The 68,602-nt window shown below is 37.4% G+C and overlaps 2 protein-coding genes and 1 long non-coding RNA gene across 3 annotated transcripts; 1 reads left to right on the forward strand and 2 right to left on the reverse strand.

The window, feature by feature from the left end:
• The first annotated feature begins 731 nt into the window (after positions 1–731).
• On the forward strand, positions 732–17,619 carry KLRK1 (killer cell lectin like receptor K1). Its single transcript, XM_072653953.1, has 9 exons — positions 732–865; positions 2,035–2,136; positions 5,252–5,359; positions 5,787–5,879; positions 8,469–8,501; positions 8,864–9,015; positions 10,209–10,312; positions 11,801–11,909; positions 17,358–17,619. The coding sequence occupies exons 2-9, from the start codon at positions 2,094–2,096 to the stop codon at positions 17,415–17,417; spliced, it is 702 nt and encodes a 233-aa protein (XP_072510054.1). The 5' UTR covers positions 732–865; positions 2,035–2,093; the 3' UTR covers positions 17,418–17,619.
• On the reverse strand, positions 11,903–28,186 carry LOC140533773 (uncharacterized). Its single transcript, XR_011977050.1, has 3 exons — positions 27,255–28,186; positions 17,014–17,074; positions 11,903–14,133 (listed from the first exon to the last, which is right to left on the reverse strand). It is a non-coding gene; the product is annotated as an uncharacterized lncRNA (long non-coding RNA).
• Positions 28,187–52,212: 24,026 nt separating this feature from the next.
• GABARAPL1 (GABA type A receptor associated protein like 1) lies at positions 52,213–64,684 on the reverse strand. The gene is made up of 5 exons (XM_072653955.1): positions 63,903–64,684; positions 57,531–57,609; positions 56,405–56,523; positions 53,735–53,796; positions 52,213–53,527 (listed from the first exon to the last, which is right to left on the reverse strand). Exons 1-5 carry the CDS (start codon positions 63,990–63,992, stop codon positions 53,467–53,469), a joined length of 411 nt encoding a protein of 136 aa, XP_072510056.1. The 5' UTR covers positions 63,993–64,684; the 3' UTR covers positions 52,213–53,466.
• Positions 64,685–68,602: the final 3,918 nt, after the last annotated feature.

A 68,602-nucleotide genomic window follows, 5' to 3' on the forward strand; every position in this document is an offset into this window, starting at 1 on the left:
AAGGAGAAGGAAAAGAAGGAGGAAAAGGAGAAAGAGGAAAAGGAGAAGGAAGAAAAGGAGAAGGAGAAGGAAGAAAAGAAGGAAAAGGAGGAAAAGGAGAAGAAGAAGGAAAAGGAGAAGGAAGAGAAGAAGGAGGAGTCTCTGAGTTTCAATTTCCTTATCTGTAAAATAAGGGGCTAGAACTACATGACTTCTTGGGTCCCTATGACAGGGCAGGAGCCCATATAAATCAAACAATCAATCAATTGGCATTTACTAAGTACCTGCTATGTGCCAGGCCTGGTGCTAAGCACTAGGGATACATCAAAAGATAAAAGGCAGACCCTACCCTCAACATGCAAATAAATAGATCCTCTTTAAGAACAAAGGACAAACTGTAACACAACACCAATATGTACAAACTATATACAGAATATGTAGGAAATAATTAAGAGAGGAAAGGCACTTGAATTGAGGGGTTGACAAAGGCTTCCTGTGGAAGACTGGATTTTATTTGGGACTTGAAAGAAGCCAGTGAAGGCAGTAGGCAGATGTAAGCAGGTGGAATGTTCCAGGCATGGAGAAGAGTCAGAAAAAATGCCCAGCCGCTATTTCGTCATGTCAAAAATAGTACTAACCCTGCCTTTGAGTTTCCGTAGCACTCATCAGGACTTAGCTTAATTTTCAGAAACTTCCTGTGTGAAACTGGTAAACCTTGAGAAGAGCCAAGGCTCTTCTCACAGCATGTTAATAAAAGGGTTGTAATCTTTTCCGGGTGACTGAAGTCTTCTGGGCACCTCAGCTTTCAGTTACTCACAGCATCTTATCTCCTCCAGCCAGACCAAAGACTTCCCTACAAGTCTCAGGACCTTCCTTCTCAGAGCAGGTATGTATCAAAGATGCTGATTGCTTTCCAGTTTAAATCAAGAAACCAAATGTGATACTTCTAACTAGATAAATTTTATGTAAATGTTACCAGAAATGTCATTTCCCATCTTTCTGAAGTTGCTAAAATAGCTTTATCATTGTTTGATCAGACTTCTAAGGTCAGAGAATTATTCTGCATCTTACTCAGTGTCTTAAAATATGTAGTGAGCATTCAGTAACAATGATATTTATGATAATAAAAAAACTGACTTCTGTGGGGGTCTTCAGGCTTATACTTTGCATGTAAGGCACATGCTGTACATACATGACCTCATCTGGTCCTTCACAAGAGTTCTGTAGGGAAACAGACTTATTTATATGACCTTAAGCAAATCATTCAAACTTCCCTGGGTCTCAGTCTACTAGTAAATTAAGGGAAAGGGATTGGAGTTAGAGTCCTACTCTAAATCTACACTCCTAGAAAAATAATTTAATTCTATATGAACACACACACACACACACACACACCTATTGATAGACACAACACAGACCCTGCTCTCTGTTACAGCCCTGATGAACATTGTGATGGAGGAGTGGGAGTGGGTTCCTTTTTTTCCCTTTCTTGACAGCAATATTGCAATTTTAGAATAAGCTTCCATTTAAGTAACAACCTAGGGGAAAGTAGTATCTGACTCTTATATTTTACTTTCCTTTACCTCAAATTTTGGGCAGGGACACCCAAAAGATAAGATCCTCCCTGTCTTGGATCCCTGAAGCCAGTGACAGAGTAACATATTAGGAAGTCTCTCTCCCCACTGACCTCAGAACTGCTCCCTGGAGTAATGACTGATTATTGTTTTAATCCCAGTTTTGTTTACCAATATTTTCTTTATAAACAATCTCTATTTAATTCAAAAGAATAATTAAATTTGTTTTCAAGATCCTCCGTGAGGTAGGTATAAGAGACATTTTGTGTTGTTGCTAAATCAAACTTGGGAGTTCATTAGATTTTGTGCATTATGACATGAATTTTGCCTCATCTTCTGTGTAGTCTGCTCTTTCCTTCCCTTACGCAGAGTTCTCTTGTGGCAATATCTCAAGTGTCTCATCATTTTGGATTTCTAGCTTTAATGTTACTACTTGAAAGCAATCAGAGAAATGAAGTGTATCTTTATTTGATTTTGTCAGCAGCTCCTTTTGGAATGAGGATGTTTTCTTCTTGAATTTGGGATCTGTGATATAAATGGATGATGGGGCTCGTCCGTGATCGACAGTGTCATTTCAACTTTGGTAAATATTTTAAATGTAAAAGCATGATTCTGGCTTACTAAAATGTGGATGACATGTGGGTGAGTTGAGGGTAGGAAATGACATGGATAGAATTGAATTTAAGGAAGACCCTTTATCAACTGAGTAGAAGGTGGATTGGAGAGGGGACAGACATGAGGCACAGAAGCAAATTAAAAGGCTATTGCATTAATTCAGGTGAGAGATGATAGATATCTGTAGTAGGATGTGACTGTGTAAATGGAAGGAAGGACACAAGAGATACTGTGGAGGTAGAATTGACCAGATTTGACAGTAGATTAGATATGTAGTGTGAGTGATAGTGAGGAGTCAAGTATGGCAGAGTGGCAAACTTGGGTGCCTGGAAAAATGTCCTGGATGGTAATAGGAGGTGGGGGTTGTGGATAATGATAACTGTTTTTGACATGCTGAGTTTGAGGTTGTCTACATCAAATCTGAGATGTCTAATAGGTAGTTAGTGATGTGGGACTAGAGCTCAGGAGAGAGAATAGATTTGTTATAGATCTGAGTATCACCTGCATTGAGATGATATGAGAATAAAGAGTAGTAGCTCCCTAGTAAGCTGATAGGTTTGCCAAATGAGAAAATATAAAGAGAAAAGAGAAGAGGACGAAGGACAGAGCCTATATAAGAATGGTGACTATCTGAGTGGAGAATGTAAGAGGTATTATAAAGGGGGTATATACAGGAGATATTATCAAGGTAAAAGTGACAATATTTGGCATATCTGAATATGTTGGGGGGAGTGTAAGTGAGGAGTACAGGATGACACTTAGGTTGTGAGCCTGGGTGCCTAGAAGAGGGGTGTTGTACTGAATAAGAATGAGAAAATTGGGAAGAAGGCAGGATTTGGGGGAAAATAAAGATCTCTTTGGGGGTACATGTATTAGAGATAGCAGTTTGGAAACTGAGCTCAGAAGAGAGAATAGGGCTGAATATATAGATCTGGGAATCATCTGCATAGATAACTGAATCCATGGGATCTGATGAAATCACTAATGGGAGAAGTATAGATGGGGAAGAGAAAAGGACCCAGGACAGACTTTTAGGTGACACCCACAGATAATAGGTTTGGCATGTTTGAAGATCCAGGAATTTTGGTTTAGGAATGTTCAGACAGGAGAATTAGAAGAGAACAGAGACTTGGAAATGTAGAGAGAAGGGATTATTTAGGAGGAGAGTAATTAAAAGTATCAAATGCTATATAGAGAGGTCAAGAAGTAAGGGGATTGAGAAAAGGCCATGAGATTTGATTTGGTACTTGCTAGTCAAGAGATTGTTGATAACTTTGAAGACAGCTGTTTCAGCTGAATGATGAGATCAGGAGCCATATTTCAGAGGGTTTTGAAGGAAATGAGAGGAGAGGAAGTGGAGGCTTCAAGGGTAAAGGGCATTCTCAAATAGGCTACAAAAAGGCATGCTTACTTATGTATCGTACTGAGCCATTGAATGAAATGGATTTCTTTTCAGGTGTCTGTGGTCTACTTGGAAGAACTAGTTAGTACTTAAATATATGATGTTCTAAGAACATAAGATGTAACAGAATAAAATATTAGGTAGTGGAAGTTAATAGAACAGATTAGCAGGTGTGAGCTATTGTTACTACAACCGCTTCTGTCATTAATAATGGTTTATTTGATGAAAACATCCAGATGTGGATAATGATGTCATTATTACACATAAACACCCAATGAACTGTTTATCAACCACATTATTCTTACTACCTTGTAATTCCTATAAAATAAATGAGATGGTTTACCGCCAATAAAACTTAGTTAAGTTCATCCCAAATAGACATTTCTGTTATTGTTATACTAATCTTTTATTCACAGGTATGGCTCAATTGATGAATAGATAGAGTGTGTGTTCAAAGTTGGTTGGTTGGTTTGATGTTGTGAGAAATGATTCATTTGGACTTCTACTCCATTCCAATCAGTATTAATTGGTTCAGAGTGATTCCATAAGAACTAATGATAACTAGCAATTATTCATCTAGTAATATGCATTTAGCCAGTCATCCAGTACTTTTACAAGAAGAAACATATATCTAATACATATTTTATATAAATCACAAAGGAACAATTAGATAAGATAGTTCTTATATTAGGCCTTTATAATAGCCTCAGACTTTAAATCCACTGATCACCACTTGTTTATCAGTTATGAAACTCACTTGCATATAAGAATACAAATGTATATACAAAGGTATATACATTCCCATTTGTTTAAATACTATGTCCAAGGCCAGCATGGGTGGGAAACTTTGGCATGATAGCGAAGTCCCCAGATTTGTTATTGTATCTCCCTCTGTACTATCTCTTCTTGATCAACATGAGGAGGAACCCATCTATCACTCAGTCAGTAGAGATGGTCTGTGCTTTGCCCCACCCATGACCCCCCTGCTGATGCACCATTTTTGACCCTCAAGAGCAAGGTCTATCAACCAATGAGATTTAGTATTTTATTTTGCCTCTTCTGAGTATCTAGGTAGTAGACTCAATAAGAATAAGACCTTGGGGACTAGGGGGCATATCAGATCATGAGGAAGGTCTGAGGTCTACTTCATTAGAGGGAATCAGGTCCCTTTAATAAAGTGTTATTGGTTCAGAGCTCTGCCTCAGTTTCTCTTATTGTAATTTGGGCATTTTGGGCCCCACACTTGTCCTTCATTCTCAAAGAAGATCAAAAGTATATCACTATGTTGGGATCAAGGTACAGTGTGTCCAATCATGGCTGATCAGACCAGTACAAGCTCAGAAGGCTCTACCACAGGTCAGGCTTAATGAACTACCTTTCCCATTAGCTACATAAGTACTAGCCTTGTCACTTCACCAGGTGAAGATCACATTGAAATAGCCAAAGTTATAAGACTGTATAGTGGGAATTTGCGGTGAACTTTTGATGGTTTTTACGACATGAAATATGAATATTTGTACTTAAAAGACTTCCTGAAAAAGAAATTTTAAGAGGTAAGACATTTTAAGAAGTATGACTAATATCAAAGGAGACCTAAGGATGTTGACAAGTTGAATTAAATAACTAACTTATGTTAGGGCGGAAGAGACTTATGCTTGCAATGTCCTCAAATTATTTCCAGAAATAAATGAGCAAGAGGATTCCAAATCTATAGAAGCCTCCCATTATTCTTTTACAAAAAGACAAAAAGGAAGCTTCACACGAATGAGGAGGAAATACACAGCAAGTGGTAAGTTCTGGACTTTATGTGTTCTCTCAATAGACCTACGTACTGAGATAAATGCTTCTTTCCAACCAACTATATTATTATAACACTAGATTTATAAGTAAGTCTTTATCAATTGCCTCTCTATTGTCCTTAAGCATGAAATAAGTTCTGACAAAATGGTAGGAAACAGAACATTATTAGGACAAACAACTGGGAAAATTAGAGAGCCTTTTTATGTCATTAGAATGAAATGGAATTTTTAATTGAGGCAGGTGGCATAGAAATAGCATCAGAACTAATCAGAACTCATAAAGAAAAAAGTAAGTCAATGGTTTCTCATGTTCAATGGATTCAGATGTATAAGTCCTAGATTAATGCCCCTAATCCCAAGGCTTCTTATTCCCTTTAGCCTTTCTTTTTGCTCAGTGTCTCATTTTTCTTTTCGTAGACTCTTCACTTTTTTACCGTAAGTTCATTCCAGTGGCTATGGGAATAAGGTTCTTCGTGATGCTCGCCATGTTAGTCACCATATTTATTTACTGTAAGTAATGGAAGAGAAAGCTTAGCCATGCTAATGTTATGCACTAGGCATTCATTTCTCTTTATATCATTCAATGACAAATAAGTGAATACGTGATTTTCAAATACATTGCTGAGAATTATAAATTTTTATTATTGGACAACACTTAAAACAAGCTTTTAATACATGTACACTCATAGAGGCAAGTAGAATAGTGACATATTTAGACAGTAGACCCAAAGTTGATTCATTAGATAGGCTTTGTGATTGAGGTGAAAGAAAGAAAATGAAGTAGAGCTAATTTTTTTTAAAATTGTGTCTATCATTTTAATATAGATAGGATGGTTTGTTCATCAGCAGAGATTTTTTATGCTAAAAAAGGCTCTAAGAGTGATTCAAATAATCTTGATTAGAAGTAGGTTGATGCTATAATATTATACTTGCTTAAAGCACTTAGTTAATGTTACTAAATATTCCAAAAACATAAACTAAGAAGATGGGTAGCATAAATATGATTAAAAGTTAAAGCAAGTATAGTTACTAAGATATAGTAAATGATCATTTCAGCCAGTTAAAAAAATGAAAATTCAGTGCGGCACAGTAGAAAAGGCTTTGGATTGAAATTTAAGAAGATCTGTGTTCAAATTCCATCTCTGAGACTTACTAGCTATGTGATAGTAGGCAAGTTATTTAAATTATCACAACCTCAGTATTCTCATCATCTGTAAAACAGGGATAATAATACCTGAAGTGCCATCTGTTGCCAAATTTTATCAATTCTACCTTTGCAACATCTCTTGTATATCCCCCTGCTCTCCTCTGACACTATTACCATTCTGAAACAGGCTCACAATTCATGCCTGGAATAGTGCTAAAGCCTGCTGGTTGGTCTCCCTGTCTTAAGTCACTCTGCATTCCAGTCCATCTTCCACTTGACTAGCAAAGTGATTTCTCTGGTCTGACCAGTTCACTCCCTTATTAAAAAATCAAAAACTTCCAGTGACTCCCTATTACTTCAAGGAGCAAATATAAAATCTTATGCTTGGTTTATAAATCCCTCCATAATCTGCCCTCTCTATATTTCTTGTTTTCTTATGCCTTATTTCCTCTCCCCAATAATCCTTACATACTCAAAGATTTGGTGACAGTGGCCTCTTTGCCGTTGGTCCTCATATAAGACCGTCCATCTCCTCTTTGTGCATATTCACTGAATATCTGTCCCCTATGCCTGGAATCCTTTCCATCCTCATCTCTGCTCAAATGTTTCTTGGCTCAAAGTGAATGAAAATAGCTAATGTTTCTCTTTTGGTCAGCATCCCTGAGGGTCTTCCCCTCCCAGGATGATATATATTTTTTTAAAGGGGTCATCCCTTGACTCACTTTTTAAAGAGGCCTATTCACTGAATGGGTGTTGCCTCACTCAAATGAGCACTTGAAAAGACCTTAGCTTAAAAAGGCCGTATTGTGTCCTGGGCCGTATCCAGTCATGCTGATGAATATCTGGCCACTGGACCTAGATGGCTCTGGAGGAGAAAGTGAGGCTGGTGACTTTGTACAGACCTTCCTCATTCACATCAAAGTCAATTGCAAGTCATGTCACCCTTTTTCTGATATCTTGGTCCTCTTCCAGAATGAAGGACAAGCCACACAGACACAACCTCCTTCAAGTCTCAGCTAAAATCTCACTTTCTGCAAGAAGCCTTTCCTGATGATCACCGTTAATGTTAATGTCTTCTCTTTGAGATCATCTCTAACTTACCCTGTATAATCTTGTTTGTATATAGTTGCTTACATGTTATTTTTCCCATTATAATGTAAGCTAATTGAGGGCAAAGACTATTTCCTTTGACACGTAATAAGTGCTTTGAAAATACTTGTTTGACTTGAGCAGCACCTGCTTCAAAGAGTTTTTGTGAGATTTACAGGTTTACATCTTTTCTTTACATATTTAAGGTTTTCTTATGTCTTTACCGAATCTGATGCCCTTTGAATGACTATACAGAAGTCATATATTATTATTACCCTAAAGAATGCTGACATTTGAAGATATGACATTTAAAAAAACTAACAACTGGCACAAAGCTCCAAGGTTTGCTCTTTTGACTCACTAATGTTGCATGATGGTTGGGGGGCAGAGGGAAAGAGAAGGAAATACCTTTTGCTTCTTCTAACTGTGTAATTAACTTATTTTGATATACTTTTATTTGAGCAGGTCATTGGGATCTTATATTGTAATAACACATATCTTAGAAATAATACAAATAAAGTGAAACACAATCTTAGGCAAAGCAACCTAATAATGTTTTGTGTCCTTCTGGTTTATAAATCATAAGCACAGTCATTAGCACCTGTAGCTCAATTAGTAGTACTTTTGTTTTTGTTATCAAAACATCACATATTATTTATGCTCTGGAATAATTACATGTAATAGATGAACAGTGATCATAAGAAGTACAGCTTAACAGTAACTTGAAATATTCTAAAAACATAAAATAAGAAGATGGGTGGTGTGTTTGGTTTTTCAGATGAGTAAGATAATCTAAAAGATGATTATGGTGATGGTTGATGACATAGTAAGATTCCTAATAGTCATGGTTCTTTCTATAACAGTTTCCAACCCAAAGGCTCCAAGCAACACAAATGGTAAGTGGAAACTATTTGTAGTTTCATGAGTCAATAATTTAGAATAACTGAGAATGTAGACGTGCTATGGGGCTAAGTAGAGAAGCAGAAGGTTTAATTCTGAGTCATATTTTCAGCTTTCTCCTACGTATCAGTTATATTTTTTAACTATTGTTAGATCAAAAAGGGGAAAATATCAGGTCAACCTGGATCATTTCTAGCATGTCTTCTTAAAAGCACTTGGGTAGATGTATGGGGATGCTGGAATAGACATGGTGATTTTTGTGTGGAATTTTAGAATTCTACATAAAGATATTCAATTGAAAATGTCATGTAAAAGCTATGAGATTTTCTAGGATTGATAAAATACACTCTCTTTCTAGGGTTTTACTGTGGTCCTTGTCCTAAGAATTGGGTTTGTTACAAAAATATCTGCTACCACTTTTCTAATGAAAGCAAAAGTTGGAATCAGAGTCGAGCTTCCTGCCTATCTCACAATTCCAGTCTCCTTAAGATATATAGCAAGGAGGATCAGGTTAGATACTTTCTTAAATTTCCCCTCCTGAAAGTATACAAAGTATTCCACACATAGTCACCCAATTCTACAAAGAGGGGCAGGAGAGATATTTTCTCTTCTCTTCTTTGGGTCCAGCTTGCTCATTATAATTATATTTTTATATACTTGTATTTTTAATTCTATGTTATGTTTTAATTATAATATATAATTATATATTGCTCAATATAATTTTATATAAAAGCATTCTTTTTCTTTCCACTTACATTGTTGAGGTTATTGTGCACATTGTTTTCCTCTTTCTACTTATTTTACTTTGTAACACCATAAAAATCTTTCCATTTTTCTCTGAATTCTTCTTATTTATTTCTTATGGCTTAATAATTTTCCATTACCTTCATATGCCACAGTTGGTTTCCCTGCTCTTTGAATGATGGGCATCTACTTCTTTCAAGTTCTTTACTACCAGAAAAAAAGTGCTGCTATAAATATTTTAGTGTATATAGGTCATTTCTTTCTATCTTTGTCCTCCTGGGAGGATATGCCTAGATTTATGATCTTGAAGTGAAAGGGTATAGACATTAAAGTCACTTTACAAGCATGATTCTAAATTGTTTTCCATAATAGTTGGATCAATTTATTACTCCATTATTAGTGTTGATTAGTATGCCTGTCTTTCTATGACTTTTAATATTGACTATATCAATCTTTTGTTACCTTTGCCAATTTTGTAGGCATGAGAAAAAACATTCAGAGTTGTTTTGCTTTGCATTTATCTTAGTAATAACTTGGAGCAATCTTTACCATTAATAATTTGAAAACTGCTCGTATCCTTTGATCACTTTTACATTATCAAGGGTCTCTTGTTCTTACACATTTGTATTATTTCTCTAAATGTTTGTATATCAGACTTTTATAAGAAACATTTGATGCAAGAGTTTCTTTCCCAATTGTCAGCTTTCTTTATCCTAGTTACATTAATTTTGTTTGTACACATGCTTTTCAATTACATGTAATTATTACTGTGTGTAAACACACATACAGAAAGAGAGAGAGAGAGAGAGATTTAATATAATTGACTGGGTAGTGATTTAAACAAAATGGGTATCAGATTACATAACCACTAGTAATGGCAGAAAAGAATTAACTATGGGTTTGTTTGTGATAATCACGTTGTACAAAAAAGCAGAGCTTTTCTGGCTTGTTTTGAACAGGATTTCCTTTCACTGGTAAGAACATACCATTGGATGGGACTAATACAATCTACATCCACTGGGTCCTGGATGTGGGAAGATGGTGCACCTCTCTCTTCTGAAGTGTAAGTCCATAATAATACCGAAACATATGGAAGCATATTAAAGAGACATCTAAGTAGTAGATAAGGCTCTGGACTTGGAGTCAGGAAGTGTGACCTGAGGCAAGTCACTTATCCTCTCTCAGCTTCAGTTTCCTCATCTGTAAAATGGAGATGGTAAATAATAGTACGTATCCCTAGGGTTGCTGTGAGAATCAAATGAGAATATAGCTAAAGCATTTTGCTATCTTTAAAGCTCTACTCAGGAATTCTTAACCTGGGGTTTATGAACTTGTTTTTAAAAATATTTTGGTTGCTGTTTTCAAATATAATTAGCTTCATTTATAGTCCTTTGCAACTTATTTTATACACTTAAAAACATGATTCTGATAAGTCTATCAGGTTGCCAAAGGCATCCATGACACAAAAAAGTCCTAGAAACCATGTTGTCTATAAAGTTAGATATTATTATTGTCTTTTTTCAACCCTATGGGTTTGTGTGTTTTTTGAAGTTAGTACTATCAGCATCCTTGTCATTACTATCTTTTCCTCCTCACACTGGAATGCTGCTGGAACCAGAAAAAAAAAGAGGAGTCTTGAAGCCAAAGAAAAAAGGGGGAAGGGAAAAACTTCAGACCAGTCATCATCATCCTCATTGACAGTATTTACAGAGAACTTTAAGATTTGCAAACTGTACATGTTACCTCATTTAATCCTCAACAGCCTTGTGAGGTATTATTATACCTCATTTCATCATGAGCTTTATTTTAACAGATGAAGAAATTGAGACTGAAGGAAGATAAGTGTCTTGCTCATGGCCAGATAGCTAAGTGGCTATGTTAGTCAGTTACTTAGTTAGTTAGGCTGTTAGACTCAGCTCTACTGTAACCTCAAATATTACTTACCCCCTGTGCCATGTAGCTTCCACCATAACCCCTGGAACTTAAATAATATCCTCATCTTGAAGTTTATGTAAATTGTTTGAGTCTTTTGTATTTCTCTTCACTCAATAGGTCATTCTTAAGATAGCAGGGATCCTTGCCTACAAACTGCTGACAACTAGAGACCATGTACTATTCATGTCAGTATTACGAAGATATGACTGGAGGAACTGACCTAATCAGTTCATTTTTTTTTAAGCTCAAGGAGCAATAACAAATTTACAGTGATTTACAATCTCCATCTATTCTATGCTTCTCTCTTCTAATATAAATAAAATGAACTTTCTCTTCAGCCAGGGAATGCTTTCAAAATTTCCTTTTCTGGTTTATTTAAAGTTGGTTTGCATTTCCCATTTCAACAGTAAAATCATCCTACACTGGTTTTCTGGCCTTTACACTTATTACCATCTCATCCAAATAATGAAATTCCCAAGACCCATGTTTAATTGTCACCACTATTGTTTACCCTCTCCAGCTTAAGTATAATGAATCATCTCTCTCTCTCTCTCTCTCTCTCTCTCTCTCTCTCCCCTCCTCCTTCTCTCTTTATCCCTTCTGTCTTTCCCTCTAGACTTTCCTTGATTCCAGTGCAAAAAGGAAACTGTGCCGTGTATGGCTCCAGCTTCAAAGGCTACACAGAGAAGTGTTCAAGTACAAATGCTTACATATGTATGCAGAAGGTAATTCAGTCTAATTTTTATTACTAGATCACATGGAATTAAGACACTGGAAAGACAACACTACTTGGATATTCTCCATGAAGATTTTTTATTTTAGCAGTGATCGTCATGATCTCCTAACCCTAATTTCAAAACTTCTCAAAGTCCTCTTCTCCATATTCAGGAAAAACTTATTCCTCAATTTGTAATGCAGAATGCCTAGAGGTGATGACTAAAGATATGAGCAGATGCAAATAAAAGCCATGATCAGACCCAAAGAGAAAATTCTGGCTTCTGAGCAATGTGAGATCAATGCTTCTTACCCTAAACCTATCATCTTAGAAAGTAGCCTGTGTCAACTTGAAACAAGGGTTTTTGATCTTGTGTGTATTCTGGACCCTTTTAACAGTCTAGTGAAACATTTGGACTTCTCAAAAGAATGTTTTTAAATGCATGAAATAAAACACAAAAGAATGCAGAGGAAACCAGTTATATTGAAATAGTTACAAAAATATTAAATCCTTACTCATATTTTTTTCTCTGTTCCTTCCAGTACAACATTTCCTTCTCTTTCAACATATAATTCTACTTGGAATACATATAGATATTATCTGTCTGCCTAAAAGAGAGTAATGGGTATACACAGTGAACTAACCAAGAATCTTCAGTGTATACAGAAGGACAATTCATGAAAGATGAATATAAACGCCTGATTAGGTCCTATAAAGTAGAGTCAAGAGCACTAAAGATTAGAATGAACTCAGACTGGTGAGGAGAGTTAACAATAATAAAAAGAGGTCTATTTAGCTACCTTCAGGAGATAAAGAGGATCAGGAAAGATTAGGAGTGCTGCTTAGAATGAATGAGACAATAGTTGAGAACAGAAAGAAGGAAGAACTGATTTACTTCATATTTGGCTTCTGTTTGTTTTGCCAAGTCATTTCCCTGGTCTTACACCGGGGTGAATGTTGCCAGAAATTAGGGGGTTTTCCAGTACCTCCTGCTCCCTGTTTTGTACCCAACCATGAAGTTGTGTGCTTGGTTTATATTTCTCTGATTGGCCTGAGTTCTCAATAAAGGAAGGCAGCTCTCTAATATTTACATTCATCACCCCTAATCCAGCTACTCTGGGGAAAGTTGCTAGTTGGAGTAGCAAATTATAGAAATGATGGTTGGTTTGAAGTCTAGGGTTTTCCTCATCAGGGAAGAAAGTTTATAAAAAAAAAGGTATCCAAAGAGAAACATTAATTAGATGTGGAATAGGGTATTTATTCAAACAGAAAAAAGAGGAGAGAGGAATATGAAAACTATGGGCTAGCAAAATTCTAGAGTGGATCATTAAAGAAATTGTTATTGGAAATCTACAAAGAGTATCTAGTAGATATTACAAGAGCCCAGCATAGTTTAATTAGGAATAGGTGACATCCTAATACATTGTTAGTGGAGTTGTATGGTGGCACAACCATTTGAGAAAGCAATTTAGAATTTTCAAATAAAGTGACTACCATGTCAATACTTTTAAACCAGAGACCCTAGCCATTCATAAGATGATCCTCATATACACATATACACAAAAACTTTTGTAGCAATGCTTTTGTGATGTCAAAGAATTAGAAACAAAGTTCATATTCATTGGGAAATGACTAAACAAATCCTGGCACATGAATATAATGGCATATTACTGTGTTGTAAGAAATGATGGGTATGATGAATACAGAGAAATATGGAAATATCTTCCTAAATTGATGCAGAGTGAAGTAAGCAGAGCCAAGAAAATAGTATATACAGTAACTACAATATAAATGGAAAAATAAACACACGAAATAAAAATAATAAGGTATAAAAGCAAAATTTTAAGGATTAAGCATGGCTTATATGAAGATACATGAGAGGACATCCCTTCAGGGAGTGGGAGGTCCACAGGTATTGTACATTTGCAATACACATACTTTCTGACTTTTTCAATGTATTAATCAGTTATGCTGAATTTTTTTCTTTTTTAAAAATACTATTTGTTATATGGCTCTAGGAGTGACAGGGAGAGGAACAATGGGGAAAATCATGATAATGTGAAAAGTAAATGACATCAGTAAAAACATACTTAAAAAAAAAGAATAGGTGATGACAAATTAGGTTTAAACCAATATCTCATGCTATATACCTCAACATGTTCAAAATGGATATGGTCTGGCAAAAATATTAGCAGTAAACCAGGATCTCTTAACCAGAGAAATGATGAAGGGTCCTGAAAGATAGAAACAGATCCTTTAGATGATATAAAGTGAAACATTTTTATACAAATAAAAGCAATTCAACTAGAGTTAGTAGGAAAACTGTTGACTGGGGAAATATCATTGTATAATATATCTTTGATAAGGGTCAGAAAATGCAATAAGCATTTATTGAATATCTACTGTGTGCTATCAAAGACGTTATAGGGAAGTAGTCACTAGTCACTCTCCAATGGATAAATAATCAAAAGGTATAAAGAAATGGTTTTCAAAAAAAATCAGAAACTATTAAGAATTACATAAAAGATTATTCCAGATGATGAATAATGAGAAAATTCAAATCAAAACTACTCTGGGTTTTTACTTCACACTCAGAAAATTAACAACAATGACAAAACAGAGAAAAAGTCAACATTGAAAGGATCATGGAAAGACAAGCCGCTAGTACACTGTTGGTGGAGCTACTATGGAATGGCTAAACAGGTTGTGGTACAGGAATGAATGAATGAATGAATAAAAGAAAAAAGCATTTATTAAGCATTTACTATGTGCAAAAATGCTAAGGATAGCACTTGTTCTCAAGAAATTTTCATTATGAGAGAGATAACACATAAAAAGAAGCTAGAAAGGTTGTAGGGGAAGTGAGGGGAAACTCATGCCCAGTGACATGGTTTGGGAATGGCTAAAAAGTAACATGAAGGTTTGGTTCAAGGGGAAGGAAACCCGATAAAGTGAAAGCTCACCAGAAGAGCCCAGAGTCCTGGACCCAGAGTTTGGGATCTTTTGAGAGGAGGAAGAAGAGAATAACCTAAATATATGAATGTAATGGAATATTATGGCATTGTAAGAAACCATATGATGAATACAGAGAATTATAGGAATGCATATGACTGGATGCAAAATGAAGTAAATATAAGCAAGAAAACAATAATTATAATGACCTTAAACAGAAATTCAAAATCAGAAACTTAATGGCGTAATTATAATGAATAAAGTTGTCCCTGAAAAAAAAATGGGAAAAAAAGTTACCTGCCTCCTTTTTTTTGCAAAGGGGGATTACAGGTGCAAAGCATTGTTCTGTCAGGCTTCATTTACACACTTAGTTTTGTTGCACTGATTAACCTTAATCCTTTTTTCTTTATATTGTTATTCTTTGTTATAAAGAATGGCTATAGTATTAAGTAAGAAACATAGAGGTTGATATACAGGAACATATTTAAGTACAAAACATACAGAAGTAAAAAAGCACATTAATCTAGTGTGCGATAGGCCCAAAGAGCCTAGCTATTGGGGCAAGAATTCACTGTTTGATAAAAGTTGTTGAGAAAACTAGAAAGTAGTCTGGCAGAAATTAAGCATAGACCAACATCTCACCTCGAATACCATATATCACCTATCAAAATGGGAACATGATTTAGTTGTAATGGGTAATATCATAAGCGAATTAGTGGAGCATGGAAAAATCTGTTGATAGGGAAAGAACTCATGACCAAACAAGAAATAAAGAAGTTCATAGGAAATAAAATAAGTAATTTTGTTTACATAAAATTAAAAAGTTTTTGCACAAACAAAAGCAATGCAACTAAAGGAAAAGTAATCTTTGCAGCATGTTTCTCTGCTAAAGGTCTCACTTCTGAAATATATAGGCACTGAGTCAAATTTATAAAAATAAGACATAATACCCAATTAACAAATGGTCAAGGGACATGGATAAGGAGTTTTCATTATTGTGATGGAATAGTTCTGTACTGTAAGAAATGATGAAAAGCACAGTTTCAGAAAAATCTGGGAAAACTTAAATGAACTGATGCAAAGTGAAGTGAGCAGAATTAGGAAGACAATTTATATAAAGATAAGCAACTGTGAAAGACTTAGTATCTCCGATCAACAGAATGACCTACCAAAGTTCTAAAATTAGAATGAAGAAAAATGCTGTCCACCTCTGAATGGAGAGCTGATACGCTCAGAGAGCAGATTGAAACATATTTTTCTTTCATCTCCATCTGTTTTTTCTAGAACATGTCTAAAACAGAAATTTGTTTGTATGACTGTTGGAGAGAATCTTAACTTAAAAGAAAACTGAAGGAAGAAAAAGAGAAGGACCCTCTGTCAAGGAAATATATTTGGTAATAAAAGCTATGTAAAGACAAGAGATTTATAAATATTAAGGGCAGCCTATCCCAAACTAACCTTATTTATTTTTTGGAAATAGACAAACACACACACACATACACACACACATATACATTGACATGGATACTTGGTTTTTTTTTTTAACATATTGCTAAAATCTATGTAAAACTATATATAATTTTATACATATTCTTGTGAAAAAAGATGGAAAGTTACAAAATAATGATATAGAGTTAAACGGATTCAGAACTGGTTGAACGACTGAACTCAAAGAGGAATTATTTAGGGTTAAGGTTAGAACTGGAGGCACTGTGAATTTGGACAGAGATCTCCAGAGGCATAGTCTAGGGATCTACTGTGTATATGCTAATTAACATTAAAAAAAAAATCAAGGACTTGTCTAAAGGCATGGCTGACATGCTCTTCTAGTTGTGAGAGGACTAAAAAAATGTAAACTAGCAAATTGGAGGACAGTCAGAATCCACAATAATCTTTACTAGCTCTCAGAGCATTGGGCTGAATCTAATAAGGAGAAATAAAATAAAGATAGATGTAAAATCTTACCCTTGATAGAAAAAAATCAATTTCCCAAATACAAAATATGGGAAGCATGTTTAGAAAGCAGCTTCTTTGAAAAGGATTTGGGATTTTAGTGAGTATAAGCTCAGTACGAGTCAGTAGTACAATATAGTACCCCCCCCCCCAAACTGAGAAGTCTGACTTCTGGGAATAAGGAAGTTTTATTGCCTTTGTGCTCTTACCTTTGTCAGACAGCAACTGGAGTACTGGGTTCAATTCTAGGTGCCACAGTTTATTGATAACCTGGAGGAAAAAGCCTAGGATAATGAAAGGTATTCCATGCCATATTAGAATTGGTTGAAGGAGTTGATGGCATTTATATTGGACATAAGACCAGCCATGGAACCTGTTTTCAGATGCACAAATTCAGAGGTATCTTTGATTCCCCATTGTCCTTTGTCTCTCTTGGTGCCAGTAGCTAAACATTCACAAAGTCTTATTGACTCTCCCCAAGATCTGTCATATCTATATCTTATTTACCATTTCTAATGTTATTAATGTTGTTCAGCCCCTTGTTATTTCACAGAGTTACAGAACTGGAAAGTTGGAAGCACCTTCAGTGCCATCTAATACCATCCATCCATGAAGGAAACTCCAGAATGACATGGCCAACAAGTGATTGGCTCCTTCAATCAATCTTCTTGTGACTTGGATTCAAGGACTTTCGCTCTCCTCATTGTCTTCCTCTTGACAACATCTAGATTTTCAATGTCTTTCTTAAACTGTAGTTTCCAGAACTTAACACTGTACTCTAAATTCTGATAAAGAAGAATAATGTGGGACTATTATCTCCCTGTTCCTGAAGATATACCTATTATCTTGACTAGAAGCAGCTAGGTAACATAGTGGATAAAGTACTGTGACCAGAGTCAGAAAAACCTGAGTTCAAATCTGGCTTCAGATACTTACTAGGTACGTGATCCTGGGGAAATCACTTAACCTCTGTCTGCCTAAATTCCTGCATGGAAATAATGTAATAGGACCTGCCTCCCAAGGATATTATGAGGATGAAATAACATATATGTAAAGCACTTAGCACACAGTGCTTGTTTCATAGTAGGTGCTTAAGAAATGTTTATATACTTCCTTTCTATTGTGATAGCCAACAAAACATTTATCCTGCCTTGTCTCTTTCCCTCCCAATTTATCCTATATTCCACAAGAAGATTTGAAAATTAGGCTTTTAATCACATCACTTCATAGGTTATATACCTGATCTATTCCAGGAATGCAGGGTTATTGTGACATAAAGTATAAATATCATAGATAAAATTAACAATAATAATACATAATTATATCAATAGATACTGAAAAGGCTTTTGCCAGAATCAATACCTATTTCTATTTTTAAAAAAATTAGAAAATACAGGAATAAATAGATCTCTCGTTAATACAGTAAATAGTATCTACTTAATACTATGAGCAAACATTATATGAAGAAAGGTCTTTCTAATAAGATCATCAGTGTTACCCATCATTCCACTACTTTTTGACATAGTACTAGAAATACTAGCTATTGCAGTATGTCAACAAAGATAAATGAAGAAAATAAACACATACCTAATTTAAAGAACTTGTTAAAAGCTAAGATTTAAGGATTTGAAGATTATGATCTCAAATGTCTAAAGAACTATACTGCTGTTTTAAATCACTACTCATAATTAAAGAGAACCAGAAGCAGAAAGGCAAGATAGGCCAAATTGCTTTAAACTGTATGATTCCCTTTGGAGATCATTAGAAAGACTTTCAAACATGAACAAAAGCTTTCAAGGGTTAGTCAACTTTCTTGCATTTACACCAATGCTGTCCTTTATAGATTGAAGCAAGCCTTTTTTTCCTGTATACTAAGCTTGAGAGTTTGGGAGCAGCATTATTCCAAGAGAACGATAGTCACCAGAAACTGATTGTAGCAGACTTAGTGATAATGACACTTGCTGACCCAGACACAAATTAGACTTCTTGGCTTTGAAATAGGGTGTTGCTAAAAAGTTTAGAGACTATATGTATGAAGTTAAATTTCGGATGAGACTGATAACAACTTTAATGACATATCTTGACCAGTAACAAGTTATATGCTGTTTGCTAAGATGGATGGTGGCACTAATTACCTGTGAATTCAACATACACTGACATCTAGGGAAAACATGTGAATATAGATGATCTGTCCTAACGACTATGTGATGTCAAAGTTATAGTGATACCTAAGGAAGAAGGAAAGGCTATGTGTGACCATCCAGGCAGATTACTGTTGTGGTTGTTCATCTTTCATTCTTGAAGAGAACCAATGATACCAGGAAGGTGATTTTTTGACTTGCAAGTGAATTGGATATGAGTGAGACAGAGATGTGCACAGTTATCAGCCCCACTTTCTCCTCTAGAGTCATCAGAGTCCACTGGCAAGAATAGGTTAGGACAACTGGGGATGGCTTAGCATCCAGACAGTTGGGCTGCAATCCAATGACAATATAGCTGAAAATTTGTACCTTTCAACAAACAGCAGTCTATGTAAACTTTGTGTCATTAAACCTTTGTCTCAATTATCTGTGGTTGGCCAATCACAAGAGCAGATGTCTAATAAAAGGACCACAAAACGAAAAGAAGAAATAAGGTAGCATTGACAAATGACTTGTGTTTCATTTACAACAACCATTTGAAAAATTATTCAGTCACTAATAATCAGTGAAATACAAATTGAAATAATTCTGAGCAACAACTTCATACGAGTGATATTAGCAAAGATGAACTTTATAAGTTCAGATGGGGGAGAAGTGAAAAAAAGTACATCTGGCTAAAATCCAGGGGACATTTAGTAGAAGATAATCTTAACATAAGTAAACATTATGCTATAGCAGTCCCCAAAAGCTAATATATTAGATTTAATTAAGAGAAGTTAAGTGTCTAGTCCTAGGGAGCCAATAGTATCACTTCCCAATGTCCTAGTCATACTACAATTGGGAATATCATGTTTAGTTATAGGTTATATATTTTAAGAACTTATGTTGACAAATCAAAAACCATCCAAAGCACAACAAGTATCACAAGTGGTTTTGAGTTTATGCCATATGATAATCTGCTATTTAGACTAAAGAAAACTTCGCGGTAAAGGAGGTCATTATAACTGCTTTCCAGTATTTAAAGATTTGTCCTGTGGAAGAGGTATTATACTTATGTTTGGCACTATAGGACAGAAGGATCAGCAAGGTTTAGACTTAAATTTTGGGAAAGAAAAATATAATAACTATAGTGGGATTTGAGCCAAGTACTCAGTGAGAAAGGACATACACCTAAGGATATGTCAAAGTAGATAGTAGTCCAGATGACAGCTAGTACATGAAAGAAAAGAATAAATAAAATGTTATATTGACTGACATAAAGAAGCTAGGAAATGATATGGCAGTTTAAGAAATTAGAAATAAACTCCACTACCATAGTACTCAAATTACAGATGATCTTTTACTATACTTTTTCTTGTTGTTGTTCATCCTTTTTTTCTTTTTTTATGTTTATTTATTTATTTTTAGTTTTCAACTCATGTCCACAAAATTTTCAGTTCCAAATTTTCTCCGCATCTCTCTCCTTGCCCCATGTCAAACTGCTGAGCATTCTGATTACCCCTTCCCCCAATCTACCCTCCCTTCTGTCACACCCCTCCCTTCCTTTATCCCCATCTTCTCTCATCTCTTCTGTCTTGTCTAAATAAATTTCTATATCCCATTACCTGTATTTCTTATTTCCCAGTTGTATGCAAAAACAATTCTCAATATTCATTCCTAAAACTTTGAGTTCCAATTTCTCTCCCTCTCCATCTATTCCCATTGAGAAGACAAGCAATTCAATATAGGCTATATATGTGTAGTTTTGCAAATGACTTCAATAATAGTTATATTGTGAAAGACTAACTATATTTTCCTCCATCCTATCCTGCCCCCCATTCATCCTATTCTCTCTTTTGACCTTATCCCTCTCCAAAAGTGTCTACTTCTAATTGCTCCCTCTTCCCATTTGCCCTCTCCTCTATCATCCCCCCACCCCACTTATCCCCTTCTCCCCTACTTTCCTGTAGTATAAGATAGATTTTCATACCAAATTTAGTGAGCATGTTATTCCCTCCTTAAGTCATATGTGAAGAGATTAAGCTTCACTTTTCCCCTCTCACCTTCTCCCTTTTCTCCTCCATTGAAAAAGATTTTTCTTATTTCTCTTATGAGTCATAGTCTACCCCATTCCATTTCTCCCTTTCTCTTCCTAATATTTTCTTCTCTCACCCCTTAATTTAGTTTTATTTCTTTATGGATATCATCTCTTCTGATTCAACTCAACCTGTACTCTCTCTCTCTCTGTATGTGTGTGTGTGTGTGTGTGTGTGTGTGTGTGTGTGTGTGTGTGTGTAATCCTTCCACCTATCCAAATACTGAGAAAAGTCTCAAGAGTTACAAACATTATCTTTCCATGTAGGAATGTAAACAGTTCAGCTTTAGAAAGTCCTTTATGATTTCTCATTCCTGCTTACTTTTTAATGCTTCTCTTGATTGTGTTTGAAAGTCCAGTTTTCTATTCAGTTGTGGTCTTTTCATCATGAATGCTTGAAAGTCCTCTATATCATTGAATGACCATTTTTTCCCTTGAAGTATTATACTCAGTTTTGCTGGGTAGGAGATTCTTGGTTTTAATCTCAGTTCCTTTGACTTCTGGAATATCATATTCCAAGTCCTTAGATCTCTTAATGGAGAAGCTGCCAGATCCTGTGTTATCCTGATTGTATTTCCACAATACCTGAGTTGTTTCTTTCTAGCTGCTTGCAATATTTTCTTTTTGACCTGGGAACTCTGGAATTTGGCTACAGTATAGGAGGTGATCGGTGGATTCTTTCAATATTTATTTTGCCCTCTGGTTTTAGAACATCAGGGCAGTTTTCCTTGATAATTTCATGAAAGATAATGTCTAGGCTCTTCTTTTGATCATGGCTTTCAGGTAGTCCCATAATTTTTAAATTATCTCTCTTGGATTTATTTTCCAGGTCATTTGTTTTTCCAATGAGATATTTCACATTATCCTCTATTTTTTCAATCTTTTGGTTTTGTTTTGTAACTTCTTGGTTTATTGTATGGTCATTAGCTTCCCTGAATTCTACTGTCATTTTTAAAGAACTATTTTGTTCAGTGAGCTTTTGAACCTCATTTTCCATTTGGCTAATTCTGCTTTTTAAAGTCTTCTCCTCCTCATTGGCTTTTTTGGACCTCTTTTTCCAATTGAGTTAGCCTATTTTTAAAAGTATTATTTTCCTCAGCATTTTTTTTTGATTCTCCTTTAGCAAGCTGCTGACTCACTTTTCAAGCTCTTCTATGGCCAGAGCCCATTTCATATTCATTTTGGTGGTACTGGAGGCAGAAGCCTTGACTTCCTCTGACAGTATGCATTGTTCTTCCTCATCCAAAAGGATAGAAGGAGATACCTGTTCACCAAGAAAGTAACCTTCTATGGTCTTATTTTTGTTTCCCTTTCTTGGGCATTTTCCCAGCCATTTACTTGACTTCTGAATCTTTTGTCAAGAGGAGGGTCCTAGTGTTCCTCCTCTCTCCAGGACTATGCTCACGGCTGAGATTCAGATCCCTTGCTCAATTCCCCCAGAGGCTTTAAGCTGAGCCACTTGAACAATGGACCCAGGCTACTTCTGCTGCCACTGTAGCCACCTACTGCTTGCTGCTGCTGCTACTGCTGCCTCTACTGCTGCCTAGGGCCAGTGCTGGGGAGACACCACTCCCCTCTTGCCCACTGGGAGAGCCCTCCCACACTGACCTTTGAAGCTTTCTTTGTCACTTGTAGGTTGAGGGATCTGGGACCCTCCCTGCTGGGAATTCTGCCCCGGAGGCCTGTTCTGCTCCTGTTCCTCTCCATGCAGTGCAGCCAGGGCTAGACTCTGCTCCACTCAGTGTCCCTTATGATAGACTTTTTTGTTGGCCTTCCAGGTTACCTTTGGTTGGAAATCTCTTTCACTCTGTCATTCTGTGGCTTCTGCTGCTCTGGAATTTGTTGAGAGTCATTTTTTACAAGTATTTTGTGGGCTGTGGGGGAAGTGCTAGAGTATATGTGTCTTTCTATTCCACCATCTTGGCTCCACTCCTGAGTGCAGTACTTTAACAGCATCATCTTTTAGGGTTTTATGTAGCCCAGATGGAATTCCATAACACTCCTACAAAGTACATAAAAGTAAATGAATTTGGTCTGAGTTCCCATCAGAGAAAGATTCAATCTCATGCAAAGGAAATTGCCTTAATTGTTTAGGGAGGCAAAGTAGAAATCAGGGACATGTTGAAGAGCTAGCTTCATCTACGTGTCGGCCCACTAAACTCTGTTTGTGTCACTCCATGTCTTGGATAAGTCCCTAAGAGAATTTGGAAGTATGTGTGCCTTCTCAAAGTAGAAATGAAGAATGTTTCTCATCTTCCAAGGTTTTGCATGAATTCCACCCCTCATGCAGTCATGCAAACTTCCTTCTGCACTTTCCACATCAATCTGAAATGATGTTCTTAGGGCAGAATGAAGCACATGAATGCCCCACCCTCACCCAGTTTGGATGGAGATCGTATTATATAATCAACTAGAGAAAAATGTAAATGACCTTCTGATCCTTGAAAGTAAGTAAAAGATAAATGAATTTGTACACAATGGATTTTTTTATACAAGTAAAAAGGAACAATGAATAACAGAGGTCTAATATACTATAGAAATAGGAAATTCTCAAGGGAAGAAACCCAAAATATCCACAGTCACATGGGGAAAAGCTGCTTCCAAACACTAATAATTAAAGAAATACAAAGAAAATACCTGTGAAGTTCTATCTCATATCCATTATTTTGGCAAAGTTGGCAAAAAGGAAAATGCCAACTGTCAGAGTAGACTCGGGAAAAACAAGTACATTGATGAACTATTGTTGGAGCTATGAATTGTTGCAACTATTCTGGAAAGCAATTTGGTATTATATCTAAGAAGTTATTTTACTATGCATTCCCTTTTGCCCAGCAATAATATTACTAGGTCTGTGCCCCAAAGAGATCCAAGAAAGAAGAAAATATTCCATATGTATAAAAATATTTATAGCAGTTCTTTTTGTAGCATCAAAGAACTGAAAACTAAAGGAGCACCCATAATTTGGAGAATCATTGAACAGTGTAATAAAATTCTGTTGTGCTATAAGAAATGGAAAAAAAAAAGAGCCAGAGGTAGTGATGCATGTCAAAATCCTAGATTTTGAGGAATCTGAGGATTATGGATTGCTTGAGCTGAGAGTTCTGAGCTGCAGAAGGACTAAATGTGCACACTGTCCAGCACTAATATTGTGAGTCCCCAGGACTGAGGCTATCTAAGCCCATGCTGAAAAAAAAGCAGGTCAAACTTCTGTGCTAATCAACAAAGGGTTTGGGTCTATGAGTGGAGGTGAAGCAGATGGTGGGGGCGGGGCAGAGGGGAGAGAAACAGGAAGCAGAAGAAATGGAGAAGGAGAAAACGAGAGGGAAGAGACAGGATGGAGGGAAGGGGAAGGAAGTATTTCAGAGAAACCTGGGAAGACTTGTGTGAACTGATACAGAAAAGTCAGCAAAACCAGAAGAATAATTTGTACCATTACATTGATATTGAAAAAATGAACAATTTTGAAAGTTTTAAGAACTCTCACAATAAAGAATCCTATCTACCTCTTGACATAGTGATAAAGGAAATATGGAGAACGAGTCACACATTTTTGAAAATGGCCAATATAGGAATTTATTTTGCTTGACTGTGCTTATCTGTTACAAAGGTTTTCTTTTTCTTTGTTCAATAAGATAGGGAAGGTGGAAGGGGAAAAATGCTTGATAATTGTAAAAAAAAATTTAAAAAAAGCTAATTTGGCTGATATATAGTTTAGAATCCCTGGATAAAGAAGAATGGAAGTCTTTATCCAAAATCCACAGAAAAATGGGTAACTCCTCTGTAGATGGGGTCAAAATTTAGTACTCTCCCTTTGATGGGGTTCCAAATTTGACTACACAGTATTCTCTACCCTTGAATCTTTTGCCTCTTCTTCTACTGATAATACACCATAAGTACTCAATCCTGAGCTGCCCTCCTCAAACAGTCTTCTCTACCAACACCTCCTCTTGAGCTACAAAATGAAGTCATGCAACTGTGCAACCAGATCGATGACAAAATTCATATTATCTCATTTTAATTTGACCCTCACTGAAGCTTTTTATATCATCTTCATTTCTAAATAATTGTCCCCTATTCAATTGAAAGAGTTGTCCCTTGTCACAAAAAAATTAAGAGAGAAAAGAGTATATATTGTCTTCCTGTTTCTACTTTATATCTATTCATATCTTTCTGTGCTTCTCTGTATTTGTTATAATTTGTTATAAATAGTGTAGTATCATTCTATTATTCCATTATAGTCATGTACATGATCATATTCATATGTTTAGTCATTCCCTAAATTGTGAAAATTCCTTTTCCCCCCAGTAACTTACTACTACTAAAAGTTCTTACTATTAATATTTTGGTGTATATGGAATCCTTCTATCTTTAATCTACCTCATATATGTTTAGTAATGGGATCTCTGGATCAAAAGGTGTAGCTATTTTATGTATTTTATTATCAGAATTCCAAATTGTTTTCCAGAATAAATGACTCAAATTCATAGCTCCATCAGCAGGATGTTAATGTGCCTATCTTTCTGAAGCCCCTCTAATACTGACTATTCTCCTTTTGTCAACTTTTCCAATGTGCTATAAGCTTTTTATTCTTATCAATTAATTGCCTCATTCCTCATGGTTTCAAATTTTTTCCTCTTTCTTCTACTCCCCCCATGCTCACCCCTCTCAGAAGTTGGCCTTGCTTTACTAAGAAAACCTAAACCATAATTTATGAACTTTCTCATTTCCCCTGCTCTACATATAATACCTTTACATATTCATTTATTCTCTCTACTGATGTGGACTAATTAGCTCAGTGGCTGCTGGGCTAGAGAAGGCTTACAGGTAGATTAAAACACAAAGAGGCCTAGTTCTACCATTCTCTGGTTATTGTTAACTATCATCTGAATTACCAACATAAAAGAAAAAGTTGTATGTAAACTGGCAAAACATGTTGAGTAGCTCAAAGCAGAGCTCTCAATTCTTGAGGAAATCCAATGAAAGCAGAGCAGGCAGCTTCAGGAGGTGGGAATGTCATAAATGAATGGTAAATGCTGCCAGGACCAGGGTCTAACAGGCCTCAGACAGGACTAGAAAGGGCAAAGGAGCAAAATATAGACTTTGACCCAAAGGTTTCACAGGAAAATAGGCTGCATCTCAGTGCTACAAAATGTGAGATTGTAAAAGAATAAGTTTTAATGTCTCAGTAAGACAATAGGAATGTTTGTCAGTTTAGTAAAACTGATAACATGAGATTAAGTTTGATTACCTTAATAAGATAGAAAAGTTTAAACTGCAACCTGATAATTCATTAGAGCAGCTATGCATGATGAGGGAATATTCTAATGCAGACAGTGTGGGGACCCTTTTTGCTATAGAGAGTTCCATCAACTTGGAGAGTTCTCAGAAGACTTAGTTTTTCAAAGCCAGTTAAATAGTTAGATGTCTCAGATAAGAGATCGCATTCTTCCATTTTTAGGTAGCTAAGATGGGGAGCTATCAGTACCTTATTTCCCATTGCAGCTGATTCCCAATGGGGGTTTTTGAGACTAAAGGAAATTAATTTGATAGATCGGATCTATGCATTACTTCACAGGATGTCTCACCTTATCATCAGTCTCAGTCAGGGGGTAATTAGGCTTAAACTTAGAATTTCTTTTACTGTCTGATTAGATCTTAGCCTAGGTGTGTGTGTGTGTGTGTGTGTGTGTGTGTGTGTTCGACCTTCATTGCCAAAGAAGACCATGCCATCAGAGAAATGATAACATGACTTGCACTTGACTTTGTTTTGACTGAGGGAGGGCTGTGCAGCTCACCAGCCTCACTTCTCCTCCAGAGCCATCTGGATCCAATGACCAGATATTCATCAGGATGACTGGAGATGACCCAGGATGAGGCAACTGGGGTTAAGTGATTTGTCCAAGGTCACACAGCTAGTGAGTGTCACGTGTCTGAGGTGAGATTTGAACTCAGGTCCTCCTGACTCCTGTACTGGTGCTCTATCCACTGTACCACCTAGCTGCCCCTTAGCCTGGGTAAATCTTTGAGAAAGATTCTCCACACTGGTTGATTTCTGAATGAGGAAATAGAAGAGGGGGCAATCTTGGTTCTGATTCAATAATTGGTTTTATTGATTCATTTAGATGAATTAATAATTATATATAAATTAAGTAATTTATTATAATACAAATAATATAATTAACAGATTAAAATAACTAACTTATTAATGCAAGGGAGAAATAATCATTTGTCTTACCAATGTGCCTGAGGCCATGGGCGTAACAACCAGCACTCAGAGCCTAGCTAGGGATGCAGTGTCTTTTGGAGAAAGCCAAGCTTCTGTAAGCACAAGAAAATGAAAAGAATGTGAAAAAAAGAGACTGTGGATGAAGGGAAGTTTCCTAACAGTTGAGCAGTGATTCTATGGGGCACAAAAAAGAAGAAGAAAAGCAGGAAGGAACTGGGAAGTGGTCAGATTCCACAGCATGAGGCTATAGAGGCAGCCAGGGAAGTGGCTGGTGCTTTTGGTAATTTTGAATAACTGGGGTTAGGGGAGCAGGAGGTACATCTTTGCTAGCCATAGCATCTAGCTGGTTGGCACCTCCACTTTCCAGGGTCTTATCATCTTAAAGCGTATGGTATATACTAACTCTCCAAACACTGGGCAGCTGAGAATGGTGTGGTAAGGAGTGTAAGTTGGGAATCCCCTATTTCCTAGAAGCTAGAATAATTTGCGAATGGCATCAGCTCAGTATTTATATCCCAAGATGGTAGGGATTAAAGTACACCCAGAAGATATAGCACATGTAGAATATGCACTGGCTTGGTGTTAGACTTGGTCCCAAAGCCCTGGTGCTTTTGGAGATCAGGAGGGTGCTTGAGGACTCAGCAAGGGTAATTCAAGGACTTTGCCTGTGGCAAAGTCATTTTGGCTCCAGGCCTGGTATTGGAGGTTGAACCCAGGTGGGAACTAGGTTTTTGCTTGATATCCCATTCTTTCTGACTCTATCTGTGGTTAACACAAGGCCTAGTTGGGGCATCACTTTGCCTGAGGTTTGAATTCTGCCTCTGACACTCTTGCATATGCAGAGCTTATCTGAAACAATCAAATGAAATAATTTATGAAAAGTGCTTATCAGACCTTAAAGTATTAGAAAAATGTCAGCCCTCCTGCTTCAGTGCACATATAACCCCTCCCCCATTCCACGCCTTTAGCCTTATTGGATATCCTTCCTCATGTATTTGTTAAGGATTTTCTCCAAGACTCTAGAATCACCTCCTAGACCCAAATAGTGTTCAACCACTGAAATTCACTCCTGCCATCACATAAAAGAGTTTTACATCTGCTTTGCATTTAGCACCGAAGTTGCAGCATCCTGTGTATGTGGGTAGCCAAATACCATCTAGAACTTAGTCTCAAAGCTCTGCAACCACTGAGGATTGCCATTTCAGACTAGTTGGAAACATGGGTGCTGCCCCTTAAAAATGAGCTATTTTGTGTGATATTAATTCACTGTTAGTGGAATTATGAATTGATCCAACCATTTTAGAGAGCAATCTAGAATGATGCCCAAAGAGTTATTAAAATACCTATACCATTTCATTCAGCAACATCACTGCTTGGTCTACTTCCAAAGATGATTAGGAAAAAAAGAAAAGAATGTATATGGTTTAAAATGTTTGTAGTTGGTCTCTTTGTGGCAGCAAAAAACTGGAAATTGTAGGGATGCCCACCAATTGGGGAATGGCACAAGTTGTGGTATATGACTTTGATGGAATACCACTGTGCTGTAAGAAATTCTGAACTCTGAAATTACAAGGAAATAAGATGGTGTTGACTCCAAAGACTCAGAAAGGGAGTATGCTTTCCATTGTCTGGGCAACCACAGTGATTACTAACCTGACTCTAGAAAGAAAAAAACAACAACAACCTTGTGTAAGGTGTTATGTGATGATTACTTTCTTTCTTGTCAATGATCTTTTAAAATAGAAACACATAGTATAACGGTTATGTTTAACTACGAATCACATGAAAGCACAGTAAATAATCATTACCTATCATGTATAGTGTACTTCAAAATGACAGTTGTTATACACTAAACTAAAGTTTTCATCTTGAAAGAATTCTTTTTAATCTGAATATATTCTTAGGAGACTTTCAAATGATCTGAATATTTCATTACTTGTAGGAAATGCACCTATTTTTCCTGACCTATTTTGATATAGTAATAAAAGTTATTTTTGAAGAAAAAAAGAAATGATGAGCTCAATTACTTTAGAAAAACATGGAAAGACTTGCATAAAATAATGAGCAAAATGAACAGAGCCAAAAGAACATTGTACACAGTATCAGCAATATCATTTTAAGAACTTTTGAGTGAACAAGTTATTTTGACTATTATAAATACCTAAATTAATTTATAAAGCATGTATGAAAAAAGACTATCTGTATCCAGAGAAAGAGCTGATAAATAAAAGCATGTACAGAATAATTTTACGTATATATGTATGCATGTGTGTACATATATATATACACACACACATATATAGTATATGTAGTATAAAGTTAATGAGATTTATGTTTATGAAAGATCTTCCCACTCATTAATGGGCCTCAGATTACGGGAGGCTTGTTTTGTAGGAAGGCCCATACCTTTTGTTAATTGCTAATGAGGCAGTGGGTCGGAAGGTCCTGCCCTCTGGCTCTGAAAAGTGTATATATACTCATATACTCTGAGGAGAGGTTTTGCTTTTGGGGGGTTGGAAGAAGTTTTGTGTGCCAGGTGAGACTCTGAATAGCTGGACCCCTCTTTCCCGCTTTGAAAACCCAGAAGTTGGTGCTTCTCTCTCTGGTAACTATGTATGTATGTAATGATCAGAGTTGGATCTGTCTGTTGAGCTGTGATGGTTGTGTTGCTTATGGTAAGACAGTTGGAAGCCCTGTCTGTTGGTCTTTATTTCTCTGCTTGCATTTTCTCTGTTGGTGAATGTAAATGTAATTAAAGTAGATTGTTGATCCCTTAAAAGTTGCTTTCATTTTAGAAAAGTAATTCTAAGAACCTGTACAGCAGGCCTTCCTGTATATGCTTGGATGTTTGCTGTAACCATGTCTAGGGTGGGAGAGATGGGAAGAAACAAAAAGAAATCTACATCATAATTTTGTTGTATATTTGAAAGGAATAGCAAATTGTGTATAGTAGAATTGCAGTTTCATATGCAATCATCATTTTATTATATTGTTATGGAAATGCTTATTTTATTTCATGAATTAAAAATAAAATATATATATTTTTAAAAGCTGATACTATCCTAGGAAGTTCAAGGTCTCCTCCATTCTCCCTGAAAAATGGGCAGGTCTGGGTCCTATAGAGCATCACAAATAAGGCAATCAGTGAAGTTCATCAGCATTGCATGATTTTTTTGAATAATAATTCCGGTGGTAAACTTCATATGGTTAACAAAATTATTCGTCAAGTCTGTACCAGCAAAATTTTTTCCTATGCAGACTTACTACCCTATACAAAGACAATAGAGCAACCACAGCCACTGACACAGTCTTTGCCCTTAACTTGCAGAGTTAAGGTCACTCTCCCCATCCAGGAAAACGTTGAGAACAAAGATCTTTGTAAGGGAAACACTGGCAGGAGTTTGAGATGCAGCATGACCAAGAAGGGGAAAGATGTGCAACTTTTGTTGCTTAAGCAAGAAAATCCCCATCTCACCTCCTATTGTTCTGGGAGTGGTTGCTGGAGGAAGAGGTTAGGTGATTTTAGGCCATCAAGAAGTCAGCAGGATGCTGTGACACCTGGTAAATGGCAGGTGGTAGTCAGAAGCAAACTTGTGTTTTCAGAGTGCTAGAACATGAGAGGAAAGGAAGTGGTTCTGGTGACTGTGAATGTTAGCATCAGAGCAGAGGAAGGATGAGCAGGAGAAGGAGGAGGCTGGGAGCTTTGTAGTACCTGGCATGTGCCCTGGCTCTTCTTCCCTTACATGGACATTGAGGTGAATGCATGGCCATGGGGCTTACAGCTTGTTTGCCGCAAATAACATATTTTACCACCTGTAATAACCACATGCTGAATAGAATAGGTGACAAATAGAACTATATAATCAGTTAGTATAGTTTATCTGAATTATGGGCATAGCTGAATTTGCTTCCATTTTCTGTTTTTGGCTGGGAAATTGGAAGAGGGAGGAAGATGGCACTAGTCAATTTGGCACTTAGGTAGCAGGAGTGTAGTAATGGCACATTTGCTTCCTTTCTTCCAGAGCTGTGTCTTAGAGACTTGCAGGTTTCTGGGCACCTCCCTAGACTGTTTGCCAAGGCTTAGGTGAGGGCTACTAGGGTTGAGGTCTTGCAGGTCATGTACCTGGAAGGCATCATGACATAGAAGAAGGAACACTAGATATTGATCCAGAGGCCTCATTTCATGTCTTAGTTCAACCAGTTTCTACTTCCATGAATTTAGACAAATTACTTTATTTTTCTAGGTCTCTGATCTTCATCTATAAAATGAGGGGGTTGCATTATTATGTGACCTCTCACATCCCAGTTCTATACATATGATACCAAACTGACTCTATAAAGCTCTGATTTCTTTCAATTTTCTTTATGCTTTGCATATCTATTCTTCCTAGTATTTTTAAGTTAGAATAGTCCCATGCAAAGAAATTAAATGGTAGAGTTAGAGCTGTAAATTCTCCAAAGTAATCAACTATATTTCCATTCTCACTGTTTTATGACCATGTATTCCTAGTTTTAAGGTGTCAGATAGCTATTGTTTGAGATACTTTGACTTAATTTTGCTTTTCTTTGTCATAAGGGAGGAATCAATCTGGGGAAGGGGATCATGGTATTGCTGTAATATAAAAACAAAAAATATCAATAAAATGCTTTTTAAAATAAATAAATTTTAAAAACCAAAAAGAAAAAATAGAAAAATGCGGTAAAATCATTCTCACTCATACATGTACATAAATGAATAAAATATCACACAGACTCAGGTAATAATGGGAAAGAGGACAAATCACCAAAAAAATCATACTCTAAGGTATATATTAAAATGAATGTATGATCAGAATATTAAAGAATATGCTGGAAAAACAGGAAAGTAGTCCAGCAAAAATTAGATTTAGATGGACATCTTATACCATATACTATAATAAGTTAAAATGAACATATAACCCTGTTCTGGGCTGGGTGTGAATCAATCCAGTCCTGTGGTTTTTTAGGTTCAGTATTAGAACAAAATGAGACACTCACAAGTTATTTGACAGTTAATAAAAAGATTTATTTAGTCATGGCAAGAAAAGGACACTCAACAAACATAGGCACCTCATATTGGAAAGATGTAGTATCATATTGTAAAGTTGATTCTGCTGAGTGAAGCTCCTAGTCAAATTTGTGAGATTCGATACTACTCCTGTCTCATTCCCCCCTCCCCAATTCTCCATAGAGGGAATGGGGAATTGAGATGAAGAATATTAGTGAGCAGATACAGCTTTCACAAACTGCTATGCATGATGCGGGAAGGGGAAAAGAGCAGCAGAAGCAGAGATGTCTGGGTGTGCTGTCTCTATACTTAGTAGATAATAGATAGTAGATAGATTACTCCATTAGAACACCCCTGGGTTCAAATTTAATTTTTTTTTTTTTACACAATGGCAGTAGAAGATTGCCCTGTTAACTAAAGGACCAACAAATTTTAAGGAATCTTCCAAATTATGTAAGAAAGAAGGAGGAGCACAGAAGGAAGAACAAAGAAAAGGGAAGTAGGAAACCTAAGCTTAATAATGCCATTCTACTGAGAGAAAATTGGCACTGGGGCTGTAAAGTCAAACTGATTTCTCAGATCAATAGAAACTCATGTGGCATTCCAGGGTGTATATGGAAGGTTGCAAGGTCACATACACGGAGATGCAATTCAACTTCTGATGCTACAGACTTGCTGATCTTTTTTAAAATTTAATATCATTTGCTTTGTTTTGCTTTTTTACTTCATCATAATTTCCCTTTGGGCAGTTAGGTTGCACAATGGATAGAATCCTGGGTCTTGAAGTCAACAAGACCTGAGTTCAAATATAATCTCAGCCATTTAGTAGCTGTGTGACCCTGAGCAAGTTGCTTAACCCTGTTTTCCTCAGTTTCCTCAGCTGTAAAATTACCTGGAGATGAAAATGACAAACCACTCTGGTATCTTTGCCAAGAAAACCCCAAATGGAGTCATGAAGAGTTGAACACTACTGAAACAACAACAAGCTCTCCCTTTCTTCCTCTTTCCAGAACCAAAGGATAATTTTTAAAAAATTTTTTAAAAAGAGAAAAAAACCCAAAGTTTTTCTAGCAATGTTTTGGGTAGCTCTTAACAGATCTGTTCTCAAGTGGTCTTGAAATCTCACAATCAGAGGAGATGGAGAGAATAAGCATTTACATAGACTCCACTATTAAGCCTTGTACACATTACTCCATTGATCAACTGTGAGGTAAATGCTTTTTTTATCCCTTTTTTACAGTTGAAAAAACTGAGGCAAACAGGGTTAAGTGACTTTCCTAGAGAAACACAGATAAAAATGTCTGAGGTTGGATTTAGATTATCTCCAGGATCAACACTCTATCCATTGAATGACCTGGCTTCTTGATACTATTATACTGATATTGCTGGATACAGTTTAGCCAGATGTATATGTAGTTTCTGGTACATTGTTTTAATTAGCCCCTGTTCTGTTTGACTCATCATCCCCATATACTTTCTAGATGCTAGATGCTGCTTGGCTGAAGTTTCCATCATCTATTATTTCTAAATCATTTGAAATCACTGGCTATCTCAGAACAGGTGCTATGCTTTTTTTTTTTTTTTAAATTTAAAGTTCATTGGCTTCAATTTTTTTTAAAAAAAATATTCATGTCTACTTTTAAAAATCACCTACATTTTTATTGTTGTGTTTGTCCTTCATTTTCAAAATATCAGTTCTGTTTCACTCAACTTTCCTTAGACCCAACTCTAGAAGTCACATATTGTTAATGGAAAAACCATACTTTTGACTATATGGACCTTTTTCAACAAGTTTGTTTTTTAGTATGCTTTCCAGATTTGCCATAGTTTTCCTTTCAAGGAGCACATGTCTTTTAATATCATGGTTTCAGTCACCATCTGCAGTGATCTTCAAGGAAAAGAAAATAAGTAAGATCTGACACTGCTTCCATTTCTTCTTCCTCTATTCTCCAGGAAGTGATGGGACTAGCTGCCAAATTTAGTTGCTTTGTTTTTTTAACATTAAGCTTCAAGCCAGCTTTTTCACTCTCCTTTCTCACCCTCATCTAGAGTCTTCTTAATTCTTCTGCACTTACTCATAAAGAGGAGATGAGATCAAAGTACATGCTGCAGACTTGTTCACAACCGTCCCAAAAGACTGATTAACCAGTCAGACTGGAAACTGTGGGGTTTGCTACACAAATTTCAATTGCCTTATTATGAAGTAGAAAGGGGTTAAGTGATTTGCCCAGTCTCACACATCTAGTAAGTGTCTGGGACTATATTTGAACTCAGGAAGATTTGTCTTCCTGACTCCAGGATAGAGTAAAGTGTTTTGTAATTGTCTTTATATAGTTCCTGGGTTTGTCTTAGCAGGTAGACTTCCAAGTATTTTATATTGTCTATAGTTATTTTAAATGGAATTTCTCTATCTTGCTGCTGGATTTTGTTGGAAATATATAGAAAATGATAATTTTATGTAGATTTATTTTGTATCCTGCAATGTTGCTAAAGTTGCTAATAATTTCAAATAGTTCTTTAGTTGACTCTCTAGGATTTTCTAAGTATAACATCATATCATCTGGAAAAGTGATAATTTTATTTCCTCATTGACTAGTCTAATTTCTTTAATTTCTTCTCTACTTTTATTACTGTAGCTAACATTTTCAGTACAATATTAAATAATAGGGATGATAAGGGGTATCATTGTTTCACCCTGGATTGTATTGGAAAGTCTTCTAACTTATCGCCATTACAGATAATACTTGCTGATCATTTTAGATAAATATTACCTATCATTTTAGTGTAAACTCCATTTATTCCTATGCTATCTAGTATCTTTAACAGGAATGGGTGCTCTATTTTGTCAAAGGCTTTTTCTGCATCTATTGAGATAATTATATGATTTATATTGGTTTTCTTATTGATATAGACAAATTATGTTGATAGTTTTCCTAATATTGAACCAGCCATGCATTCCTGGTATAAATCCCACCTGGTCATGATCCTTGGTATCCAAGAATCCAGGGTATGATCCAATGCATCAATATTCATTAGGGAAATTGCTCTACAATTTTCTTTCTCTGTTTTGACTCTTCCTGATTTGTGTCTTAGCACCATACTTGTGTCATGAAAGAAATTTGGTAGAACTCCTTCACCTATTTTTCAAAATAGTTTATGCAGTATTGAGGTTAATTGTTCTTTAAATATTCAGTAGGATACCTCTGTGAATCCATCTGGTCCTGAGAATTTTTTCTTAGGAAGTTCATTGATCGCTTGTTCAATTTATTTTTCTAAGTTTTAGTTATTTAAATATTTTATTTCTTCTTCTGTTAAGCTTGGTAATTCATATTTTTGTAGATATTCATCCATTTCATTTAGATTGTCAAATTTATTGGCAAATAATTTGACCAAATTAATTGGTCAAAATAACCCCTAACAATTGTCTTAACTAGTCCTTCATTGGTGGCAAGTTCAACTCTTGCATTTTTGATTCTAGTAATTTGACTTTCTTCTTTCCTTTTTAAAATCAAATTATCCAATGGTTTATCTATTTTATTGTTTTTTCTCAAAACCAGCTTCTAGTTTTTTTAGTTCTATGGTTTTCTTACTTTCAATTTTATTAATCCTATGATTTTCAGGATTTTCAATTTAGCATTTAATTGGGAATTATTAATTTGCTCTTTTTCTAGTTTTTTTTTAGTTGCATATTCAATTCATTGAACTCTTTTTCTATTTTATTCATGTAAGCAATTAGAGATGTAAATTTTTGCCTATGTACTGCTTTAGCTGCATCCCATAACTCTTGTTATATTGTCTCATTATTGTCATTGACTTTAATGAAATTATTGATTGCTTTTATGATTTGTTCCTTGATCCACTTTTTTTAGGTATTTAATTTCCAATTAATTTTTAATCTTTCTTTCCATTGTCCATTATTCAATATAATTTTTATTGCATTATGATCTAATACTATTTCTGCTTTTCTGAATTTGATTGTGAAGCTTCTATGTCCTAATACATGGTCTAATTTTGTGTAGGTGCCATGCTGCTGAAACAAAGGTATATTCCTTTCTATTCTCATTCAATATTCTCTAGAGATCTATCATATCTAACTTTTCTAGAATTTTGCTCATCTCCTTAATTCCTTTCTTGTTTATTATTTTTTGCTAGATTTATCTAGTTCCAAGTATGTTTAATATGATTGTACATGTTTAACCTAAATCAGATTGCTTGCTGTTTTGGGGAGGTGAGGAGGAAGAAAAATTTGGAACTCAAAATTTTACAAAATGTTGAAGGCTATCTTTATATGTAAGTAGAAAAAATTAAAATATCATTAAGCAAAAAAAAGGATTTATCTAGTTCTGAGAGGGGAAAATTGAGGTCCCCCACTAGTATAGTTTTATCTATTTCCTCCTGTAACTCATTTGACTTCTTCAAAAATTTAGATCCCATATCATTTGATGCATATATATTGAGTATTGATATGACCTCATTTTCCATGGGAACTTTCATCAAGACATAATTTCCTTCTTTGTTTCTTTTAATTAAATCTATTTTTGCTTTTGCTCCGTCTGAGTTCATGATTGCCACCCCTGCTTTTTTTGCTTCAGCTGAAACATAATAGATTCTGCTCTAGCCCATACCTTTATCCTGTGTGTATCTCTGTTTCATATGTGTTTCTTGTAAACAACATATTGTAGGATTTTTTTTTAATCCATTATGCTGTCTGCTTCCATTTTTTGCTGAGGTCAATCCATTTACATTTTTAGTTATAGTAACTACCTGTGTATTTCCCTCCATGTTATTTTTCACTTGTTTATTCCTCTCTCTCTTACCTCCCACTCTTTCCCTCCTCACAAGTGTTTTACTTCTGATCACCACCTTCCCCAATATACCCTCCCTTTTTTCAGTCCTCCCTCTCCTTTCCATTATCCCCACCCCTTTTTACTTCTTTATAGCGTAAGATTTCTATATCCAACTGAGCGTCCATATTATTCCCTCTTTGAGTCTATTCTGATGAGAGTAAGATTTCAGCTTTGCCTGCCACCTTCACTCCTATATTTCCCTCCATTTTAAGAGTTCTTTCATGCCTATTTTATGTGAAATAAATTTCCCCATTCAATCTTACCCCCTTCTTCCAGTGCAATTTTGTTTGTTGTCCCTTTATTTTGTTTTTTGGGGTACCATCCCATCAAAGTCACTTTATATCAATACCTGCTGTCTATATATACTCCTTCTAATTGCTCTTATCTGACTAAAGAGTTATAAATATTATTTTGCCATGTAGAAATATAAACAGTTTAACCTTATTGAATTTCTTGTGCCTTCTCTTTTTTGTTTCTTTTTTATCTTTTTATGTTTCCTTTGAGTTTTATATTTGGAAGTCAATTTATTTTATTTGGCTCTGGTCTTTTAATTTGAAATGCTTGAAGGTTCTCTATTTTATTAAATATACTTTTTTTCCCTGAAAAAGTATATTTTTTTTTAAAAAAGTATAATCAGTTTTGCTGTGTATGTAACTCTTGATTATAATCCTAACTCCTTTGCTTTCTGGTATATCATATTCTAAGCCCTCTGGTTCTTTAATGTGGAAGCTGCCAAATTCTATGCAGTCTTGACTGTAGCTCTACAATATTTGAATTGTTTCTTTCTGGCTGCTTGTAATAGTTCCTTCTTGATCTGTGAACTCTGGAATTTGACTATGGTTTTCCTGGGAGTTTTCATTTTGGGGTCTCTTTCAGGCAGTGATTGATGAATTCTTACAATGTCTATTTTGCCCTCTGGTTCTAATATATCAGGGCAATTTTCTTTGATAATTTCTTGAAAGATGTTGTCCAGGCTTTTTTTTATGGCTTTCAATTAGTTCAGTAATTCTTTTATTATCTCTCCTGGATCTATTTTCTAGGTCAGTTGTTTTCCCAATAAGAAATTTCACATTTACTTCTGCTGTTTTTTGTTTTACTTTTTAAATTCTGTTTTATTGCATCTTGATATTTCAGAGTCACTAGTTTCAACTTGGTCAATTCTAATTTTTAAGGAATTATTTTCTTCAGTGAGCTTTTTGTATTTCTTTTTCCATTTGGCCAGTTCTATTTTTTAACAAGTTATTTTCCTGGATAAATTTTTATGTATCCTTTCCCATGCTATTCTTTTTTTCATGATTCTCTTTCATTACTCTCATTTACTTTCCCAATTTTTATTTTCTTCTTTAATTTGCTTTTTAAAATCCTTTTAAAGCTCTTCCAGGAATTCTTTTTGGGTCTGAGACCAGATTACAGTTTTCTTTGAGGCTTTTGATACTATTGTCCTCTTCTAAGTTTATGTCTTGATCCTCCCTATCACCACAGTAAATTTCTATAGTCAAGCTCTTTTTTAAAATTTTGCTCATTTTTTTCTGCCTTTTTTTGTGTGTGACTTGGTGTTTTTATATGAGAACTGGGCTCTGGTCATGCACTGTCCTAAGCAATTTGTACTAGAACTCTGAATCTTACTGCTGGTTTTCACTGGGCTTCAGGACTTAGCTGCTTGCTTTCCCTGGAGGGTATTTCCATTCTGGCTTGTCCTGGGGGAGGCAGGGTAGGGCCTCCCTGTGTGTGGGGTTTAGCTGCTGTCCTGTTCCAGGGCTGGAACTGTGCTTCTGAGTTGCTGTGGAAACAGTGTCTCTCTGTTGGTAGGCCCCAAGGGTGGGGTCTTGTTGTGGTTGAACAGCTCCAGGGTGGGGCTTCACTACTGGGCAGCAAATGGGGTCAGGGCCTCACTGCTTGTGCTGGGAGTGGGATCACAGGGGTAGGGCCCTGAAGTGCTGCACAGATTGCTCACTTACCTAGGGGGGTTCTGGTTTGCAGGATCGTGGGGACCAGGCTTGCAGTCAGACTGCATGCCTCCTGTTGTGAGGCTGGCTGCTGGTGCTTCCCTCTCAATACCCAATAAGACAGACCTTTTCTGCTGTGCTGGTAAGCTGCTTCCCTGTACCTAGATCAGTTCTGAGGTGGTTTTCTAGTTGTTTGGAGGGGAACTTGAGAGTGCTTCAGAGGGTTCCTTACTCACTCTGCCCTCCTAGCACTAGAAGTCCTAGGGATATGGATTAAGGATAAGTATCAAACCTAGAACAAAAGGTACCTCTAGTCTAATTAAAATCTTTGCCTTCCCCATCCTTTGAAGTGAAAACTCACACAGAGGTAAAGGGATTAGGGCATTGATCAGAGAGGAAATGCTTTTGATTACTTTAGGTCACCAGCTACTGGGCATAGTCAAAGAAGAACCAGAAAGTTTCAGGGGAGACATTCCTAAAAGATAAGGTGATCATTCTTCTATTAGATGAAGTTGAATATCATTTTCCCTATTTAAGTTACCTATATATGTTACCTGTTACTGTCTTGGCTATAAAAATGTCTGAGAGCATGTGGGTAGGGGATTATGTTATCTGGTTATCTATATGTCTAAGGTAGAAAGGTTTGGATCTAGAATAACATTTAGTTAATTAGTTTCTGATAGAATTGTGCCTAAAACACATACCATAGTACTAATGTATTGTTTTTTTCTTCAACCACAGATAAAAGTTAATCCAAGTCATCAGTATGAGCCAGGAAAGCCAATTGTGAAATTATCAGTGCATACATTTATATATCAGAAATAGGTAACCTAACAGGCTTGATGCATTGTTTTGTTGCTTGGCAAGATTTATTGAAGTGATAGAAAAATGTTAATAATGCAGATTAAATTTAAAAGTGTGCCTTGTTGTACATTTCTTTCAGACATCCAGTTGTCCAACCTATCAGCACAGCCCTGCTTTCTATAGGGCAGAGATTATTTTAGTAAATGCATTAATATTTGTTTTGAATCAATTCAGGCATTACAAAGTAAATGCAATTTTTGCCTGCCCCTTCCTTTTAGCTTTTGAGAAGGGCAGAAGCGATGAAGGCGATGCAACTGATCTCTGCTTCTTTGAAGTAGATCTCCTCTTTTAGGACTGTGGGCAGATAGATGGTCACAGAGGTTTGGTCAAGGAATCTACCTACAGGATACAGAGCTGCATCACAAGACCACAATAACGAGATCATCTCTTTGGACAGTTGTTCAGAATTTTACATGTTCTGACCATTGTGGATTTCTCTTCTTCCTCTCTTCTTTCTTTCTTTTCCTTTTTTTCCTTCCTGACTTCCTTCCTTCCCTTTTCTTCCTTCCTGACTTCTTTCCCCCCATCCTTTTCTTCTTTCCTGCCTTCTTCTATTTTCTTCCTTTTTGTTTTCTGTTTTCTCCCCCTCTCTTCTTCTTTTCTTCCTTAAGTGGTGTAGTGAGATTTGAATGAAAATCTTATCCCAGACATTTACTAGCTGTGTGACCCTAGCTAGGCAAGTCACTTAACCTCTTAAATAACTTAAGCCTCAGTTTTCTCATCTGTAATATGGGATAATAGCACCTACCTCTGAGAGTTGTTTTGAGGATAAAAGGAGACATTTACAAACACTTTATAAACCCTAAAGCACTGTATAAATGCTACCTACTACTATTATTTTCTTTCTTTCTTTTCTTTCTCTCTTTCTACCATGAAATTCATAGGCAAAATTACTGCCTTAAATCTATCGAAAGAAAGGTCTTTTAATCATGATTTATCAATTACTGCGTAAATTTACTGCTGTTGCTGTTTTTACAATATCTTCTTGCCGAGTAACTAGTATTATCCAGAATGGCTATTTCATAATAATAATGTAATTGCCTCTGTTTTCATTGGAAGGATATGACTTTTATGATGTGATATTTGCCTCACACATATCCTATAATGTTTTTGGTTTGAAAGTACCGTTTCACTTACTAGGAAGAAGATACCCTAGCTTTAGGAATTGCTACTTAAAGTATGACCAGATTACATGTGCCCCCTGGTGGTGTGAAGGAGTAATTCTAATCCTTTGGTGTTCAATTATGAAAGGTAATAGAATAGGAAATTGTCTCTGCTCATCATTAATATGAATATCCCATGGCTTCAGTATTCTTGCTCTTCCACCAGCCCTTTTAAATCAAACTACTAGCCAGTAGCTAAATCAACTTATTTCAATTTAACTTCCTTTCATTCTTCTCCTTTGATGGAAATGCTAAATGGTGATCCTGAATTAAGGGGTAATGAATTGTGTAAAATAGTCATTAGGCCCTGGGCATTAACTTCAGTGAACTATTCCAGAGAGTCAGATGACATTTCCAGAGTATGTAGATGAATGAATGAATAAATGAAAAAGTATTTATTAAATATTTATGTGCCAAGGACAGTGCTAAGCAATGTGGATATAAATACAAAAGAGAAATAGGATGAAATGAGACAACTGTAAAACCATCAATACATAGTAAGAGCTATATGAACGTTAGCAATTATTATTTTTTAAAAAGGGAGGCAGCACATACAGAGGTATGATGGCCAGGGAAGGGTGGTTCCCTCTGGGAAGCCTGAGGGATGACCAATAGAATAATCGGGCAGTTAATTGATATGCCCATCCCAGAGACAACTCCACACTAGTTGCCTCCACTGTCCTCTGAAGGAAGGGTTCTTGCCTGGGTCATCCATTCTATCCCCCTCCCACCCTTCTCTAACTCCCAGACTCTACACTGACACTCATTTCCCTGCCCAGACCCCTTGTAGCTACACAGGCTGTCTGACTCCACCCTAAGGGCAACTCAATGATTAGTGAAGGCCCTGCCTGAAACCTCTATTTCCTGAGAATACCACAAACTGAATATTCAGTAGCCATATTAAACTCAGCATGTCAAAAACTAAAGTCCTTATGATTCCCCCCTTCCCTGTTACTGTGGAGGGTATCAACACCCCCTTTTGTAGCTTTCTTTTGTATGTTGTCTTCCCCATTAGATCCTGAGCTCCTTGAGGGACTGTGTTTCTTTTTATTTTTTGTATTCCTAACACTTAGCATGGTGTCTGGAACATAGCTGTTGTTCTTTCACGTCCAACTCTTCATGACCCCATTTGGGATTTTTTTCGAAAAGATAGTGGAGTGGTTTGTCTTTCCTTCTGCAACTCATTTTACAGACAAGAAAATTGACAAAAACAGTTTTAAGTGACTTGTCCAGGGTCACACACCTAGTGCCTAAAGCCAGATTTGAACTCAGGAAGATGAGTCTTCCTGATTCCAGGGTCAGTATTCTATCCACTGCACCACCTAGATGCCCCTGGTACGTGGTAGGTAATTAATAAATGTTTATTGAATTAAATTGGTCTCCCTTCCCAAAATGTCTTTCCATTTCAGTCCATTCTCCACTCAACTATCAAAGTAATCTTCCTGTGTACATCATCACTATCTCTTCCCCATTCAGTTGGTAAACAAAATCTTAGTTGGGCCTTACCTTAGACAAACTGAGAAAAAGAAAGTTAAGGGATTTTATTTAGCAATTTACCAAGGCAGCCAGACAGTTGGGTTCAGACTGGCTAGAAGTAAACAACTTCCATATACGGGCAAGACAGTAAGGATTGATTTCCAAGAGAAGACAAAGAGATGGAGTTGATGCCCCTTCAACTCCTCGCCCATTACAGTATCATAGGAAGATGGGATTGGTGCACATGCCTAAGGGTATCTCTCCTGACCACAATCTTTTGCAGACTGGCTGGGTAGATGCCCAAAGTCTGAAAGGTCATGTGGTCACTCAGACTAACTGCACTAAGTGACAGGCTTCTACATAATTGGCTCATGATTAATCCCAGGATGAAATATAAAATCCTCCATTTGGTTTTTAAAGTCCTTCATAATCTGGCCCTTTCCTACTTTTCCAGTCTTTTTATACCTTACTCCTCTCCACATACTCTACAATCCAGGGACACTGGAGTTCTTGTGACACCCCTAGTCCCTTATTCCAAGCATTTTTACTGGCTGTCTCCCAGGTCTGCAATTCTCTCCTTTCTTGACTTTATTGACATCGTTCACGTCTCAGCTCCTTTAATTCCCTCTGATACTATTTCTAATTGACCATATATATTTATATCTATCTATCTATCTATCTATCTATCTATCTATCTATCTATCTATCTATCTATCGTGTCTTATTTGTACACAGTTGACTAGTATCTCTCCTATTAGACTGTGAACTCTTTGAGAAAAGGAACCAGCTTTTGCCTTTTTGTGTAAATGTAATGCTTTGCATGGTACCTGGCACACAGTATGTACTTAATAAATATGTTCCTTGCCTTTATTTGATAATAGTTTTTAAAGCAACAGGAAGGAAATAAGTATTTATTAAACTCTGACTACATGCCAAGCCCCTGCTAAGCACTTTACAAATATCCCATTGGTCCTCACAACAACTATTTGGTATTATCCTTATTTTGCAGTTGAGGAAACCAAGGCAAAAGGCAGGCTAAGCAATTGGCCCATGGTGACACAATTAGTAAGTGTCTGAGGCTGGACTTGAACTCACATCTTCCTTACTCTAGGCTGGTTGCTCTCTAGACTGAGCCACTCAGCAGCAGCAATAATAAAATAACATTTCCTTCTCTTATTGAATCATTGTCAATCTGTTTCTTTTCCACTCTGAATGATTTCATTCAGTTTTCTCATATTTCTTTTGAAATGGTTGCTCCTTATAGCTTAACAATTTTCAGTATTTTATTTTTTTTCTAATTATAGATCATTCTTTTTCCTGCTCCCCCTGCTGAGAGATAAAGAAAGAGAAAGAGGAAGAGAGGAATATGGTATCCCTCTATAATAACGACAACTATAACAGCTTTTACATAGCACTTAAACACTTACAAAGCACTTTACAAGTGTTAATAAGACCAGCCAAGTCAAACATATTCTTGTACTTGTCCTATCCATAATGTGTTTCTTATTTGCCCATTAGTCCATCATCACTTTGCCATGAGGTGAGCTATGTTACTTCTGTTCGCTATCTGGTATCCTGCTTAATCAAAATTCTTTTCATTCAGAAATCTTTATTTTTACAGTATTGATGTTAGAGTATAAATATTATATTAAGAGTACAACATAAAAATAATATTCTATTTTTCAAAAAAGAAATCACCTGAAAAAAATTCCAATGCTGAGCAAACACATACATGCCATTGGGAAACTAAAAAAAAAAAAAAAAAATCCCAGTAAATCTTCACGTATAGAGAGTCAGCACATCCCCAAATTAAATCATTTATGATATTGTTACTGATAGTACAGGGCATAGTCCAGCATTCAGAAGGACTCCTTTTATGGACACAGGAAAGACAAGTTAAAAAGGGCATCAATACCCAAGAGCCTACGGATCTCTACCTCCTAATGGTATTGCTGGCTTCTCTCATAAATTGTTCACAAATTGCCTTGTTTGCTCCCTTCCCAAGTTCAAACCCTAAGAATATCTCCAAGTTTGAGGTCCAGCTTATGTGAGCAAAATAAATGCATGAATTGGCCATCCATAACACATTGTTATCTCTAACATTGATATTTGGACATTTACACACTTTCTGGGCTTATTGACCCCAACCTACCCTTACACTAAGTTTCCAGAGAAGCATAACAAAAAACAATCTTTCTCTTCATTTACAGAATCCTTTTGTTGTTTTTCAGTTCTTTTTAGTTGTTTCTGATTCTCCATGATCCCCTTTGTGGTTTTCTTGGCAAAGAAAGTTGAGTAGCTTGTCATTTTCATCTTCAGCTCATTTTACAGATGAGGAAACTGAAGCAAATAGAGTTACATGATTCACCCAGGGTCACTTAGCTGGTAAGTGTCTGAGGAGAGATTTGAACTCAAGATGAGTCTTCCTGACTCCAGTTCCAGCACCTTATCCACTGAGCCATCCAGCTGCCTCCTTACCTAAACCTCCTCTGTCATAATGTTGATATTTTAAGATCTTAAATATAACCATTTACTTAATAATAAGGCAAAAGAAATACTTAGGAACAGCCCCAGGTATTCATATATTAAGGTAAATAAAGGAATGATAAATATATCACAATCCCCACGTAAACTTGGGTCATACTCTTTCACAAAGGCACTATCTCTAAGGGACAGTGGGCACACACAAATCCGTCAGGTAAACATGTGCATGAGGAAAACTCAGAGTAATTCACAATTCTTCACTTTAGGCTTTGAAGTTATGGGCCAGTTCTGATCTCCACTGCTTTTCTGTTTGGCAAATTTTTTCTTCTACTGTCAAAACAAAGCATTTCAAAGCCCCTTCAATTCACGGTCACTCTTAGAAGGGTGCTTAAGAAATTTTACACTATTAAGTTAGATAGCTTTAAGCAAGAGAACTACAAAGTTCATCAGGCTGTCTGTCTGGACAAAGAAAACAAACGGAGCCAGCTATTCACTCATACTGCCCTGTATTTATTATTGCAAACAGAACTCAGGAAAATTAGCTCAGGTTGAGTCTTCTAACAAAGCAGATGAGCCCAACTAGCTCCATTCACCAGGATAATCAATTAGCATGTAGCATAAAGAACAGGCAATACAGAGCATTGTGCAGTTCTGGACAACTTCACCTCTCAAAATCTAGGCTCTTATCCAATGAGATGGAGGCTTCCTCCATCCAATGAGGAATCCTGCAGCTGAAACCTCCAGCTGCTGACTTTCCTTGCAGTCATTTCTCCACATAGCTGGTTGTTATGAGGATCAAATGAGATAATATTTGTGTAGCATTTAGCAAAGTACGAACAGGTGCTTAATAAATCCTTGTTTCCTTCTTTCCTTCCTCCCTTCTTTCGTCAATTCATTTCAGAATTTTCTCTTTACTTTTACATTTATTTTCATTTTATATAAATTTTCATTGTTTATTGACCCAAACTTGACAAACACTAACAAAGGCAAAGAATAGGGGAAAGCGTGATGCTCCCTTTTAAGTAAATTGTACCTTTGTCATATTAGTTCCAAAATTATCCTGCTTGGCTTTTTCCCCCTGAAACTTCTTTTCAGATAACATCACTGATGAACCACCCTTTAGGTCAGGTGTTCTTAAGCTTTTTTTGTTCGTTGACAGTTTGGTAAAGCCTACGGACATCATCTCTGAATGTTCTTAAGAGAATAAAATAAAATACACAGGATTACAAAGAAAACCAAATATAATGAAACAATTAAGAGAAATATATGAGAAATAGTTTTTAGAAAAATTCAAAGACCCTTGAAATCTAATCCCAGAAGTTGTAGGCATGGAACCAAGGTGAAATAATTTTAGATATTCTGTTCTTTAAATTGAAATGTTACTTAGTTATATTTAATCAATCTTCCTAGTCTGCCATTTTTTATTACTGGTATATTGACATCTAGAACAAAGTAGCTTGGGTTTAAAAATTCTATCAGTTGCTTGATATCTATGAGTACCCAGCAAAATCATTGTAATAAAACAGGGGAAAGATTTTGTCTTAATGTAAGGAAGGACTCTGTGAAGCAGAGTTCCTAATCATTAGAATTATTAAGTAGATTGAATGATCACATGTTAGGATTATATGGTATGTATTTTCACATTGGATAACCACTGTAGAGCACATGAATGCTATCAACCAAGTATGCATGGAAGCTTCTTGCTCTTAGGATATTTGATACTCGATTTGTAAAACTGATAATTTACTTATGGCTACTGTCATCAGGGGTTTTTCAAACACAAAAATATAGTGTTGAATGAGACTATTGGCCTCATTGTAGGGTAGGTAATGTGTTTTTTATTACGTATACCCTGCAACCCTAGCATAGTGTCTTGCATTAAGATCTCATTAACAATTTCTTGATTAACTAATTAAAACATGATTAGTTTTGAAACTGAAATAAACACAAGCATAAGCTACCATTTTTCAAACTCAGTAAAAACTAATTTTATGGACTAATTATTCCCATTGAGTGGAGCAGACATCTCTTAAACAGATCATTAGTATGAGCACAAAAAATATTAAGATGAATACACTGTATTAATTTCAGAGAACATTAGCTGGTTGAGGGGCTTTAGCCACAGTCTATGCTTCATTTCAATAGAAAAAGGAATTCTAGCCAGCAGAAATGTCCCTTCTCTCTGCTACTTCAAATATAGGAAATGGAATTAGACATCTGATAGAAGCAAAGCAAAATAGTATTTACAGAATTCAGAGTAGATACATTATTTTGGGGGATATATATATATATACGTGTGTGTGTGTGTGTGTGTGTGTGTGTATATATATATATCCCCCAAAATAATACTGATAATTTCTTCCCCTTTTTCTTAGCAGTAGGAAAACCTTTAAGAGGAGACATACATCTTGGTTTTTTCCTCAGCATAAGAATTAAAGAATTTCATAGTTGAAAGGAACCTCAGAATCCATTGAGTTTAACCTGTCTCTGAATAAAACCCCTCTACAGCATACCATTACTTCTTGAGGCTGCCTGTTCCTCATTTTGCTCTGCATCAGTTCATATACATCCTTCCATGTTTTTCTGGATTCCTTGTCATTTCCTATTATACATATTATACTCAGACAATATGTTCAGCCTTTCCCCAGTCTTAAAAGTAGTTCTGTCTCTGTCACACACACACACACACACACACACACACACACACACACACACACACACACACACACACACACACACACACCAGTACTTGATTCTTGTAGCTATCACCAAGAGGGATTATGTTTTATAGTGAGGCCCAGGTAACATAATTAATGCCAACTCTCAAATCTGGTTCTGGGTCTTCCCCATATTAAATTCAGTTCTGCCAGTGGGCCTGATGGGGGAGGGGTGACCCCAGCAAGGAAATGACTCCTGGATATGAAAGGAAAGTGCAAAGGAGTAGTCATCAGATTATTAAACAGAAAAGGAATATAAGAAGAAAAGAATGCTTCAAGCTCTTTGCAAGAGAGGTGTTTCATAATCTATGATCTGTTTCCCTCCTCTTCCAAGAGCATGGCTAAAAGAACTGGAAGGCCCTTAGAGATCACCTAAATTATCTCCCTCCTCTTACAGAAGAGGAAACTGAGGCCCAGAAAGATTAAGTGATACAAGATATCAACTAAAGTCACATAGGTAATAAATACTCGGGCCGAGATTTAAAGCAAGGGTCTTGGAGTCCAAATACACCATGCTTTCCACTGTTTCATATCTGCTCTTGCATGTGTTTTTGTATACATGTACATGCAAGCTATGTTAAGATAGTATTTCTCTCAGGTATGCAGGTATCTGGTGGCAGCAGACCAATATGTGGTTTGTGACTTACAACTTACTCTATTGTTTGAGTGCTGTTTCCCTCTGATTTTTCCATAAGGAAACACTTCTCTCCCATCTTTACATACTCATACTATATTGGGTGAAGGGAGGCAAGGGAAACAGATTTTTTTTTTAATGTGCTGGATACTACAATGTAAACAGTCCTTTTTTTGACCAGTGCTGTGGTGTTTCCCGTCACTGTGTTAGTCCTTACTGACATCTGCTAGATCTGTGTGTATGAGGTTTAGAAAGTCACATTCATTTTAAGAACAACTGCTCCTTGTATAGTCACAAGGTGGCAGTGCTATTTCATCACTGCTGCAGAGGAATATGAATAAAGCCAGTCTAATCCAGTCAGAAAAGAGCAGAGGCTATACTGCTTTTCTGAAATGGGGAAATTGTTAATTGTTAGTGGGGAAACCACTGTGTTAACAATTCCATACACCTTTCCTGATTCCTCTAAGAATAAACTTTCCCTCTGTGGATACAGTGATGGCAAGAAGTTAATTGCAGACAACTATCTGACCACAGTTAAGTTACTGGTTTTTGACAAATTTTCTGCTGCACCCCTGAAAGTCATTGTTATAGAAAACTTTTAAGGCAGCTCGGTGCTGTACCAATTTTGATACCAGAGCAAAAAGTTGTATATGCAGCAAAAATCTTAATTTTAAAGAAAATTATTAAAAGATCTGACTACTAGGCAGCTAGGTGGCTCAGTGTATATAGTACTGAGCCTGGAGTCCAGAACACCTGAGTTCAACTCTGATCTTTATACATTAACTGTGTGATCCTGGGGAAGCCACTTAACTTGTTTTGTTTGCCTTAGTCCACTGGAGAAGGAAATGGTAAACCACTCCAAAATCTTTGCCAAGAAAACCCCATGGACACTACTGGCATTGGTCCACTTGGTCACAAAGAGTTAGACACGACTGAACAACAAATCAATGTCTGGAAAGTATTTCCTTCTTACCATCCCGGATTCTCAAAATCCTTATCTGTCTTCCAGGCTTCCCCCTCTCCCTCCAGGGCCACTTCCTTTGTGAAGCCTTCTCTTATTTCATTTTTTAGCATTCCATCCTTTAAATTACCTTGTACTCTTGTATCTGTGTACATGTATCCCTCAGCAGCAGAAAGCAAGGTCCTTCAGGGAAGCCATGTCTTGCACATAGCAGGGGCTGGAGATTGTTGAATTGCTACAAGTATATTAAGGTTTGATATTTGTTTGTTTAGCATCAACAGACACGGTTGGGAGGACTGGGTGGCATCCTCCACTGGAGGTCTCCTACACTGCTGGCGTGCTCCACCAAATTTCACCTCCAAAATTGTCAGTTGACTCATGACTTTATTCTGATCCAGGGTTCTAAGACTATGAAGAGGTATGTTTTGACATTCCCTCATAAATTACTAAAATTGCAACATCTCTTAGTCAAACAGTTCTGAACACTGCCCATAGTTTATTAAACACCACTTATGAAATAAACCAGAGAAACATCTTTTACTTGAAAGTTTTCACTCTGCTTAAACCTCCTAATCTCAGACTTAAGCATCAAGGTTACTAGCTATATAATTTATTAAGTGTAACAAATAATAAAGGATAATTACTTACAATATATCAACTGGGAGAAAGATCAAGGTTGCTAGCTATATAATTTATTAACAATGTAACAAATAATAAAGGATAATTACTTACAATATATCAATTGGGAGAAAGATCAAGGTTGCTGGCTATATAATTTATTAACAATGTAACAAATTATAAAGGATAATTACTTACAATATATCAACTAGGAGAAAGATCACAGCAAACCAGTTCCAGAATGTAATTCAAATAGGCTTACTCAGGTTGACAATTCAAGGTTTCTTCAAAGGAATAATGTAACTTACTATCTTACCTTCCCTAGTGGCGCTTGGCCCAGAGTCTGGAGAACTCATGAGTTAAAATTTGGTCTCAAACTGTTGCCCAGCTGTGTAACCGTGGGCAACTCACTTTAGTTCTGTTTGCCTCAGTTTCCTCATCAGTAAAATAAGCTGGAGAAGGAAATGGCAAACCACTCTAGTACTGACATGTAAGTCAGAAACAACTGAAAAATGACTGAACATCACTGTCTTAGGAAATGCCTCTTCATATTCTTTCTCCATCTCTCAGCAAGTTTGTTAGTCTTCTCTTCCCTCAGTTTCTCCTCACAGACCATTCACAGATGAGTTAAAATTGTAGCCTTCCCATTCCATTCCCTTTTAAAGACAGTGTCAGCAGAGGTGATAAGAAGCTAAAGTAAAAATTTACATGTCTCACTTCCCATTACCTTATAAGCTGTTTCAGGGAAGAAAATGTTATACCACACACAAGAAATGTAATATAATAAGACTAAATGGATGTGTAAATTCATTGGTATAAGGAACTTCCAGGTGCAGATATTCCCTGTATTAGTTACTGCAATTTGCAGTCTTAAGAGAGTTGAGATTAAGTGACTTGCCCAGGGTCACACAGCCAATATATGATAGGCACAGGACTTGAGTCATTCTTTCTAGCCTCAAGGGCAGTTCATTCTGTATTTTCAACGTTTCACATCCATGACTTATGTGGATATTTCCTCTAAAACTTATTTCATGATTTGCATGGGTTGTGAGGTCTCTCTCTCACTTCTACCCCCAACACAACCCCTCATCACACTCTCTCTGTCTAATCAAACACACAAACAGACCACCACCACTGCCCCCTGGTGGCTGTTAATGAGTATTTCCTTCTGAATCAAGGCTGATCCTTCAATGACAGTTCATCATTAGTCCTACACTTGAAGCTTTTCTAGGTTCACTGGTCATTTTCTAGGTTCAATGAAACCTGTGCTTCACTTCAATAGAAAAAAGAAGGAATTCTAACCAGCAGAAATGTGCCTTCTTCCCTCTGCTATTTCAAATACAGGAAATAGAATTAGATATCTGATAGAAGCAAAGACATTCTTTATTTTGACCTATAACATAAATCCCCTAAAACAATACTGATAATTTCTCCCTCTTTTTTCTTAGTCATAGGAAAATCTTTAAAGGGAGAAACACACCTTGTTTTTTTCCTCAATGTAAGAATTAAAGAATTTCAGAGTTGGAAGGAACCTCAGAACTGAGTTTAATCTGTCCCTGAATAACACCCTTTCTATTGCATACCAGGTTCAGGAAGACTTCCAGGAAGTTCCATGATGAGGCATTAGTGTGGAACTTTGGTGAAGGCATACTATAAAGGATTTAAAACTGAAACTTATTTTGTCTCATGGGAAGGATAGCCCACTAGGTATCTACGGTGAGTAAACTGGAGTTGAGCTCTAAGGTTCAGGAGGGGATAAACAATGCCCATAAAGGAGTTAACCCCTCCCCACTAAGCACCAGAAGTAGATGCCACACATATATTGTACTACACCTCTCCATTTCTGTTACTTGGCTGTTGCAGGCTGCTGTGCGACTAGTGAAGGAGGAGGGGAAAGGCCTTCTTAGGCCATTTCATGATCAGAGAATAGGGTTAGTTGGGAATGTAGGATACAGTGGCTTCAGACCATATATGTCCACAATACGTGCTTACTAAAATTTTAATGCAAAACATCTCCCCATGTCATTGCTGAGTTGTCCACTTAAGCCTCAGTGTACCTCTAGGCAGGCTTTCCTGCCTGGAGCAGTGTTTGTAAACATGTACATACACTTTTACCATCCACACAAGCCAACACTCATCCATGTTCCAAGGCATTAAGAATCACCGTTCCTTGACAACTGACCCAATCACCACACACATGCTAAAGAAAGACACCATTTCTGAGTCCATGGTTGATCTTAAAGTGTGCAATTATTTATTTCCTTGCCCCACAGCAAGAACTTCATTTACACACGAACCTGCAGCTAGCACAACAACTGACAAAGAGAGGCATCTCCCCATCACAGGGAACCAGGTTTGTTTCCAACAAAGCAAAGATGGAACTAAATGGCTGAATTCAACACCTCTTTGCCTACCCCCCTCCCCCCATTTTCCCCCAAAGAGAAAAAAATAATCAAAACTGACAAAATAAATCAAGACACCCAGAACTTTCTAACCAGCAGCTTTGATGAATGAATATAGAACAAGGGAGCTGAATTTATCAACCATTTATGTGTGCATGGGAGCAAGAATGCTAGGAGGGAGCTAATCCTCCTCTCTACCTTTCCTTGTACCCAGAATGGTGGGGTATAGGAATGATAGGTAAAGTTCCCACCTACAGTTGGGAATGTTTCAAGGTTAACTAAGTCCAGGGCAGAAAGGGCTTCTTGTTCTGTACTAAAAGGTACCCAGAAAAAAGCTGGGACAAAGATTCTCCATAAATTCAATTTAGTGATAGATCCAGCCTACCCTCCTTTCCAAAGTCCACAGAACTGACAGCCACATTCCCTTAGTGATTTCACCATCATTGGGACATTCCATTGGGACAGTGGAATGGTAGTTAGACAGGAGGGTGAAGGAGGTCCTATATTCTAGGGTCATAATGTCAAACAAGTTTCCTCTTTGGTCCCCAGGTCTGGCCCTCAATTTAGAAGGACAAGAAAACATCAGGTGGGACAGATGCAAGCTCCTGGCCCAATACCTCCATAGAAGACATAGAGGAGCAGACACTCTCCCTTTATCTCCCATTCTCCATGTCTTTATTCTCTTTTAAGTGAAGTCTGGAGACACAAGCCCAATAAGCCAGGCAATAGTGGTTATAACACTGGGGCCATATTCCCCTCGGAGAATGATACCTAGGGATATTGGGGGAGGATAAAGCCCACAGGACTATGGAAGAGATGTTGCCAAGGAGAGATGATAAAAACAAGTTTGGTGAAATATTGGGGTAGTTATAGAGCATTTTCTTCTGTCTCTCCCACCCACACCCCTCCTACCAATGTATTAAACTGAGTTTCCCACCCCCCCAGGGAAGTTCCCCCTGGATAGACTATCTGAAAACAACCTATCAACACCCCCATCCCTCAACCCTTCTATCCAGCACAACAAAGGCTAATTTCGCAGGGTGGGAAGAAGGCAGGAAGGAGGGGTGCCATCCCATTTCCCAATCATACATGTCGAAAACTTCCCCCAGCCAATCCAGCAGCTCTGTCCTGCAATGCCTTCTTCCTGGGCCAGGAAAGTAGCAAAAGATAGCAAATGAGAAGGTAAACAAATGATGGTGTTCGTGTGTGTATGGTGTGTGGTTAAGCGTTTCCAGTTGTCTTAGGTTTCAGCCTCCTCTCTGGCGGGAGCCCACCCCCAAATCCCCACACACACCCTTTCCCCCACCCCCCAAGTCCAGGTGCTCCCATCCATTTGGTCCCTGCCACTCACTTCCCATAGACGCTTTCATCACTGTAGGCCACATAGAGAAAATAGTCTTCCTCATGGTTGTCCTAGAGCAAAAGAGGACAAGAATGATGTAAAAAGTACTGGACTCTTAGAGCGAGAGGACCTAGAATCAAATCTACTTTTTGAACTATGTGACTTAGGGCAAGTCATTTCTGTGCCTCAATTTCCTCATCTGTAAAAAGAGGGGGTTATACTAGATGATTTCAATCCCTTCCAGCTTTATGAACCTACAGTCAGAATTCTGTCCTGATCTCCCAATAGAAGTGACAACTCTAAGACATTAGCAAGGCATGGAGCAGGGTCAGGTGATGCCTATTGGATGCCATATTCTCAAATTATTTTTGTAGGTTATTTTAATGTTGAAAAATTGAGCCGACTTCTAGTTTGAGCACGTGATAGTCTGTGCTCAAGTCTGTTGTTCAACACAGAGGAGCTTTTAGACTAGGAGTCAGGAGACAAAGGTTCTAGTCCTGGCTTTTCAATCAACTAGATGGTGATGACAGTATCTATTTTAGTGCTTTAAGGTTTGCAAACCCTTTATCTCATGACACAACTGACCAAGCCAAGTGAATTTATTTTTTCTCAATCATATTACTATGACCATTAACAAAGACTGAATGAATTAATATACGTAGATCCTATGGAAGCATATTAAAAACCCACTTTCCATTAGAAATATTTAGGAATAAATATTTCTCTAGTCTGAAACTCCTTTCTAGATTTGTCTTAATAGCAGAGTAGGTAGGTCACGGAACAAAAGATCTCTTCCTCAGGGAAAGGTGGGAACCAGTATTTAGCACTAAAGTGCCTTAGATCAAGTTAAGAACATTGTTTTCCACATTTCTGTCTGACCTATGATCCACTTAAGGAAGGGGCATGGTATTGATACAGTACTGAGAGGAGTCAAGAAAAGAACTGAACAGATCTAGCTGAAGATCAGGTGACTATTATTCTGGAATGTTCACTCAAAATTGCATTTAAATGTACTACAAACTTCTCATGGTTCTAGATTCTTATAAACGTTAATTCTATTCAATTTGAGAAGTCCGAGAACATTGGGGAGTAAACTATGCAAGCTGAGTCATATCGTTCTTTTAAGTTATTAACACTTGGATTTACAATGTTAAATAAAGAAAATTGTTCTTGGCAGATTTTCTCCCCTAAAGGAAGGTATTTTTTTTTCTTTTTGATAATCCAATCGTTGGATTGTGAGTGTGATTTACTACTTCCCCACTAGCAGAACGGGTAAAAATTTCCCTTAAGGCTTTCTTAAACAGTTTTGTCAACAGAAGAAGGGTTATCTTCTCTAGGCTAGTTGGTTTTGGAAGAGCCAGCGATTCTTATAACTCTAAAATGTCTACAAAGGCTTATAAATGGATAAAACTGTATCAAATGAGAAAATGCACTTTCTTCCCTCTACCAAAAGCGACGGAGTATGGTTATGGAAAATTTCATATACTGTGCACTTTGGCTACTTATACTAATTAGTTTTATTTGATTTGTTTTTCTTCTTCTATTTTTTGGTTACAAAGGATGTTTTTCTGGGTAGGAAACAGGAAAAAGATATTTTCATAAAATAAGGTGATATGAAAATAAAAGATAATCAGGAAAAATTTAAATTAAAATTATATCTATAAAATTCAAAGATTTTATAGATGAGGCCATCTGTACTTTGTTCAGTCATTTATTGGCTGCCATCTAACACCTGACTGAAACAGATGCAAAATATCTTTCATAATTTTCTAATTATGCTTTAGTAGCAATTGCAGAAAAGCTTAGGGCAGGGATGGGAGAAGATGACTCTGGGTTTCTGGAGGACAAGTTTCATTTTCTTTCCTTAATACAGAGAATCATGGAATGTTAGAGCTGGAAAAAAATACATCAACTACAGGTTTCACTTTATAGATAAAGAAACTGGGGCTCAGAGGGGTGAAGGTACTTATCTAAGGTCACAAATGAAGCCTTAAAGCACTAAAGAGAGACTGGCTGTCCTCACCATCATGTCTCCTGACTCCTAGTCTAAAAGCTCCTTCCTTGTTGAACAATGCACTTGAGCACAGACTATCACATACTAACTGAGGGGAAGATTGGAATTCTCAGATACTAAGATATACATTCTGGATCCTCTATTTCATGAAAAGTTCCTCTATGATGAAGGGGAAGGGAAAGGTGGTTTTTTCTCTCCATTTTGCAAATGGGGTATCTAAGATTCAGATTCCAATGTCACAAAAGGAATCAGAGCATAGCTAAGGCTGGTCTTTGGACTTAGTTGAAGGCTCTCTACTAAACTATATCCTACATTTAATTCTAGGACTCAATGATGGATTATTAAATAACAAAGAATGATTTTTCAAAATGGGATAAATATTAAGACCTTTAACAACTAAAAGAAAGGTAAAGCCATTAAAGGAAATAACCCATAATTAGGGAGGAATATGAAAGCAAACACTAAAAAGCTTAATCTAATGATCCATGCCTTTTTTCTCAAAGTCCTGTAGAAAGCCTGGCACTTTATATCAGGGCCTCTGCCTCTCAAACTGTAAGATACTGCACGCCCCCATGCCTTTCCTCATACTTTCTAGGAGATACAAAGATAACTAATGTGAAGTTCCGCAGATGACAAGGAATATTTCATACTGGCATCATCATTACCTCATAAAGTTGGCCCATGGTAGCGCTAGTAGGAGGGATAGTGTTGTTGACAAAGAAGAAAAGGGCGTCTTCCGGTCGAAGGTGGATCCGCTTCCGAATTAAGAAGTAAAATTGACCAACTGGATTGAGGCAAGGGAAAAGTTTCAGATGGGGACACAGCAAGCAATGCACTGACAGAAGCATAAGAAGTCACAGTATACTATAGACAATATCTATAGACAATAATGGGGCAAAATCTCCTCTTACCTTTGTCTTTGAAATGCCTTCAGAGCACGTGTCCCCTATTGATTCCTGGATTCCCCAAACCCACCAAAATAGAGGAACCTGGTTTCATGTCCTACTATAATCACCTGAACCTTCTTCCTAGCCACCTCTTCTGGCCTACAATGTCAAACCTGAAGTACAGTTGCAAACCTGATCACTTGCTACACTCATTAGCAATAAAAGTCTTTAAGCTTCAGAGAGAAAATAAAAAATGTCGCCAAAGGTCTTGAAACTGACTTGCTTTGCAGATGTTATTCTGATCACTGCAGCAGTTTTAACATATGAATCCAGATGATGGCTCCCTGTAATTTATTTAAGTCCAAATCTAAATCTTTAAGACAATAATACTACTTGTGTTGGCTACTTATGCTCAGAGACCATGGCAGTAGGGAATGAAGCTTTAATAGAAGGGAAAGAAATAGAAGCCTAGTAGTCAAATCTACAATTAATCTTGGGGGCAAATTCTTCTACATCATAGAGGAAATTCACCAAATTGAATATGATGAGCATTCCCAGTCCACTTAGTGGGACATAAAATTGAATTCCATTGGTCTGTTTTTACATAATTGTAATACACAGCACAATGTTGCAACCAAGGTTGATTCCTAAGAATAATTAAGTGCTTCTAGTCAGCTGGATAGGCACTTGAGGCAAAAGAAATTAAATGATGGCCTTTCAGTCACCAAATAGCTTTGGAGACAATTTAGGGACAAATGTTATGAGGCCTTCTGTTTCAAACTGAATATTCAGTCTGAAGAATACAGTATATTTCCTCCAGCTTTCCATTCCCATGTAATCTCTTTACCAGGAAAAATTGATCAACTTTTTACAAGAAGGTAAAGGGATGCTGACTGTTTATTACCTGTAAGGTCAGAGGGCACCAGGTACTTCCTTTTGTCCAGGTCAGGGACTCTGGCTTTAGGTGCCTTCTCCACAATTACCTGTTATTGAGATACAAGGAGAGATTTAAATGAGACTTTAAAAACTAAAATGTGTTGATACATTTTGTTTTCATATCACTTTAATTTCTGAATATTTGTCTTCCGTCCTTCCCTCCCCACTTATCCACTATAAGGAAAGCATTTATTTTTAAAGGGAAAAATGTAGTTCAAAACTAATCCCTATCAGCTAAGCCCAACATTTGTTCATCCAGCATTGACTTTTATTTCATTTTTCTTCAGAATTTAACAAAAATTAAATAAAAGGAGCATTTCTGTATATGCTGTACAGCAGGAGAGAATTGTACATGAAATGGTGATTCTGTCCATTACACAGAACTTGCTTTTCTTTGGAAGAATAAATTCAACTTGTAAGCTTCTGATGTCCTATGTGTTTATGATTCCTTCTGGCCTTCCTCTGGTTTTCCTTAATATCCATGTCCCTATCTTCTCGCATTGAAAACAACAATAAAACCTTTAGTAGAAAATGGCATAATGAAGCAATCTTAGGTGAGTTTCCCTAGCAAGGCAAACTGAAGAGAACAGGTTCCATTTAACACTTCTATTTTCATTTTCCCTTTTCCCCAAATGCCCATACTTTGTGTTCTAAGATGTGAGTTAGACTGAAATGTTACAGAGATAAACACAAGAAAGGAACCAGTAGATCAGTTATAAGGACGAGAATATGGAAGACCCAAGGCCAAGGAGCAGAAAGAAAAGGGGCAGCTAGGTGGCACAGCAGATAGAGCATTGGACCTGAGTTCAAATCCAGCCTCAGACACTTACTAGTTGTGTGACCTTGGGCAAATCACTTAACCACAACTACCTCCCAAAAAAATTTCAAAAGGAAAGGAAAAAACAGAAAAGCTGCAAAAGTGTGTGGGTGGGAAGTGGCATAACTCTATGTGAAGAAATCAACAAACATTTATTAAAAACCTCCTATGCACTAGATGCTACGGTAGATAGGAAGACACAAATACAAAAGGGAGTCTGTCTTGGTATTCAAAGGAGCTTACATTCTATTTGGGGGGAATACAAGTCAGTCACAGAAAACTAAATACAGGGAACATATGAAATAAATACATAATGACTTGGGGAGGAGGAATAATCAAAAAAGTTCTCTTAGGCATCCTGAAAGGCCTCTTGAAGGACAGTCAGATGCTTAGAACCAGTGAAGAATGGAAGGGATCAGATTTTTTTAGTATATTGGATAGCACATTGGAGATAAGAAACCAGGGATGAGGAGGAGGTGGGCCAAATTTCTGGAAATAATTCCTTCAAAGTTACTCAAATGGAGAATTGAAACAATAAATTATTTATTCACTGACTGCAAAGAATGACAAAGTGCATCCCAGTCAAAAGGCAGGCTTCATTGTGATTCCCAGGAGCTAGTTTCAGTTAAGGGAAAGAAATGGCAGGACAAATCACACTGAGATAACAGAGGGCAAGGAGGCAGGCTAGAGACCATAAAAATGGCTGGAGAATGAAGAAACCCAAAATCTGGTGTTGAAAAAGGCATGTGTTATCTATCCTTCATCCCCATAGTCTCATTCTATTCTCCTTGGATGGTTCTGAGGGAGAGGGAATTCAAGCTTTTGGTTGGCGTTCCAGGCTAAACACAGATGCCAGGAATTCTACTGGGGAGGCTGAGTGGAAAATAGACCCAGATAACATATAAAAGATCCTGTGGAATGGCTAATGTGATCATTTTTGCTGTTCAGTTGTTTTAGACTTTTCGTGACCCCACACAGGGCTTTCTTGGCAAGGATACCACAGTGGTTTGCCATCTTCCTTCTCCAAGCTTATTTTATAAATGAAGAACTAAGGCAAAGAGAGTTAAGTGATTTGTCCAGGGTCACATAGTATGAGTCTGAGACCAGATCTGAACTCAGAAAAATGAGTCTTCCTGACTCCAGGCCTAGTACTCTATCCACCGCACTACCTAACTGGCCCTTGTAGGAAAGAATGCTTTGTAAAGTGCTATATGAATGAGAATATACTAATATTTAGGTTCTAAGACTGGTATAAAGGGCTCATGCCACCATGACTTCCTGGACATGTTTGGTGGAGTGGATAGAGCACTGGGTCTGGTGTCAGGCAAAACTAGAGTTAAAATCAGGCCTCAGACTTTTGCTAGCTGTGTGACCTTGGGCAAGTAACTTAACCCATTCCTGTCTTAAGCTGCTTTGACTGTAAAATGAGGGTAATAATAACAACCTACCTCCAAGGGTTGTTGTGAGGATTAAATGAAATAATATTTGTAAAGCACTTAGCACAGTACCTGGTACATTATAGTAATATATATCACAGAACTATATCTCTTCTGGACAAAGCCCTGGGACTAGTGGCTCAGCTATTAAGTCACAGACATAACATCGAAAGATGAAGGTCTCCAAACTGAAGAAAGTATAGAGCCTAACAAATCAAGGGACTAACCAATTTTATTCTATTTTTACCAATGAGGAAAGTCTTCAGGGAGAATTTGCTCCAAATTACAGGACTAATAAGTGAGGCCACTTATTAACAGTAGAAAAATCAGACTTTAATCAGGACTTGGGGACTATGCGCTATAACTGTGACCATGAGCAAGTCACCTAATGCTCCTGGAGCCTCAGTTTCCTCATCAGTAAAATGAGGGGATTCATAAGTTTAAAGCTAGAAAGGCCCTTAGGTCACCCAGCCCAACCCTTTCTTTTGAGAGATAACAAACTATGAAGTCCAACACTGATTAGGTGAGTCCTGAAAACCTGAATGAGTACTCTATTATATCAGCTTAAGGCAGAGAGGGCAAAATGATTAATCAATCAATTTCAGGAGCATGTACTTAGGGCCTAGTAAGTGTGAAGGCATTGGGTTCAACATTGGGAATAGCAAAAGAAAAGTTAAAACAAGACACTGCCCCTCAGGGAGCTTACCTACTATTGGGGGGAGAGGGAGGGAGGGGGGAGGAAGGAGGAAGGGAGACCATGTGTGTGTATATATGTGTGTATACGTATGTGTGTGTGTGTGTGTGTGTGTGCATGCACGTGCGCACAAAAATAGATACAAGATGATGGCAAGGGGTTTAACACTGCTAACAGCTGGGGGGGACTGGAAAAGGCCTCATTTAAAATTTGGCCCTTATGCATGACCTTGGAGCCAAAGAGGTCTGGCAATGGGGACGACCAGTAAACAAAGCAGAAGGTAAATAAATGGAATTATGTGTAAGGAAGTAAGTCTGACTAGACTAGCATATCGGAAGGGGAGTACTGTATAATAATGCTGGAAAGGTCGATTTCGGCAAAGTTGTTATTTAAGATATATCAGGGGTGTGGTACCTGAGGCCCTGTAAGTCCTTGGATGCGTCCTTTTGACATAGTCCAAGTTTTACAGAACAGATCCTTTTATTTAGGGGATCTGTTTTGTGAAGTTTGGATTCAGTCAAAGCACAACATTTGAGGACCTAGAAAGCCACATGTGACCTGGAGGCCACAGGTTCCCCATCCATGGATATGATTCTGGAGTTATAATAGGAACCACCAGAGTGACTGAAATGACATGATCCAAACTTTAAAAAAAAATCACTTGGATTCCAGTGTGAAGTGAAGAGAAACTAGAGGTAGGAAGACCAATTTCAAGGCTATTCAAATCCAGGCAAGAGCTGATACTGTTACGAACTAGGATGGAGAGATGGCAGATGAAAAAGGTATTGTAGAAGGCCAATAAGCATGAAAGATAATGACAGAATGGATAGGGGGGTGAGGGAAAGGGGAAGATTCAAGGTTATGAACCTGGGTTGACTAAAAAGATGGGTAGTTGGATAGCAACTGTACTGGGCTTAGAGTTAGGAAGACTCACCCTTTCTGAGTTCAAATCAGGCCTAAGACACCAATAGTTAGTTGTGTGACCCCAGGCAAGTTACTTTAACCCTGTTTGACTCAGTTTCCTCCAAGAAGGAAATGGCAAACCAATTCAGTATTTCTGCCCAGAAAATCCCAAATGGGGTCAGGGAAAGAGTCAGATGAGATTGAACAACAATAAAATAGCTGAAAAGATGGCGTCCTTTAGATTGGGAGAAATTTGGAAGGAACAGGGGTGGGTTTGGAAGACAAAGGAAGACATTTTGGACATATTTAGTTTGAAATATCAAAGAGACAGTACAGTTTGTGATGGAGAACTGGAGATCAAGAGAGATTCAGACTTTATGAGATCTGGGAGTCACCATGTGTTCAGTCATTTTTTCAATCATGTACGACTCTTTGTGACTCCATTTGGAGTTTTCTTGGCAAAGATACTGGAGCAGTATGCCATTTCCTTCTTCAGTTCACTGTACAGAGGAGAAAACTGAGGCAAACAGGGCTAAATGACTTGCCTGAGGCCACTGAGGTCATCAATAAATCAAGACTTCCTTTGATACAGGCTAAAGGAAAGTCTAGTCAAACTGCTATTTCTCCCACAAGAAACTATGTCTCCTAAATCCATGTCATTGCATTGGTTGTCCCTCATGCCTGGAATGCACTCCCATCTCACCTGGTCAGTCTTATAAAATGTTCCTTCAAAATTCTGCTGAATTTCCACCTTCAATAGGAAGCATTTCCTGATTTCCACAACTGGTAGTGTCATTCCCCCCACTGATTTTATTTTGTATACTTATTTATGTTGTCTCCCTTGATGGCAAAGGTTATATCACTTGCCTTTGTATCCCCAGTAGCATAAGAGAATGTATAGAGAAGTTAAAGAGCATGGTGTAGAAGTTAGGAGACATGCAGGAGGGGATAAGTGGAGAGTGGATAAGGCAGGAGAATCAATAATAAAACAAAAGCCAAAAATAGTGTCACAAAATTCCAGAAAGGGATGGACAGTCAATGTCACATGCTTCAAAGAAGTCAAGAAGAGAACTTGTTTACTCAGTCATCTTTTCCCTCTAACCAAATACTAACCAGTGAGTCCTGCAGGAGATGTGGGAGGTGACTGGAAAGGGGACCTCCTTAGTCTCCTTTGAGAGGGTGACTGACATTCTATAACTGGATCCAGATGTGGCAAGATGGCCTACCTTGTTTCCAAACCTACCTCAACTAGTCTGCTTGGAGAAACGTCAGTCTTAAGAAGGTCTCAGCTGTTACATTAGGAACTCAAAAGCTATAAAAATAAATGCCTCATATCCCCATTATCTTTACTTCCAGATCTCCATCCTGGATTAACTGACTTCTAAATTTTGCAGCAGTAATGTCAATCAATAAGGCCTCAATTATTCTGCAGGGAGCAGGGCCTGGGTAAAGCACTAAAACATTTTTCATTGATTCTTTTTGTTTCCTCTCCATACCTCTAGTTTTTGCACCCATACCTCCCAAACTCTATGGTCTATGCTCCCTCTACCCCACCCTACCTCCATATGAACCTGTTTTTCCCCAAATCCAAACAGTCCCACTTTCACAGAGGCGCAGCATGTTCCCTCACAGAGAAAGGGGTGGGGGTGGCGCAGCAGGGTGTTAGGGACAGAAAATATGATAAATTAGAGCTGAAAGAAGAACTCTCCCCACCCCCAACTCCTGCATTTTCTGTGACAAGTCAGTCTGGTCAAAGGCAAAACAGTCACCAGAAAAAAGCTGTTCTCCCCCTAACATGCGTTAATTCTAAAGCCAAGGATGATGAAGCAAACTGGTTGCTGCGCAGATATTATGCCCCTGTTTGCCAAGCCGGTTCGGTCTTGTGTTTTTTTAAGAGAGGAAGGAGCCCATGTCTCTCTTCCCCCGCCCAATTAATTCCAAGGACAAAAGGTCTAGAAGCCCGAAGATGGAACCAGAGCTGAATAAACCCTTGAAAGGACATAAACAAACAGGGCGAAGCCGCAGAGCCATCGCCATGGTGGCCACCCTGATCAACAGCTTTCTCTTGGCGTTCTTCCATGCAGTCAAGAAAAGACCCCATCCTACCCATTCTCACACAAGAGCGCCGCATCTTGAACACAAGCACCACCTACACAAACGCACCTGGCGCACTCCTGAGTCACTGGGCTTCATCTCCGAACACGCACGTATCAAGGCAGTGATGGTGCATTGCCCCCATTCCTCAGACTCACAACAACACACATTCTCTGCTGATGCTCAGTTTAGAAGCCCCCTATGCCTCTGCTACTAACGGTGGGGTGCGGGATGTCATCAGTAGGGATATCCAGTTTACATTATTAGGGAATTGGAGACGAAATGTCTTCCAAGGACCCTTCCTGCTCCTCAGGTCAGAGAGCTGTCGCGTCCCCATCCCCTCCCCCTCCTTCTTCCTTTCCTCCCACCCTTTCTCCAGGCCCCCAAACCACTCACAGGGACTCTGTCAGGGTATTTCTTCCGAATCTTCTCCCCTTCTTTTTTCCGGTACTCGAAAGGATGATCCTCCTTGTATTGGAATTTCATGATGCTCCGCAGCGTCTCCGATCTCCCCTGGGGGGCCTGGCTTAAGCGGAGTGGATGGTTTCGCCGAGTCTGTCTTTTCCCGGTCGAAGTACAATACGAAGAGCCTTAGCGGTGCCAACCTCTGCTGCCCTGCCCGCTCTGCTCCACCAGTCCGCGGAGAGCGCTCAGAACTGAGGCCCCGGCTGGCCCGGGCTGGGAGGTGGAGAAAGAGCCGGCGTGGGGGTGGGGAAATCCTGCAGCGTTCTTGGAAGAGCCGGGAACACACAGGCAACACAGTAGCAAGCCTGGTATTGTGACGTCACAAAGCTCCGCCCTTCCCTCCCTCACAATGTTCTAGACCCGTCCCGGTGCTGACTCCGAACCGGGGGCCAACGAAAATGTTGTTCAAATGAGCCCACGATATTAACTTTCCTTTTTAAAAAAATCCTTCACCAAATCTTTTTAATCAAAACCTCGTATGGTCTAAAACGCTATTTGTTTCTTTCGTTACGGAATGTCTTAAGGCAAGGTACCAAAGATGCGTACTTCTCCCCCTCCACTTCGTCGTGGGGTTTTTTTGGTTGAATCCAGGAGCAGTTACCAGAGATTAAAGTCCAGCCTTTCTAAGCACATTGGGGTGGCTGGCTGTGGTTGGGGGTGTGAAGTAAGGGGTGGAGGGGTGAGGAGGTGGGAGTGGAAGACCTGCTACGTGTGGGGCAGATACAGAAATCTTTAAGTGTTCTCTCGGCCTTTCTTCTGAGGGTCCTCTCAGTTTACCCAGGGATTCTGCCTGCGCACTTCTATGTATTGTTTTTGTTTGTTAGCTGCAAATTACTAGACTGAGGAACCACATAAACAAGGTGACTAAGGGCTTTAGAAGGATAGAGAATGAGGAAAAATGCAATCCTGGCTTAGAGAGGCTAAGGTGCTGGAGTAGAATTTCCCTTTTAGTGGACTCTTCCAAACCTCGTTTCCAGCCCTTTCCCCACCCTCCTCTTAGAATCACTAGTGTTGCAAGGCCTCACTGCTGAAAGAAAGAAAAACAGAAATCATGTGATGAGGATGAACTGGGCCTTACCCACTACTGTCTGCCAAGAGACTTGTCAGCAGCCACCGGCCCGAATTGGGGAGAGGAGGTAACCAGGGGGATAAACGCAGCATCACAAAATTCCATAGCATTAGACTAATAAAAGATTTGATTTAAATAGCTTTAGGTTAAAATGTTCCTTTGCATGGTTCCCTTGACAACAATCTAGGAGGCAGATGGTGCAGTTATTATTATTTTTATGGTACTGATGAGGAAACTGAGACCAAGAAGAATTAATTGACTTGGCCAAGGTCAAATGGCGTTTAGTAGGCCTCTAATTCAAACTGGGTTTTTCTGCCTTCAGATTCAGTGGTGCTTGGGGACCGAGGACTTGCTTTAGCTGACCTATGAAGAAACTTTCTGAAAAGCCAATCACTCCTAAAATTGTAAATCACTGGAAACTGAGTTGAAATGTCCCTTTGATGTAGTTCACCATGTATCTCAGAAAGAATTCCTCCCACAAATCCAATTAAGTGGTTATCCTGCCTCTCTGCCTAAGGACCTCCAGTGATAGGGAACTGATTGCATCTGTGGAAGCATATTAAAAACCTCTTTTTTTTAGTTCAGCTGAAAATATTAAAAAATAATATTTTCCAGCCAAAACCCTTCTCAAACTTTTCCTTTTAGGGGAAGCCTACAAATTAAGGCCTTAGTAAATGGATTAGATGTGGTAACCAATTTAGGACAACAAAAAAATTGACTTGGCCAGTTTAAGATCACTGGTGTTCCCATTTTGAAAGGATTAGGATTTTGATTAAAGGGTGTTTCCTTTTATTTACTCCTGGAGAACTCTTGAGGGGTCAAGGAAGGAAATGGGTTGTTATTAAGTGACTATTGTTCTATTTGATACAGTAGGATGCTAAACCAAAATTGTATTTTAATATTTTTGTGTCCTTTTCCTTAATCAAGACTCCTGTTACCTCAAGTTGTCTGATGACAGATTTCCAAAGGAATGGGGTTTGGGGAGCTTACTTATTTGGTCATTTCTTTCTCTAACGCATAGACTGGATTTAGAATAATGTTAAATGAATAAAATTTGTTTTCTGAAAGACTTGAGGCTAAAACAAAATTATAGTCATTAATATTTTTCTTCAACTCATTCCAAAGCAACCCCTTCCACTTTGTGATCTCTGTTAGAAAGTCTTTCTGTACATTAAGGCTAAGTTTACCGCATTACAACTCCTACCCATTCCCTGTAGTTCTGCCCCAAAGGGCAAATCAAATCATCTACCATGTGACAGATCTTCAGATACCTAAAGACAGCTATGATGTTTGCCAAGCATCCTTATCTCCATGTTAGCCATTACAGGTTCACTCAGCAGATTGGCATGTATCGAGCTTTTAACTCACTTTGCGAGAAAACGGGCCATCATGCCACTTTCTGGCCATTTCCAAACTATACCTCTGCATCTAACCTCATCCCTCTTTCTACCTTCCCATTATATTTTTCTCACCTGAAAATATTAAGAAATAATACTTTTCCATCCTGAAACATTCCTCAAACTTAAGCGCTTTGAGGGTAGGACTAAGGTACTTCATTATATTTATGTTCTTAAATATCTAGAACAATATTTGACATATGCAAAGTTTATTAAATCCTTTTTCACTCATTTAATTCATCACATGAATGTTAAGCTCTTCACAGTCCTGGTTACCATTCTCTGAAACTCTCAGCTTTTTATAATACCTCCCCAAGTGCGGCACCCCAAAATGAACACAATGATGTAGTTGTGATCTGATCGTGGCAGAGTAGAACATGTTCATCATTTTATTTATGGATATTGTATATTTCTAAATACAGTCAGAAATACATTAGCATTTGTAGAAGCATAAAAGCCTTATTGTCAGTTTCACCAACTGTATTAAGAAAAAATATTTCTCTTGTCTTAAAAAAACGTTCTAAGCTTCTCCCTATTCAAAAGTAATTGATTAAGAATGAAAACCAAACTTTTAATTGAGGTTACCTATGAGCTTCCCAACCCTCAGAAGCAATTGGGCTGTAATTCACCTAAGGGTAGTGCCCCTATTATCCATTTAAAAGAATTATGATATGGATCTGGGGAGGAGGTCATGGGATAGGACTATACATACTTGAGGGGAGTGGTCAAAGAAAGATGTAAGTGGTTATCAATTGACTATGTTCCATCTGTTGAAATAGAATATTAACCCAAAATTTATTTTCTTTGTTCAAAATTCCTATAAAAGTTTCCTTAAATTCTTCTGGGAAGTGAGACTTGTTTAAGGACGTGGGGGAACTATGCCAATTTGAATATTTCTCTCTTCAATTTAGAAATGACTTGTATACTGTTAGTATTTAATGTTAAATAAAATTATTCCTGACATACTATATATGCAGAAAATATAGAGATATGAAGAAATATATATGTATATATAGAGATAAATAGAATATTTGAATATATATAAAAATATATATGGAAATGAGAGGGTAGAGCCAAGATGGTAGAAAAAAGGCAGAGACCTGCCTGACCTCTCCCAAATTCCCATTCAAACAACTGTAAAATAATGTCTCAGAATGAATTCTGAATGGCAGAACCCACAAAGATAGAGTGAAACAATTTTCTAGCCCAAGATAACCTAAAAGGTCAGCAGGAAAGGTCTGGTATACTGGAATGAGAGTGGAGATCAGTCCAACAAAGGCAGAACCCCTCAGCAAGAAGCAACAGACCTGGGGGCAATGGACTTGGCTTCTGGAGCTCTCAGCCCACCGATGGTAAGGAGGTCAGAAGGAGATTACAGAGATCCCTTTGTTAGCATTGGGTAAAGGACTCTGTTGCATTGCCCAAAGGTGGGTTACTGAAAGCCATGATCAAAAAAAGAGCCTAGACATCATCTTTCAAGAAATTATCAAACTGCCCTAATATCCTAGAATCAAAGGGTAAAATAGAATCACCTCCTGAGAGGTGAAATGAAATGAAATTGAAAACTCCCAGAAATATCATAGCAAAATTCTAGAACTCTCAGGTCAAGGAGAAAATATTACAAGCACTCAGAAAGAAACCATTCAAATATTGTGGAGCCATAATCAGGCTAACAGAAGATTACATTACATTAGAGAACTTGGAATGTGATATTCTGGAGGGCTAAGCAGCTAGAATTAGAGCCAAGATTAAACTATGAGCAACATGGAGTTATAATCCTTCAGGAGGAAAAATGAGTATTCAATGAAATAGAGGATAAAAAGACTAGAGCTGAATAGAAATTTTGACTTTTAAATACAAGACTCAAGAGAAACATAAAAAGGTAAACGCAAAAGAGAAATCATAAGGGATTCAATAAGATTAAACTGTTTATAGTCTTACATGGGCAGATGATACTTGTAACTCGTAAGAACTTTATCATTTTGGGGGCAATTAGAAGGAATGTACATAAAGGCCATGGGCATGAATTTAGATGAGATGATGTCTAAAAACATAAAATAAAAAGATAATAAAAAGAATGCACTGGGAGGAGGAAGGGAGAGGTAGAATGGGGGGATATTCCCTCAAAAAAAGAAGTAAGAAGGAGCTTTTATAGTGGAGAGGAA

The sequence above is a fragment of the Notamacropus eugenii genome, chromosome 3 (genome assembly GCF_028372415.1).
Source record: "Notamacropus eugenii isolate mMacEug1 chromosome 3, mMacEug1.pri_v2, whole genome shotgun sequence".
NCBI lineage: Eukaryota > Metazoa > Chordata > Mammalia > Diprotodontia > Macropodidae > Notamacropus > Notamacropus eugenii.

Coding starts and splice junctions, on each gene's coding strand:
- KLRK1 (XM_072653953.1), top strand. CDS start 2,094: ATGATGGGGCTCGTCCGTGATCGACAGTGTCATTTCAACTTTG. Junction 2,137..5,251: donor ACAGTGTCATTTCAACTTTG/GTAAATATTTTA, acceptor AATTATTTCCAG/AAATAAATGAGCAAGAGGAT. Junction 9,016..10,208: donor TATATAGCAAGGAGGATCAG/GTTAGATACTTT, acceptor TGTTTTGAACAG/GATTTCCTTTCACTGGTAAG.
- GABARAPL1 (XM_072653955.1), bottom strand. CDS start 63,992: ATGAAATTCCAATACAAGGAGGATCATCCTTTCGAGTACCGGAAAAAA. Junction 57,610..63,902: donor AATACCCTGACAGAGTCCCT/GTGAGTGGTTTG, acceptor TCTCAATAACAG/GTAATTGTGGAGAAGGCACC. Junction 56,524..57,530: donor GGTGCCCTCTGACCTTACAG/GTAATAAACAGT, acceptor GCCTCAATCCAG/TTGGTCAATTTTACTTCTTA.